This window comes from Poecilia reticulata, chromosome 9 (genome assembly GCF_904066995.2).
Source record: "Poecilia reticulata chromosome 9, P_reticulata-male-v2, whole genome shotgun sequence".
Taxonomy (NCBI): domain Eukaryota; kingdom Metazoa; phylum Chordata; class Actinopteri; order Cyprinodontiformes; family Poeciliidae; genus Poecilia; species Poecilia reticulata.
This window is the reverse complement of record NC_088838.1, coordinates 9,488,445-9,553,095: the sequence shown is the minus strand read 5'-3', so window position 1 is coordinate 9,553,095 and position 64,651 is coordinate 9,488,445. Positions and strand designations below refer to the sequence as shown.

Sequence of the window (64,651 nt, the reverse complement as noted above, 5' to 3'; positions counted from 1 at the left end):
GAGGAAGTTCTTAGCGCTGTCAATCAAGCTCCCGTATGCTCTGATGAATGTGCTAATGGTGGAGAAACAACTTAACAGTTACAGAAAAACTTTTTTTATCTGCCATCATCTGCAGCCATAACTAGCCTGAACGTTGATAGCAGGCTTTGTTGTGGGAAACTATACCGTAGCGTGGCAGTGCTGTATTTCTGCAGTAGACCGCTACCAATACTGACAAGAAAAGTGGTCAGATATTGCTTACTGGCGGTTTCAAGAAGCAGGACATTTTTCTGCAGCCGTCTAAGTGACGTTTATCCAAATATGATAATTTTTGAGCCTGCATATGCACTTTGAACCTATGAACTAAATTTAATGATTAAAGGAAAATTCTTATTCTTGAAATCCAAATCAGATTGATGTTAATGTCGACAATTTGTGTAAATGTCCAAACAAAACTTTATTGAGCATCAGTGAACAGTACACTGCAAAACGCTCGAGTCAGCTTTTATTTCTTTATATTTTGCTTCCTTGAAGCCAGACTGTCCAGTAATTTCATAAAGTGGTTCTGAGCAGCAGTGGGTCACTGGGTTTTTCTAAAAGCCTGCCTTTATTTTACGTCTGATTAGCTGTGTTCTCTCCTCATTTTCAGTTGAGTCTTGTCGTCTTTCATTTGGCAAATTTCACTGTAAAGTGCAGTGAGTCTTAGAAGCAAACCCGGAGAAGTGGAGGGCAATACAAATAAGAGGCAGGACTGGAGATAAAGCTGCACAGATGCTGATGGACTCCATGGATGTAGACCAAGGAGGAAGCTATTTCTCAAATAGATGAAAGCCCCCTCAGCCTTTGCAAGTTTTCATCTGGGCACATTAAAAATATCTCCTCCGTTTTGTGTTTGGATGAGACAAAAACACAGCTGGAGCATTCAAATGTTAGACGCATACAACCCGAAGAGCACAATCCACATGGTCAAGCAAGGTGGTGGAAGCATTATGCTTTGGAAGTGTTTTTCTATGTCCAGATCCTCATCAAGCAACATCAGGGAGTTTAGGGCAAAACTGAGCATTTCAGCATGACAATAACTCAAACTACACAGTTAATACGGCGAAGAAAAAGACACTTTCTTAATATCAACAACAGCCTTTTTAGACTTTGAGACAGCCATCCGACACAACATATTTTTGAATAAGCTCCTTTTTGTAAAGTTTTTTTTTTAAAAGATGGTTTATATTTGTGTTTCTTTTGAGCTCATCATTTAATTATTCCACAGTAGCACCGATATACAAAAACTCTGGTTGTCCAAATATATTGTTTGTTTGACATTTCCTTTCCCTTCTTAAATCAGAACCACCCTGTCGAAACATTTTCTGACTTTTTTTTTTTTTTTTGTATTGTGTTCAGTGACTGTAAGTTTGTTCTGTATGTATTGCCCCAAACATTCACACAATGACTCAAAGGTGGTTCAATGACAGTATTATACAAAGTAAACAAAAATCTCTGGTCTAGAACAGATTTTATTCTCCTCAAAGCAGCAACATTTTTGGGTAATTTTGCTTTTAGTTGCCAGATCTGTGGTTTCCAGCACAACTTATGATCCAATATGACAGCCAGTCATATTGGACTCCCATGAACTCGTTCTAAATCTACACTGTCTATAATTATTTTGACTGCAATGCTTTCATATTTATTGTGGTTTTCAAATACCATGAATTTTACTTTTTTTGAATTTAGTGACAATTTATTGCTTTTGAACCAAGGTTTTAGTTTTTTCATTTGGCAACGGCAAAGAGGTTTTCCGATCTAAAACACTTGTAGTTCACCTGAATAGATTAATGGTCAAAGGCCATGATGGAGACATGTAAAAAGCTGGTCAACAAATATGAGAAGCTGCCGGTATTGCTGTAAAAGCCAATGTAAGTAAAAGTGGAGAACATACCCCCCCCACCAAATAACGTTTCCAACATGAAAACAAACTTATTGGGAGAAATAAAAAGGTTCCAAAACCAAATCTGCCAGGGTGCCGAGAGATTTTGGTCTTTACTGCATGTAGGAACAACATCAGCTCCTTGTGGTGTTTTATGTCTGAATGATTCACAGGTCAGAGTAAAGAAACAAATAATTCACTGTTCTGACGGTAGTTAAAAGCGCTGAACTTGATCAAAAAGGGGAGTGAATAAACATGTAATGTCCAAAGCAAACTTCTGAAATACTTTCAGAAAGTCTTGAGAACTGATAATCAAGAACACTCTAAATGATTACAAGAAAGTCTGGCTCCTTGGAGCCGTTATATATTTTCGCATTACGGTTAGTTTAAAGTGTTCAGCAACTTTTCTGAAGGGGAGACTCCAGTAATTTCTCTCATCAAAGTGTGTTTATGGGAACTGGGGAGTACCAGTCCATATGTGTAACAGTTGTTTTAGTCCTTTGGTGGCTCCAGACGGGGCTGTATGAAGTAAAGGGCGGCACAAAAGGCAAGTAATCAGAACCAGTAGGAGAAAAAAAAAAAAACGAGGTCAGAAAATAGAGGTTTTTCCATACTTAGAGTTTCAAGCACATCTTTATTCACTCCTGCTCTCTAAATCGTGAAACAAGCCAAAAAATGAACAACTAGAAACAGGCCAAGTTTAGGAGAATTTTACAAAAACACAATTCAGGGTGTGCGGCACCCCTGAAGATAATGTATCTCAAACTCTTTCAAATAAATTTTTTATTTTTTTGTAGTTGAAAAATTTCACTCACTAAATTCCTACATAAACAAACATCGGCGTTGTCTTGGAAACTTACAACGTGTGAGTTGTTTCTCTAGTGAGACAGAAGCCCATTTCTCTACGCCAGTCTTCAAAAATGGTGAAGACAAGAGAACATGCTATTCCAAAGAGGTAAATGTGGTCATCCTCATGAGTCAGACCAGATCATTTACGTAAACCTCTCCAAGTCTAGAGTCAGAACAATAATTAAAAGTTTACAAGAGGAACCGTAACTAACAAGGATTTAAAAAGACCAATAATTATTTTGGTACCACATAGCAGGATGCTTATGCTACATAGCAGGATGCTTATGCTTTGGCCTAAGATTGAGTTTTTCAGTGATTAAACTCTGCAGGATGGGTGTGTGGTAAAGCAAATTAGCATGGTAAAGGATTGATGATGCAGTGGGGCAAAATTCATTGTTTTTAGAGTTTCCTAATCCATGTCCAAAGATTAATCTGATTGAGATGCATTGGAATGACATTAAACTGACTTTTTAGGGGTGATATCATCCAATGTGGCTGAATTAATACCATAATTCAAAGAAGCGTGGACCAAAATTCATCTTCACACAGCCAGCTCTTCCCAATCATTTAGATATTTAAATACTGCCTTTTTGTATCTACTTCAGCTATTTTTGTCTGAAAGTAAAATTTGTTTCATGATCTGAAACCTGCAAGTGTAACAAAAAAACGATAGAAAAACCTAATCTGCAAGAGGCCAAATAGTTTCATACAGTACATAAAAGAGAGAGAGTCTTTCATCTTCACTTTCAACCCAACATATTTTTAGTTTATGATTCCAGTGATAGTGAATGACTGCCTCCAAAAGTCGCAGTGCCTTTATGTTGCACCCAGAGCTTTAAGCTTCAAAGCGAGCTGCTGACTATATAAGCAGATGGAGCGAGAATCTGACAACCGCATACATACCAGAAGAACACCAAGCGTGTTTATTAGAGCAACTAACAGTGAGAGTTCCACATGGATGTGCCGCCATCGGCCACATCTTACGGCTTCAGCAACAAAACGAGACTGAGGCGATCTTTGATGCAGCAGCAGTTTGGGGCTTCGATGTTTAATTGACAACTGCTTTTAGTACGTCTGAGTATGCATGTGTGTCTGTGTCACAGATAAAAAAATTCCTCTGAGATGTGCTCCAATCTGTTAACAATGAAAAGAGGTTTAGGCAGCACATCAAAGCTCTGGCAGAACTTTAGGCATATGGTGATTGTTTATGCATTTGGTTGCTTATTCTTTTCCACCGATGGCAGGAGACAAGCAAAGTATCAAAAACAGGTCAGGGCGAAATCGGTCCAGAATAGATGAGCAAGATATTAAAATAGGCAACTATCAAACCAATCAAATGGAGTAATTTTTCACCAGCTTAGAAGAGGGGTTATTTTTGTACGCCAATTTAAACTATGCCATTGTAATTCTGGATACAGGTTTAGAGGCTTTGTCCTGCTGGAAGGTGGAGCTTTGCCAAAACCCATTCTCAAACTCCTAAGTCCTTACGGGACAGTGTCTCACAACTTTTTGACGTCTGTCTACTTCCCCACACCTGAATCAAACAACTTATGATCTTTACTCATTACGATCAGTGAACAAGTTGACCTGAACTTCCTCCTCTGCTGTTTGGTCATGCTTTCAATCCTCCTCCTTTTCAACTCCTCTTGGACCTGTGGCTGTAGTTCAGGTAATATTTGAGCTCTTGACATGCTTATCAGCTGCTCCAAGTTGTAAAAACAATTCCTTGTCGTCCTGGTTACTCATCATAACAACTGTCTGAAAGTAAAAAAAAAAAAAGCAAAAAAATCCTTCCAGCTTTTTAGCCGCACTGCTAGTTAAACAAGTTTAACGCTAGGCCTGTCACAACAACAAATTTTTCTGAGCGATTGTCTCAAAAATTATTGCGATATACGATAATATTGTTTGAAGATTTTTCAACTGCTGTAATGGTAATGACATAATAATGTAAGCGATATCTTGCCAAAAATAAATACACTTTATTTTCAAAAGACCATTTAACACTGGAACTTGTTAACAAAATAAACAAAACAACCAAATATAAAACTGACTCTCAGTCTCCGTTAACAAAAAAATGCACTTGAATAAAAACTAAACACAACATAAAACCAAAGTGGAAATAAAAACGGCATTCAACCAAAAGAGTACAGTCTGTGTCCTATACTGCCCTTCAATAATCAATAGATTTAGATAGAGATGTTCATATCCGACTATATGATGCAATAGTTCACTCCTCACTTTACCCTTGTGTTTAGAAATGTGGTCCAACCGACCCCACACACGTAAAATTTGTATCATTTGCCTCAGTCCTCGCACGCACAAGGGTTAAGCTAAGGAAATGAGGAGGGGAGGGTCAGTGGAGAGCACCAGAGTTGAGCCTTTTTTCATCCAGTGCCATCAACTGAAAGAGAAAAAGGCAGGAAGAAACAATAAAGCCGATAAATTAAAATAAGGTTGATGATTTTCCTTTATTATGTGATTAATTGATTTATTGTTTATCGCGACAGGCCTATTTAAAGCTGTTTTGACCTTCTGCTCATCTTTCTCCTTAGTCTTCCAGATGCTGTTTGTTCACCAGTGAGCTCTAACAACACAAAAATGGCCCATTTTGAACACATACAGCATAAGATGCAATAGGTTACACTGAATTACATTTCAAGGCGTCTTGTCAAAAGGGCCGGGAGGGGAGGAGGAATACAAACACACTGAAGTATCTTTTTGCAAGGTTTCATTTCTATGGTGACTCATCAAGCCACATTACAAAATGAAAGCAGCGCTTCAATGAATGGAGCTAATTTGAAAAAGCCAGATTAATCATTAACCCATGTCTGTGATGTTCACATGCCATGGTATCTCAAGAAACCCGTAGCATTTATAGAGCCTCCCAACAGGACCAGACAAAAAGGCTGTAAAGTGACGGCTTAAAGTTTATTTTTATTTTAATAATTACACAACACAGTTTTTCCCCCTCCTCGGTGAGGAAGTGCTAAAACCTTCACAGGACATCGACAAGGGAAGAGATAATGTAAATTAGTCCTTATCAGATAAAAGACCGGACAATGAGGGTTGTTAAGTCGGTTAAATCTTTTTGCGTAGAATCTGTTTACAAACGCTCCACGGTGAGTTGGACATGTTCTGATCTCCCCTGCTCGCCTTTTCAGTGTAAGGAAATGTGCCGGACACTGTTAGAGCCAAAAACACCTTATGCAAAAGGGGGAACCGAAGGCAGGCGAAGCCACACATCAGCATAAGAACAAACACAGCCTTGCAATCCTCAGAGTGAACAATATCGTCACTTTGCATGATGATTTCCCTCGCAGCGTCTTCGTCGACCCAATGTGGTGTTTCATTGCCCTCGCCCCTTTTTTTGTTTTTGTGTGTGTGTGTGTGTGTGTGTGTGCTTGCATTCCATTGTTACCGAATGAGTACAAATATCCTCCTTTATGGAAAAAAAAAAAAAAACCTCAGCCGGGCCTTCCACCGCGCTGGCTGTGTCCAGCCCTCATCCATCCATCGGCAGTGCCCCCCTCCCATCCACAAGCGTTGCTCTCTACCCCCAGCCGGCTCTTTGACATAATGCTGTTGTGGCTTTCCGGGCCTTTATGCTGGCTGTTGTCAGAGGCAGATTGAAGACCCTTTGTGTGTGTCAACCCCTGTCCTGAGTGGCCTGGGAGGAACCTGCTGGGCGGCGAGCAGAGAGACAGGAATGCGCATATGAATGGACCAGTGTGTGCTGGGCACCTGCTGACAGAGCCACGGCATGTCTCTATGAGTCTTAGTTCATCAGCGTACCCATCTTGTTCAATTACACGTGCAGCCCGGTGTTGCATTCCCTGCAGCGAGCCGGGCTGAAAGGAAGGATTGTCACCACCACTGTGACCATTTTGCTGTTTGCTATTGTTGGGGACTTCCTAACGAATGAGGTGCCAGCATCTCTGCTTTAGGTGTGACTGATTATCACCTTTGCTCCTCAGCTTGGCCCACTAGAGTATGTGAGGAACTGAAAATGTATCCGAAGGCTTCAACATGGAAGATTTTTGAATTTCAAAAGCTCAATGAGTTTTATTTTTGAGCACCACTGCACAAACACAATGAATTAGTCACCAAAATTTCCTCTTTGCTCTTACATTTTCTTTTATGGTGGTGAGAAGTGATAAGACTCCCAATGGCATAATGTAAACATGACAATATAAAAAGGTCAGTAATGCTTGCATCATGCAGGAAGAGCTTAAGGATGTCAGGGAACGACCTAAAGTGGTGACTTCAGTCTGTGCACAAAACTGCACTTTCAGCGATGGATGACCTCACTGTTGCATTAAAGGTAAAGTCAACGCTTCCACACACAAATAACCCACTGTCTTTCAGGAATCTGCTTTATTCCAATAGGCCCATGATGGCTCTTCTTGAACTCTGTGAAGTTCTTCCGCAGAGGCACAGAGGAGCAGAGGCAGGGGGTGATGAAAGGTAAAAATATGACGACGGGATGAGGAGGAAGAAAGAAAGCTTTACGGGGGTTTCCAAGGAGGAGGCGAGTTTACCCACAGAGGCTGAGGTTGACTGATGGTGGGGAGCAGTGTTTGTTGGTGGCGTTTCCTCTTTTGTTTTGTTCTTCCTTATGAAGGTGGAGCGGACAAAGGATGCTTGAAGGATGGACAGGCAGGTAAGTATGGTGGGTAGGCGGTGGTGAGTCCACACAGTGCAAACCAGGGGAGCAGAGGATCTTGAGGTGAATTCTCCTCAAGAGGAGGCAGAACGCTGAGGGAACTTACTGAGGACTGGACAACAAGAAGGGTAAGTGAGGCTGTAGCAATCAAGGAGCAAACCGAGAAAAGACCCAATTATAGAAATGGAACCACTCCTCTTAGGCCTAGTCCACACGGTAGTCCTCTCAGGCCTATCGTGTGGAAAAATCATGCATTGATTTTTCATGCATTAAAAAATCAATGCATGATTGACTTTTTCTCAATCATGCATGATGTCAGCCATGTTTTGATATCAACCAGATGTGTGGACTTCAGTATAGTTTAAGACTTGACTTAAACTATACAAAGTTTAAGTCAATATAAACTTGGCAAGACTTGACTTGGCAAGTCAAAGACTTTGCCAAGTCAAAGTCTTTGACTTGGCAAAGGCCAAGTTAATACATTTTAACTTGGCCTTTCATCCACTGAGTGGCTTTTCAGTCCATGTTGGTACAAGACTCGCTTCACTCTGAATAACGGCACTCTCTTGCTGTTCAAACACGCTCATCTCTGGTATACTGAACACATCTTCTTCCTGAAGGGTATGAAGGCTAGACATTCGGGGGGTTGTTGTATGCTTCCAAATATTCGTTTATAATGATGAGCATGAGTCGGTAAGAGTTTGCTCCGCAACAGGTGGATTGCCGGTTTAATCCCCGCCACGTCCGCCTGTGTCATTGTGTCCTTGTGCGAGACACTTGTCTGCTGGTGGTGATCTGATGGTGGCAAGCTACTGAACTGTAGCTTTCCACCATTAGTGTATGAATGGGTGACTGACTGAGTGTAGTGTGAAGCGTTTGATACTTGACAGAACTCTATCTGTCCTGATGTCTTTTGATTCTCCCTTCATATCACACAAAGGGAGCTGTATATTTGAGGCGTTGAGTTAAAATACTTCCTCCATTCAACTCAGATGTGGTCAATTAACTAATCAGAAGCTCACAAAGCAAAGCTATCATCATCAGGACTTTCTCAAATCGTTTACAGTGTGTGTAAATACCCGATTTTATTGTATTTGAATGCAGAAAAGATCTCTTTGTTTATAGGACAGAAAGGTAAAAGCAGACATTAGGCAGACGAAAATAAATAACAGACTGGAAAACTTTAGAGCAACACAACAAGGGGAGCACGGTCGATTTGGAAAGCTCCTGTGGAGATTCAGCGGGTGATAAATTACTGCGTGATTTCTAACAACAGTCTGCCATGAATGGCCCCAGATATCCGACTCCAAATCCTCCATTAATTGCCCTTTCAGTCATATGGAACAGCTTATGTTGTTTCTCTGGCAAAGCTTTCGAGAAGATTACATCTCCATAATCAATAAAAAAAAAAAAAAAGAAACGTAGCCATCCATTCCAGGGCACAAAGAAAGAGAAAAAAAAACACATCTGGGGAAATAAACTTTTCCCTCCTAAGATATACCCACGCTCACACAAGAGGTGATGCGTGTTGACTGTACATAATTACACCCAGGAACTTTTTCCTCAATCATGCATGATGTCTGCCATGTTTTGATATCAACCAGATGTTGGATTTCAGTATAGTTTAAGACTTGGCTTCCATGGCATGCATTTTAAAACGTTTTTGCTTTGGAGAATAACATATGACAGTAACACACACACACACACACACACACACACACACACACACACACACACACACACACACACACACACACACACACACACACACACACATGCATCAGTTAATTCTGTTTGTGTTTGGCTGGATCACCTGAAAACTCTGACATTTCCCATAACCGCGGAGCTGTCTGCCTGGACGAGCTGATCCGCGGCCTCTGGACTCATGGATCCCATCACCCAGTGACCTGGAAAGCAGGCGTGTAAGATCTGCAACATCCCATCAACCAGCAGACAACACGCTTCTTTTGAAGTGGGAGCGGGGCCAAATTGGATTATGAGGCAACTCTGAAGATCAGCTCCCATATATTTGATTACACACGCCCCCGTCGTCCAGAGCCTCGACGGCGCAAGATGCAGAATGTGAGGCTAACCCCCCCATCCGAGTATGGCCCTCTGCATCTCAGTGTGTGCCCATCTGCCAGCCATTTACTTGATTACTTCAGCTCTGATGGGCCCCGGCTCTGCCAGGGCTGCTAGGAAGCTTTTGTCTAGGTGGAGACGGGGAAGATAAGAACCAGGTGATGCTTTCATCTGTGAAAACCAACATTTAAATGCAAACAAAGTACCTGGTTCTGGGACAGGATGGAACTGGATTTAGTTTAACCATTTGCACTGCTGGACGTCCATAGAACATTTACTGTTGATTCTTTTGTATAAAAGTTACGTCCGTCCGTCCGTCCTTCCATCCATCCGTTATTCCATCCAACATCCATCCATCCATCATTTCTTCCATCCATCCATAGTTCATTAATCAGTCATCCATTTGTTCTTTTCATCAATCCTTCATTCATTCCTGTTTTAATATCTAGATTTAAAGCCTAAATACTAAATATCTTCCAGAAAGTCACAAAGTATGTTTTATTTTTAATTTAATTGCGTTAAAAATGATAGAGAACGATGTAAATTTACATCTTAAAAAAGACAGATTCCCATAAGAATATATATATAAATAAAAAGAAAACATATATTTAGTGTTGATTCATATATTTCTTTGCGTTTCATTCCAAAGCCACCTCTTCAACACAGAGATATTTGTCAGCCTCCAGAGGTCCAAGGACAGGCCGTTCTCATTATCTACTCGCAGACAAGCGTATTGTATAAAATGAGACTAAAAATCCCGTCATGCAAGCATGGCACACAGACCACCTTCTATTTCAGGGGAAAATAACATCCAGTACTGGTTTAAGTTGGACTCATTATGGTGGAAGTGGGTTCCAGGCCCAGGAAGTTTCATTGCTTTCCAAATAAAGCTCGCTAAATAGAGCAGCGATCCAAATTTCTCAAATGTCTGGAATCCTGTCCAAGTCTTCACTTTAAGTGAAAACTCCCAGCCCATATAGGTAGACCAATTTCAATAGGAAGGCTGAAAAAAAAAAATCATCTGTTTCGACATGAAACAAATTCAAACCAGGTCAGGAAAAATGATCAGTAACGACCGAGGCCTTCGACATTCCTGCAGTGGGTTTTCATTACCTCACTGCTCACAAATCTAAAACATCAACTTTGATCATGTTTCACAGAATGTGGCAGTGGGACACTTTTAGAGGATGCTGTGGGGCTGATCTATTAGTCAGGCTGTCATGTAAAGCAGTCTCTCAATTCTGAAAGTACTTTTTCTTGTTTTTTTGTGCCACAGATGAATAAAGGCCCCAGAAACCCACTTGCCTTCACTGTCACTTGACATTCAGTGGGGATCCGACCGGCTCCGGCTCCGGCTCCTCCACTGTGTTTGGTGGGGGTGGGAAGGAACTTGTCACCGAGCATAAACAGCTCTCCTGGCAAAGATCCACCGAGCTGAAATACACCCCCTCCCCTCCGCCTCAACCCCAACCTACCCCCTCCCGACACCCCATCTCTGTGTGCTGTGTGGCGTCAGCAGCAATGAGCTCCAGATGTGGCCTGGCACCCCTCCAGTCACGGCATGGATGTGGTTGGAAGGGTAGTTTGGAAACACCACCCACCGGCGGACCCAATGAAAGTGCGCCAGTTCTGCAGCGAGAAATTTTTCTGCCGTGGGTTCCCGATCCGCGTGGGCTGCAGGGAAACGGGAGGAGAGCTTTTAAAGTTCTGCACATTCGCAGAGGGGGGAGAGACGGTGGAGCGGCGGAGGAGGGTTAATCTGCCTCCTGTACGTGCATGTGTTACATATTTAACATGGTTTGACATGTTAGACATGCCAGACAACATCTAAAAGTATTTCCATCTGTTTTAGCTGAGCAGGATTTTTTTTTTAAACTGAGTTTTATTCAAACCAAGGAAAAATACATTGTTCCATGTTGTTTAAGACTCTGAAAACTACTAAAATAAAATAGTTTGGTGACTTAGGAACCGATCAACCCTTTTGATTGAGAGCTAGATTGTATTTTGTAGATGCAGTTTGCCTGAGTGCTGGTGTCCGTCTTACCGTTATAGTTGTTGCGCTCATGTTATTTTTGCTATTAAATTTTCCAGTGTGAAGGAAAAACTGAGTAAGCTTGCTCTTGTTAGCTGCCATGAAATTTACACGCCATGGCCAAACACTGTGGTCTTCTATTAGACAATAGCTCCCCCTACTGTCTGAGATTAGAACCAACCACCCATATCCTGCACAGCCAAACCAATATGGAGCAGTCTATACTGTAATTATCAGAGCTCATAGAGTTCACATGTTGGTTTATATTTTTCTTCTCTTCCATGTTGGAATTACTATCATTATTGTTGTTTTTATTTTGTGTGCAGCACTTTGAACAAAAGCAGTTGCTCTTGAATGTGCCATGTAAATAAATTTGATTTGATCCACTTATAACATTCTAAAACTTTAACTTTCAGAGGGTTTTTGACCCTCTAGTTCAAGCAAACTTCACAGAATCGGAAACCGAGCTTATCCAGAAAATTAACTCAATGACTGAATTCAAAATGAGGTTTTGAAATGTTTTCACGTTTTGCTGAAGTTTGAGAAATGCAGACAATACAAAAAGCGGTGAAATAAAAGATCAAAGACTGGAACAATGCCGGAGGTTAAAAATGTTATTCCACGTTCACTGATTCTGCCAGTTCCCAGACTCAGTCTTCATCGTGTACAGTTTTTAATCTTGTGACGTGTGTGCGTGTGACATTAGCATCTTCGTCCGTTATGACCGGGGAGGTGTGAGGAGCTCCTGCAGATCTCCCTGCTGTGTCAGCTGGTAGGGCAGCTGGAGCTTCTTGTTCCCCTGGCTGCAGAGTGCAGGGCAAAGCTCGAGAAGCAGCTGGCACACTTTAGAGTGGCCCTGTTCTGCAGCCTGCTCAAGCATCAAGCATAGAAATAATCACAAACATTGATAAAACATCAAAAAGATGTTTCTGTGGAATGGTAGCTGCTGATAACCGTTGCGTACCTTGTGCAAAGGATTTGCACCGTCGTCATCACAGAGGGTGGGATCTGCACCGCTTTGCAGAAGGAGCCGAACTACGTCCGGATGACCGCAGTATGCTGCTCGATGGAGCGGGGTTGCCCCGCCCGGGGTCTGAGGGGACGGACACGCACCGCCCTCGAGGAGGAATGCGCACACGGCAAAATGTCCGCTACGGCTCCCGTAGTGCTGAGGCAAAGCGCAGAAATTAGGATTTAATTGTGCACGTTTGAACAGGCACAGTACACAGTCGAGATAAAAGAAGCCTGTAAAGCTTATAAAGGCATTTAGTAGTCAAGGGTTAAAGAAAACCCTTTTTAAAACTGGACTAGGGCCATTATGCAAAATAAAAAGACAAAACTAGAGAACTTCACGCTTGGTTAATAATATGCCACGGTTTAAGACAATTACTAAAACACATTACAATTCACAATGGATTTCCAACACGTCATGCATCTCAGAGCTTTCTAAGAACATTCCTAAACAAAGGACGGGGCCTAAAACGGTTCCTTTTAGAAGTACTCTGTCAATTTCTTGAGAGAAAGACAAAGTTACCAGTTACAACACAGGTTTCACATCTGATTCAAACTGGACATCCTTACCCAGGAAATTCAGGTTCCGAAAAATTTTACTAAACATTTAGCGTTTTAATCTTTCTGAGGAATAAGGCAATAAAATTAAAGATCCAATTTTCATATTATTGTTAGCTGAGGGGATACGTATTCACACTGCTGAGCCGGATGGATAAAAACGGACTTCAGATCGTAGCATTGCTGTGTAATCTAAAAACGCTGCAGATGTTGACTGGGCCCCATCTCTAAATCAAACTAGAACAATGAATCCATGAGAGGTCTATATAATGTGATTACCTGTATCAAATTGCTTATGATTAAAAAAAGAAAATCATCCCCAGAGGTTATAAAATAGTCCCGAATAGACACAACCTTCTTTAACAGCTTGCTTTTTTCAAGTCACTGGCTTTGATGCTGCTACCCCAACAGATGATGCCCATGAAAGTAGCAGATTCTGTAAAGTGGTTTTGCTGAAAACCAGCTCATAAAGGATGCAAGTATTACCTCTGAATAATAAAAGTTGTTCCCAGATAACCTTCCTCAGTACTCCAGACAGAACTAAAAGGCTCAAGTCTAGATTTGTCTGTCAAGACTACCACATATTAAAACTAACCAATTTTTTACAAACATATTTATAATTTATAAGGTGAGTGACATTACCGAGAGGCTGGACAAATGTAGCAGAAATATATTTTCTGAATGAAGGACTTTTAAATGTTTTAAAAATAATACCTGAACTATGACCCCAAGTCCCAGAGGAGAAAGAAGGAGGAAATTTAAACCAATCACAATGTGCAAGAGTCATATCTTAAACTAATAGGCTTGAAGAGGAGAGGCAAAAGCAAAGAGAGGTAAACATCTTCCAATCCAATTGGACTCACCAGAGCTGTGTACCCAGCTGAATCTTTCATGTTCGGGTCAGTCCCCTTCTGAACAAGGAGCCTGACTCTCTGCAGGTCTCCATCCAGGGCAGCGGACCAGATACCTGCAGAAAGAAGTGGCACACAACACTGTACCCTGCTGGCAGCGATTAACACAGGCCAGAGAATAACACGCCAAAGATTGTTTTCTTTGTACAACTATAACTGTACAATAATCTGACACCACTGGTTTCACAAATGAATGCAAACCTCTTTCAAAATCCATTTCATCCAGAGTCTGGTGAACACTGGGGGAGGAGACGGGATGGGAGCAACATGAACAGTGGTGCTTGTCTGACATGGCTGTGACTGGAAGGACATCTGACAAACAGCTGAGTTTAAACCCCAATTTTGGAACCGCAGAAAGGCATAAAGATTCTAAAAACAGACATACTTGTAGTCCAAAACTTTGTCTTAGCGCATAACAACACATTCACCACTGAGAGGAGAAGTTTTGTAATATTAAGACGTCATTCCCAAAAACAATAGTATATACAGAAAACTGTACTAACAGCGTAATCTGCAGCTGTTTTCAAAGAAACGAAATGTATGAGTTCAGAATAGCTAGATGCTAACGCTAAACTGAAGGGTGCGCTCCATTTGTAAGCCTTGGAGGGAACCGGTGCACTGGGTAGGCGTGTCTTGCACACACCATTCAAAACGGAGCATCAGTTTGTCAGTTCCTGACATGCATTTTGTTTGGACTGTTGGAGAGACGTAGAATACCCAGAATAAACCCAGCATGAGAAGGGAGAACATGCAGACTCCATGCTGAAAGATATCCGTAAATATCAGGAATACATTTTTAGCATGATCCTGAAATGTAAAAATGACATCTTAAATGTATAAACATTTATATTGGAATAAATGTGTTTTAAAATGTAATGCGTGCTGTCTGTCTGTCTGTCTGTCCGTCCGTCCGTCCGTCCACACATCTAATCAATTCTTAACTCTAACTTAGGGGTGTCCATAGTTGGTCCTCGAGGGTCCGCATCCTGCATGTTTTAGTTCTCTCCCTGGTGATAGTTACAAACTGTTCAGCTTTTCAATGTTCTTCTTAGGCCTTCTAACGAGCCGTCATTTGATCCAGGTGCATTAAATCAGGGAGAGAACTAAAACATGCAGGATGCCGGCCCTCGAGGACCGACTTTGGGCACCCCTGCTCTAACTCCTTCAGCGCCAACTCGTCATCAATTCTGCCCGGGTTCTCCACCGGCTGACTGTTAAGGCATACGCACATAACGTCCTTACGTACAGGGCCCTCGGCCAATAGCAGAGTGTCATATGAAAAGTATACTTCAGGTGCAGTCTACTTTTTTGTATTGTCTAACTCTAGGTCTAGAAAAATAATACGCAGAGAAAAATAAATTAGCTCTTCGTAATAAAGTAACCAAATAGGCTTTAAAGAAAATACCAACATAATACTATTCATTAAAAAACAGCCTATTTTAACCATCGTGCTGGTACTTTAACGACGTGTTTTAACGATTTAGCTTCAAATAAACAGCAGAGTTTTGTTATACTAACACTATGTTCCCCAGAAGTACAACTCAGAGCATCTCGCAATTCCTTTCCAAGTCTCAAAGGTGCCTTTACTTACTAATGATGATTAATAGAAATGTATCGAAGCAGATTTTTCCCGGGGTTTTTGAAGGCATCTTTTTTCTCGCGTTATTGTCTGATGTAGCTAGTTGTCCAGCTTTATCTAGATAACTGGTAGGTAGCTGGCTGAAAAATACAGCCCTGTTTATTATTTGGACTTATATGAAGTCACTTAGGACCAAAGCGCGCAGAGAATGAGAAGAGTTACTCTGTTTGTTAACGGGACGTCTAAAAATGGCAAGGTGGGTAAAAAGTCAGGCTGAGTCTGTGTGGGAGCCTGGGCCGCAGAATGACTGCTTTCTTTCCCCACCGAGCTTCAAGGTGTATCATAATGGGAAAACTGTCACTATTCGGTGATATTACGCAGTTATATAGAGTAAAAACCGATGTTAGCTGTAGGGACTCTTAATGTGGCCCATTTGCTGGCTTTACAATAAAGCACGCTTTTATTTTCGACTTCAACTCTTTTCTTTACAGGTTGTAGCAGTTTACGGGACCTTGTCTGATCTACTGTCAGTAGCGAGCAATAAGCTGGGAATCAAAGCTTCCTGTTTATACAATGGGAAGGGTGGTCTCATAGATGACATTGCCCTAATACGGTAAACCCATTCATTCCGCAGCAGTTGTCCCATGGTGGATTTATTCTCAGATTGTGTCCTAAACGTGTTTATATGTGTGTCTGTCATCAGGGATGATGACGTACTGTATGTGTCAGAGGGAGACCCATTTATTGGTGAGCACAGACTCTTCCTGTATGTGCTGCCAGTCAGTGTGGACATGTGTAAAACATCTGTATTGTCATTGGTAGACCCACAGAGTGAAGTCAGGGTTACATCTGATCAGCACGGAGCGCACACCGACTGGCTGACCCTGAACATCGGTGGTCGCCTCTTTACCACCACAAGGTGCCTGTGGTTTAAATCGTCAATTAATTGAATGCATTACTGCATGTCACAATATGCAGTGCCTCTCAAAAGTATTTGTACAGTGAATTTGTTGAAAGAAAGTGGGGCTGAGACGATTAATCTTGACGAGTCGATTACTGAAATAGTCTTCAACCAATTTAGTAATCAGTTAATCGTTTGCTGGAGAACAGACTCCAAGAAAGGCCATTTGCTGAAAAAAGCAACATATTCAGATCAGTAATTAAGCTAAAACTGTACAAAATATGTATACATTTTGTATTTGATATGAAATGCTTGTGTCTGTGAATATGTGGCATATTTTTGTTGCATTTTACTAGGCAAAAAACAAATTGAATCATTTAATGTAATGTATAAAAATGCTAAATGAAAAACCTATAGACTGTGCCAATTTATCATCTGACTAATTGATTAATCATTAGAATTGTTTATTAAAATAAACTTTAGTTGCAGCCCTTAAAGAAGGCCATCAGAAGTCATGTTTGCAGTTTGTCCCAACATTGTAAATATGTAGAGAGGGGGGTGAAATCGTAATATTTTGCTATGAAAATAAAATATTATTGGATATGAATATTTCTGTGAAGCACTGCACTGTATGCCTGTTTTGTTTTATTTTTTTAACTGACTCTGACTTCTGTTCAGGAGTACTTTGGTCAGCAAAGAGCCGGAGAGCATGCTCGCTCACATGTTCCGTGAAAAAGGTACCGCTTCATATCCCCACCAGAAAATGTAATTCTGATGCGAGTCTTTTTGTAACTAAGGGGTTATTATTCACTCCAGATGTGTGGGGAAACAAACGGGACAAGTATGGGGCATACCTAATCGACCGCAGCCCCGAATACTTTGAACCGATTCTGAACTATTTGAGACACGGTCAGCTCATTGTCAATGAAGGAATAAATATACGAGGTGAGCTTTTTTGATTTTCCTCCACCTCTTAGTCATTTTGTTACCTACGACATGCAGTCCGGCGGCATGACGAGTCATTTGTGTTTTCCAGGAGTCTTGGAGGAGGCTCGGTTCTTTGGAATTGAGCAACTGGCTGAACAGCTGGAAGTTGTACTCAAGGTATTGTGAATAACATAATCACTCCCCTATCATTTCCCTTCCCCCCTCCACTTACCACTTTCTACCATTTAAACAGAACTCACAGCCACCCGAGGACCACTCTCCCATCTCCCGAAAGGAGTTTGTTCGTTTTCTCCTGGCGACCTCCACCAAGTCGGAGCTCCGCTGTCAGGTGACGCCAGCTGAAGAGGTTTCGTCTCGCTCGCTGTCCGAAAAGAACATTTAACCAACGTCGCTCTTGTTGTTTGCAGGGTCTTAACTTCAGTGGTGCCGATTTGTCCCGACTTGATCTGCGCTACATCAACTTCAAGATGGCTAACCTCAGCCGCTGCAATCTGACGCACGCTAATCTGTGCTGCTCCAATCTGGAGCGGGCCGACCTCTCTGGAGCCAACATGGATGTAAGTATTTTTTTGTTTTGTTTTGGGTTTTTTTTCTTCCATAATTTTTTACGGTTGATTTTGACAAAATATGTGCTTTTTACTTTTCTTTTCTTTCTTTTTTTTAAAGGGCGCTAATCTGCAAGGAGTCAAGATGCTCTGCTGCAACGCCGAGGGAGCTTCTCTGAAAGGGTGCAACTTTGAAGACCCGTCTGGATTGAAGGCCAATCTTGAAGGCGAGCTCTCCGCAGATGTTCGACCGAAAGACTCGAATACGTTCGTCCACGTCTGCCGTCTCATTTGACTCTTTTTTTGATTTCACGGCCAGGTGCGAATCTGAAAGGAGTCGACATGGAAGGAAGCCAGATGACCGGCGTCAACCTGCGTGTGGCCACCCTGAAAAACGCAAAGCTGAAGAACTGCAACCTGCGGGGGGCCACTTTAGCGGGAACGGATCTGGAGGTAGAGTAAAGGCTGTCGGAGGAGGATTATCTGTTAAGAGCAGCTACAGAAGCTGAGTCAGAGGTCAGGCTTTGAGATTACTTTTTTTTTTTTTTTTTAAAGGTCGAAATAAAATTATTAAAATGTAACTCATCTGCAGGCCACCTTTAACAGAGGCTACACACAGTATGGAGGGGAAAAGAAAGCTTTATCATTAATAATGAAAAAACAACTGCAAGGCCACAACAAATCCAGACTTTAAAAAAACATCATTGTGAGACAGAACAACCTTTAACATCTCTTATTGAGGAATTTAAAATGCATCCAAAATACAAGTTAAGATATTGAAATCCAGCAAAGTACTTTACAAATAATACTGTGAAACAATATTAAAGAGAATGTGAGTTTGTGTGTTTAGGTTTACGCTCAGTATTGAATACAAATCACAGCAACAATAATGAAAGTTTCCTCCACAAACAACATTTCACACAAAATCCATTCATCCAGTCTAAGTATAAAGACCAGGGCAAAAATTACAACATGTAGTATGAAATTGTGAAGGAAGCAGTTGATTTATCTGACTGGTGTTATGATCGTGTTTGTACTTAGTACAAAGTAATGTACTAGTAATGTACTTAGTAATGTACTTAGAAGAAAATATGTGGAAATGTTTTTAAGATCAGCCTTAGCACAGACATTTTTTCTTAAGAAGAAACAAATGGGTTTCATGAGCAACAAATTATAGCAAACAGCAGCAGAAACAAAAGTGACCCCAGAATAGATCCCTGTGGGAGCTCACATCTTATAGTAACAAATGTGGCCTTGTCAATTGGTAATATAATTATAAAGTCATTTGTACGTTTTTTCAAAAAAAAAAAAGTCAAGCAAGTAAAATACTGTGAACAACTGTGTCAGAAGCTTGAGATCAATGTAGAGCAAAAATCCTAAAGCATCGTCATCACAACTTGATGCGTTCCTGATTTTATCAGCCAACACAAACACATCAGTTTCTACAATGTTTTTATTTGTTTTGGGTTAACGCAAGTCAGGGAGAAACTTCTGAAAAGTAGGCACAAATCTAAAATAACATCATTTTCTAGGCTTGATGTTATGGCTGAATAATGTTTGAACAGTGTTTTGATTGAGCTCCTGAATAAAATATAAGCAGTCATGTGAACTTGTTTCCTAGCCTAAGAGGTAACAGAGAAGGAAGTAACACCTGTTAGATTGTGCCCTGATCTGCTCAGTGCTTTAACACCTCGCCTCTCCTTTGTGTTTCGCCCTTTCTCGATGCAGAACTGCGACTTGTCCGGCTGCGATCTGCAGGAAGCCAACCTGAGGGGCTCCAACGTGAAGGGGGCCATTTTTGAGGAGATGCTGACCCCTCTGCACATGTCGCAGAGCGTCAGATAACTCGCCCGTGGAACGAAGCTCTCTCTCTCTCCGCGTCAATTCTCTCCACTCTCCATGTGTCATACCGCACATTCCTCCTCGTCGAATCTGGCTTTACCTGTCTTGCGCCGCGGGTAAACGGCATGCACGGCTCCCTGGCGTTCCGACAATATTAGACTAGCTTTAAATACCTTGCACTATAAGAAGTTCCCAGGGTTGACGGCGTGTGTTTCCTCAACATCCTGCTGCTGCATTTATCACCAAAACTTAAGTAGTCTTCCTCGCGCGTCGTGTCCGGACGCAGTCCATTGATCCCGCTTGCTGTTATGTGTGCCACTATATTTATCTCGTTTCACTTAACGTGTTACTAGGAGTTCGAGTCAGATTACATGTGAGAAGAAAAAGAAAAGCCGAGCTTCACTGAATGCTGCTGTAGCAACAACAGAAGGGGTTGCTACACCAATTTACTGTGTCCGTGCGCAGAGGATGTCTCCTTGAAATAACTGAACTTTACGTTGCTGGATTATCAAGCCAAAGCCATACAGCGCAGCAGGCTTTAGTCTGAGAGGCTGAAACCGCTGTTAGTGCGCCGCAAAACTATGCTACAGCTTGAATATGCAAAGTGTCGCGTAGAGCTGTAACGTTTCTCAATGTTGGTGTTTGTTTGTTTTAGTGCTCCGTGAATCTACCTCCTCTACCATTCCTGTGTGTAAGCCTCCCACAGTTTTGCATGCTTGTGAGTGTCGCATGGCTTGTCAAATCGCCGACGCGTGTTCGGATTGTAGCGCTCTGTATCCTCCGTTTAACCCTACCGCTTAATCACACTTTGAACCTGTTTTGCACATGTCCACGTTTCCTTGTTACGCGGTGTAACCTTCTCGCCAAACGTCTCGGTGCTTTACCTTCGTATAATAATGACGTAAACGTAAAACAAAATCCAGTGCTTCCAAAGCTTCGCGCGGGAGGGCAGCTGGGATGTCGTGCTCTTTGTTTCGTGAGATTTCTCGCCTCGCTTCCAGGTGGTCCGGTGTCCGTTATTATGCACGTATGAAGACCCCCACCTTCACCTCTTTTGTTTGTTGGAAGATCGGCGGAGTTTCTCCGGCCGCAGCTCCGAGCTGCTCTGATGCAATACTACAAGCGTTCACACGGCCAGACCGTAGGTACCCCAGCCTCTCAGAATGAATAATGAAGGCAATCATGTTGTGTATTTATATCTTGAGAGGTCGAGTCAATGGAAGAGCCGTGGTTATTTATTTTTAATACATCTCATCGAATGCAATGTAGGCCAGATTTGGGTGTTGGATTGTAGTTATCTCCTTTCATTGCACTCAGCCATGGGAATATTTCCATGAACGACTGTTATAAATAAACTGCTACAAAGAGGAAAATGTGCTTGTTTTCTGTTATTGGATCACGTGGTTGTAGTTATTAACGTGCATTCATAAGGAATTGTAAGAAGGATTTAGGAGCCCTTAATTCAATAAAAAAATACTTTATTAATCCCAAAAGGAAATGAAATGTTGCTGTAACTTATCCAAGAATTGTGGGTAGATTGATAGCTGTGAACAGGAAGGATTTTCTGTAGAAGTCTGCGCTACAGCGGCCCTGAATAAGCCTCTGAATTTGACTGAAGTTTTTCACATTAGAACTACAAACTTCACTCGTTTTTTTTTTCCCTTCCAACTTCTACAAGTAAAATTTAAAAAGCTAACACATCCCTTATTCCGATGCCTCTAAATAAAGTCTAACACAACCAGACACACGATTAGCAAAAAACAGTGCAAAGTTTGATTATTGTTGTGACATGAACTCATAAAAAATTCGGAAAGATTTCTGCATTGCAGTACAAAGTATTGACATTCCCTCAAATCTTTCCCATTCTGTCTTAGAGACCAGCACACAATTAGCATTTATCAGCAAAGAAGTAGCTACGTTCGCATCTCTTATGGGAAAATCTGTTGGTAGAATGACTACTGAATGCGCACACCACAAATCTGATCACTACGGACAAGTGTCCAAAAGAAATGAATGGATTATTATTGTATTGCACAAGTCGTGTAGGCAGGAACAGTGAGGTTGAGGAAGAAGGTCGAATAAACCCTGAAGTTCTGACCCAAAGGGGCACAAATGCACAACACACTTCTCAGATATTTACTGGAGACAGTTTTATCAAGTTGGGATTTTTTTTAAATTTATTTAATAAAAATTCAACAGAGTTTGCTGCTACAACACAACAAAATGAAAAATGGTTGAAGAAAATTTGCAAATCCTTATATCAAGAAAAGAGCTTCCTGTTTGTGGAACACTTTGCGACTCGCTATTTTATTGCAAAAAAAAAAACTAAATAAATAAATGAAATGCGTTGTGTAATCTGCTGAACAGCTCTGTGGGGTGCCAGTGATGTCTAGTGTTGCTCAAGCCCACTTTGCAGCCTCCCTGTTGTGAAGTCATGGCAGCAACAAAGCAGAAGAGCCTTATATAAAGCCCAGTGTGCAGCATTCGCTCGACAGGGCGTGTTGGAGGAGCTCCTCGACTTCTGGACAAAAGGTAACGGCGAGAGGAGGGACCAAGTAGGGAAAAGTAAAAAGAAAAGATTGTGTAGAGTACAGAAGTTTTATTATTTCTCCCTGTGTCAGGATGGCTGTACGAACGCTGACTCTGTGGCTCCTCTTGGTGGGGACGGTGCTGTCGCTGGGCAGCGGGCAGCACTGGTCATTCGGGCTGAGCCCAGGCGGGAAGAGGGAACTGGACGGCTACCCAAACACGCTGGACAGCGTAGGCACCTGAGCGCTTATTCTAAACATTGACTTTTTAGTCGTTTTTGTCGACTTTCTCCTTGTATTTTCTCTCCCGTAACAGATTTTTGAAGGTTTTGCTCACATGGCTGCGCCTCGCAACGTTCTGGGCTGTGCTGAGGAGTCACTGCCTGCCAAAATCTACAGAATGAAAGGACTTCTCGTGAGATGTGGACTCTTGTGTTCTTGTGTTTTTCACAATTAGGCCAAATCTGAGCTCAGTTGGTAATATTTTTTTTTCTCTTCTTTCAGGGGAGCATGTCTGAGAGGGAACACAGACACCAACCATTCGAAAAATGATGTCTGATGTGTTTTTATGTGTTTAATTCAAACGTCATTAGTTGAGTCATAGCATGGCATCAGGTTCACAACTTATGAATAAAAGTTGCTCAATCTTTTTGCTTCACTCTGTTACTGTCTTGGGGATTTTGGTTTTTTGCAAAAACCAAAAAAGGAAGAAAAAAATATACACTGCTCAAAAAAATAAAGGGAACACTTAAACACTTAAGTGAACACTTAAGTGTTCCCTTTATTTTTTTTGAGCAGTATATATTAACAAAAAGCAAAACACTATTTTTTCCCTTTTCCTCTCTTTTACCGTTGCCTAAACTCTTTGAAGCATGGTCCTCGGTAATGGAAAAACAAGATTTTTCATCACTCAGACTGCAAAAATGAATGGGGATCCAAATTCACCCGGGCATTCGTGCCATTTGATTTGTTTTTTGTTTTTTTTTTAATTCAGAGAAGTTCATCATCCTGAAAAGTAAGCTTTGCTATTAAACTGAGATGCGGAGAAATAGCCATTCAAACTTTATTCCAAAATATCAGGACTTGTTTTACCCTTATGGCCCACCCTGTATTTACACTCCTTGAACATTTCCAAGATGTGACGACCGCAAACTTGAACATTTTTAACTAGAATTTTATTTGACTACTCAACACAAAACAACTTTATTGTAGCCATGGCTGCATGTTTAGTTGAACCGATTCCTCAAATCTTTAGCAACCTTTTGACAGGTTTTCTTCCAGTTTTGCCCTGTGTTTAGCTCCATAAATATTCCCACCCTGTCCCTGCTGAAGAGAAGCGTCAGGGGACACCATGTAGATGTTTCACCGTGTGGATGATGTGTTCAGGGTGATGTCCACTGTTTGTTTAAATAAATCTCTCTTACACTGGGATAAAAGTACCCACATTTATACTCCAGTTACCAATTAGATAACTTCAGGAAGCTGGAGTGACTTTTATTTAAGGGTATTAGAGTAAAGAGGTCCAAATAGAAAATAATTTTGGAATTTTATATGCAAATGATGCATTGATAATTTGTGTTGGATATATTCTAAGTTTACTACATGAGAAAACATCAGGAAATTCAAGGGATGTGAAAAGTTTTGCAAAATACTGTAATTAGTCCTGTTTGCTAAATTTGATTCTTTAAGGTCCACCGTCCTCCTGGATCATTTATAACAGTAGTACATATTTTTGTTTGTTGTTTTTTTTAGTGCAATCTTTGCAAAATAAACAAATAAAAAGATACCCAAAGTGTGTATGACGCGGTGCACAATGCACAGAAGGTCATCAAGAAGAACTGTGAACATTTGTGAAATGATCCTTTATTTTGAAATCCAAAGAAACAACTGGCTGTAATGCTGCATGTTCTACCACCAGAGGGCACTAGAAATCAACAGAAAACTTGTTATTGAATTGTATAATCCTTCATTGTGACACCAGGCCTGTTTCATTCAGTATGCAGCAGAATTTTGTCGAATCGCTTTGATCTTTGTTACCTCTGCTCCAGATTTGAGACTGCATCATATTACGCCAGTGGCGTCATTTTTTTTTTCATGTAGCCTATTTATTGTGTTTTTTGCTAAAGATAAAATGGACCGAATGCCATTTTATTAGCATGCTGCCTGCTTTTGTTAATTCACGTACTATCCCCTGCAGAATATTAAGCTGTTTTATTAAGACCGGATAATCAACACTGCAATTATCCGAGGCAGGCGACATGTGTGTTTGCCAACAGGGTATGAAATTTAAACAAACCCAGCCAGAGATCGAAGTTATTCATCATGGCGCTTTCACTGTGGAATAACAGCCTGTAATATCCTGCTGACAAGCAAATGGGCTGAGCACAGCCTCATCTTCAACGCAAAGTGTGTGTGTGTGTGTGCGTGTGTGTGTGCGTGTGTGTGTGTGTGTGCGTGTGTGTGTGTGTGTGTGTGTGTGTGCTTTTTTTCAAATTAGTTCAATCCATCTGTCACTCGGGCATTACTTAGCAAATACACGGCGACAAAAATAATATATATATATATTTTTTTCAGTTGGTCTCATATTGCAGATGAGACTAAACCAACTTTCACTTAACACAGACTCAACACCAAATTAATGTGCGTGGTTATGCTTTATTAGCGTTCACTGTGTGAGAAACAGCAGCAGGACGTAAATGATTTACATAAGATCAATACCATCATGGACAGTGGGTCTGTGTCAATCCACTTTTCTGTTTTTAATCAGAGGCATACAGCAATTGTCGCCCTGCAGTTAATCTGAAATATTAAATCGTTCAAAGGAAAGTAATGTGCAACGATCAGGGCTGAGAACATACACACACACACACACACACACACTGCTGAGCACAGGCTCCCACTGCTGCAAAGTCCAATAATTACTTCTAATTTGTCTCACTCAGACCAGTCAGACGCATTTAACTAATCAGAGAAAACACTGACCAGAGTTTCAGCACATAGACTTGTTTCTTTTCAACATGGTAGACTTCCACACTAGTAAAATAAGCTGTTAAAAATTAACCGTTAAAATCAGTGGAGCAATTTACAACCAGTTTTAAAATGTAATTAGTGCTATGAGCATCTTCTTTGTATTAAATTAAAAACAGAGACAAAACAAAAGATCATTAGACTTTGATTATGGGATAAAACATTACTGAAATATAATGTTGAGCTGAGTTTTTATAGCTAACTAGGTTGAATGTTGCTTTTTCCCAGACAACCAGAGTTAAAACCTGACTCAGGGTTAAGAAGCTAAGTTAGCTAAAGAGTTGACTTTAGCAAACGTGTTCAATAACTAACCCTGGATAGAAACTCTTAATTTTTGGTCCAAATCAGAAACTTTGTCAATTACTAATCTTAGGTCGGTTCTTTAAGTTTCTATAGATTCCGAATACAACCCACACATGCGGAACAACATTTCTGCCAAAAGAGATAAGGTAAAAGCCTAGCAGGAAGTCATAATTATGACTTTATGTCATAATTAAAATAGTGAAATAGTTACTGTTATCTTTTGAACACAGTGTAGAACAAATGAGATCAAATGTTTCACAGAAGCAACACAATCAGTTAGCTGTAATAAAAATGTTTAGTGTAGGATTTTGCGAGAATTTAACCATCATTAACGTTTACAGACATTTACAACAAAATTTATTTGATTAAAATTGTAACATTTTATTTGCAAATGAAAGGAAAAAAATTGTACATATAGCAGCTTAGTAACAAGTTTGACTTTAGCAATAGCAATAGTCGCTACAATAGCTAAAGCTGGATAGAAACTTAAACTCTTCCTCCAACACAGAATCTTTGCTAACCAAAAGACCTATGGCAGGTCTTAAACTTTACAATGTTTAAACATTAAATGTACAAATTAATATGCTTTAAAGAAATTCTTAGGCCAACAAAGCCTCCAAACTTCCAAAGACAGTTTTACGTTAGCAAACTAGAGAAAGATTCATGCGTTAATGATAATTCTTTCTTTTCTTTTCCAGCGCATTATGACAATTCTTAATTTGTGATAAATTGTTATATTTACTCATAATGTAGCACATATAAGCATATCAACTTCACCATTCTCTGCAGAACATGGCGGATAAGAATAATGGCTGACTGAGCCAACAACTTCACTTAAATTCTGATTAAATTATTAGGATTTGCTTTTCAAAAAAGCAAGAAATGTTTGCATGTTTAAATATTTATAACTGATGTAGAAAATATGCCCAAAGATTTTATGATGTACATTTGTGTAAATGAATCTGTCTGACATTACAAAAAACAAAAAAAGCAACAAAAAAAACACAACAAAAATTTATTTTTCTGCGGATTTGTAGATTTTGGGATTGTATTGCCGCAGGCCTGGTTGTTGTAGTGTCATTCAGATATGACACTTAAAGTAATAAAACAATAAAAGCAACAAACTGAAGTGAACTGTCTGTGTCTGATCTTCAGAAAAGGGGAAGAACCTGACAGGAGGCGGGACCGCTATTCAAGAGAGTGATTTTATTAACTTGTTTAATTGACTCATATATGAGCAAAGATAAATAAACAAACAAAAATTAAAATCCTGAATGTTTTGCTTGCTACAACCAAAAATGATTACTTTGGGATCAGATGTTCACACATTTTTTCAAATTTAACATCCTTGTGCTAATAATAAGAAAGAACATGAAAAATATTTTCTTTCTTTTTTTTCCATTAGGAAAGCAGGCAAATTAAAATGCTTAAAACAACAGCTTGTGCACATCTCCAGCCAACTAGTTCATGTTGTTCCTGCGATCTGGTGAGATTGCTTATATGAGAATTTCTCACTAAATTAAAAGGGAGCCAAGATGCTAATCTTTCTGGAACTGCTCCACCGACGAGGAGAGTCTGGCCCGGTGGACTCGTTAGGGGCCTGTCTCCAGCTGAGTTTCATTTCACAGCGCAGTAAAATGCTTCGGGCCTGGTTACAGTGGTGAAGGAACAAAAAAAGCACAAGACGACAAAACTCAAGCTCCACTCATTGACGAGTGCCACTGAAGCAGGACGGCACCTCCGGTATCTTGAGTGCTTTGTTCGTCACTAAACCAGAACAGAGACAGGTGAGAGGGCCGAACAGAGGAGGCTGGAGTCTGACTGCAGAAGGTCAGTCCAGGCCAAGACAGCGGAAGCGTACGCTTAATTGTGCTGACAAGGACCGATGAGAGCTCTCCTACAGGCTGAACTGCCTTTGGAAAACAACCTGCGGTTGTGCCTTTTATTACGCGCACTCCACAAATCATAAAAACGAAGCCCTGTGTGGTAAGCGAAAACATTTCCCTTTTTGTTCCGTCTCAGTTGTTTTTCTCTGCTGTGGCGCCAGTCTCACATGAACCAAAAAAATATGGTTCACGTGAGACTTCCTCGTGCCAATGTTTATCATCATTTCCAATTAATCTCCTTTACATCTCAATTCTAAACATCCATAGCACTGAAAGGGACGATTGGTGTTTCCAACTCTACATGCGTGTCTGAGAGGTTCGCCACCACAGATGTCCCCCTGAATAATGCAAACTCAAACAGCACACTTAGCTTGACCTCAGACACGGCTTGAAATATTCATTTTTGTGAAAAGACGATTTATATCTTTTTCACACATGGGTCTGCATTAGGCTGTAATATCGATCAGATGCTAACAGGATAGCAGATAAATACACCAGCTTCATGTTCTCTTTCAGTTAATCAGTAATGATTCAAACTTTACACCACATGCATGTGTTTTCCCTTTGTTTATGTAAGACTAAATCCTGCTATCAAACTTTAATTTGATCAAAAACAGCTGCATCCGCTTTATTCAGGTGACAAACTTTATTGGTTTGTCTGAGTCGTGTGTCTAGATGGTAAAACTCCTGACAGCATTTAAAAGATATAAAATGGTGACGTTTATGCAGCATTCAAACGTTCAAATTCCTCTTTTTAACTTTTCAATCAGTACCTTAACAAGCTAACTGCACTTTTTAATTTCCTATTTTATAGAAATAATTGGCTTTCGTAGAAATTTACCAACCGCAATGCCAGCTATGCAAATGGATCAGCTGTTGAAAGTGTTTAATAAAATATATAAATCTATTGAAAACATTAAATTTCCTGTTATAGACCAACATAAAGCAGACCACGATTGTGGCAGGAAAAGGAGACATTGTTTTTATTTTTTTTAAAAGACTTATAAGTAGAGATCTGAACGCGTGCCAAGCATTTGCATTCACTGCCTTTACTTTGACAGAGTCTATAAAACCCAGTTGCCTTCAGAAGAGACATTTTTACATTAGTAAACACAACTGCTAGTATAAATCTGGCTGTTTTGCGAAGCCCTCAAACATTAGTTGGAGAACATTCATGAACAAACAGCATCATGAAGATCCTGAAGGAACACAGCAGACAGGTCAGGGATAAGGTTGTGAAGAAGTTTATGGTCAGGCTGGGTGATAAAACAATATTTCAAACTTTGGACTGAGCTTTACTCCATCATCCAAAAATGAAAAGAGTATGACGCAACTGCAACCCTCCCAAAAGATGGCTGAAAATAAGGCCACGTAAAGTCGCATGGTGACACAAGGCTTGTAGAAATCACAGCAAACGTGGCAGAATGTGTGCTGGTCAGATGAATCAAAACTGTATCTCTTTGACTATATGCAAAATACTATGTGGCAGAAAACTAAAATTGCGCATCATTCCCACAGGAAAACATAATGGTGGCTGGGAAAGGAAGGGACAGGGAAGTTGGTCAGGGTTGACGGGAATTAAAAAGGGGCTAAACACCAGACAGACCTGAAAGGAAATCTGTTAAAGGTTGAAAAACATTTGAAGCTGGGCTAGAGGGCTACCTAGCCCAGCTAGCCCAGTCTGACTGCAGAAGGTCCGTCCAGGCCAAGACAGCGGAAGCGTACGCTTCTGCCAAGCGTACGCTTGGCCATACTATTGCATAGATGCAATAGTATGGCCAAGATTTAAACATATTCATGTGTTAGAACGGCCCAATCAAAGACTTCATGTATGCTGTTTCTCATTTCACAATTATGCACTATTTTGTCTTGGTCTAACATGTAAAATCCAAATAATTGAAGTTTGGGAAGGGAAAAAAAAGCGACTACAAACACTTTTTGTACATTTAAAACCACAATTTAGATTTTAGGCCCAGATATTTTTAAAATAACTTTTAAGTCTCAAGTATGGGTGCAATAATTGGAAATGTCAGGTTAAAACATGATGTAATGAAGTTTATTGTTTCAATGTAACATAGCTCTAACCCAAATATTACAACACAGGCTTAATCATTAAAGATAACGTATACGATTTAATGCGATTAAAAATGCACAAAGTGTCTAACAGCAGGTCCACCAAGAGATATTTGCTAGGTTACAAAGTGCTCTTTACTTTAGACCACACCATAAAGTATAACTCTGTCATGTGATATATATACAGCAGAAGAGACCTGCTCTGACGAACTCCTTTACTGTCACTTTTATTTTGTTTTATTGCAGCTGATATACGATTGCTGTACGGCACACTTTATGGCATACACTATCCCACACATATATACAGACCGGAGTCCAGAGCCCGGCTGACATCACGAGACGTATGCTGCTCCGGCCGAGGTTATCTGAGAACCACTGTTGCAGCACTGGTGGTGATTTTAGATAATGACAAAAGCATTAAGATGGTGCAAGTAAATCGACTGAATGAGCGCCTAAAGCCACATCTAAAGCATTAATATTGTCTCCTTCAGCTGCGTGATAATTTTCTCGGTTGATAATCATTAACATGTCACAGTTCACAATCCCCTTAATTTTTTCATCAGCGCTATTAACATAAAGCAGCTGAACTGAAGAGAACATTTGCTTTGTTTTCTCCAGCACTCACTGGTTGTTGAGCACATTTACAGCAGGATAAAGACAGGAAGAAGTCCTCTGAATAGAATAGATGTTAGAACCTTACAGAAAAGACATGTTGAAGAGTTTAAAGGCCTTACAGTACATGTTGTCCAGCAGTGGTTCAACCTTTGAACCGTTTGTTATCTACTTCCTCTTCAGTGGGAACCCTCTTTAAATCAAGACAGTTGTGTCAGGCCAATGACATGTCAACACTTTCCTTTTCACTGTTGCTTCATAGATTTTCACTTTGCAAATGGTGAACTTTCTTCAAAATCAACAAAGAGAAACCCCAAAAAAGTCCAAGCGATCTAGTAGTCTTCTTCTACTAGATCTTTTCCATTTCCTTGGGGAATGTTTTATGAGTTTATAGTGATTGATCCATTGCTGAAGACTGACCCTTTGGTGACCTCTGTGCTAACAGTAGACAGTGGGACGATTTCATACCTATCCACCGGCCCCCAGCAGCGACAGCGCAATACAGTGGACTTAAGCTGCTTCTGGAAGTTGCTGTTGAGGAACCCATAGATGATCGGGTTGACGCAAGTGGAGACCATCGCTGCAAGGTGGCAGAAAGAAAAGATGACGTCATGGCCGCAAGACGGGATGGCCTCGTGGTTCCAGTCAAACACCGTGTTGAAGATGTTGAGCGGGAGCCAAGAGAGGGCGAAGGCCACCACGATGGAGATCAGCATGGCGTTGATCCTTGTGGAGCCCTTGTTCTTCTTCTGAGTCGCATTCCTCCCGCGCTCCACCATGTCCTTCCTCCTCCTCAGGCGCAGGTAGACGTGCAGGTAGCAGACCAAGATGAGGGTGAGAGGAAGCAGGTACTGGAAGACAAGCAGGGAGGTGGTGTACGCGCGGCGCTTTGGAATGGATGGCCACAACTCCATGCAAATGAGGTGGTCACTGACAGGGATGGGGAGGCTCAGGTTCTGGAAAGGCAAGGTAAGTACACTGTACTTTAGGAAAGGCACGGATATTAGGCAGGCCACGATCCAGGTGACAGCCACTGCCACGTGGGACTGGCTCACCAGTGGTTTCCATCCAGTCGGGTGGACGATGAGCTGGTAGCGCTCCAAGGCAATGAGGACGAGGGAGAAGATGGAGACAGTAACTGAAATGCACTGGATAAAGGGCGTGAGCTTGCACAGTGTATCGCCGAGGATCCACTGGTCCATCAGTGTGTAGATTATGGTGACTGGGAGGCATATAATGCACATAAGAATATCAGAGCAAGACAGGTTGACAATGAAGATGTTGGTAACGTTTTGCATCTCCTTGTGCCGCATGATGACAAAAACCAAGCAGGAGTTTCCGATGAGCCCCACCGCCATCACTATGCTGTAAGCGATGATGAGGAATGTGGTCCCGCTCACTGAGAGCGAGCAGTCCTCCGTGGACTCCCATGGTATCTCTCTCCACAAGGCCTGGTTGTGATTGGTGTTGTGCTGCAGTTCCATGATGTTTCTTGGCTCCCGTCAAAAAAAGAAGACGAATTCAGATGAATGAATCTGAAAAAGGAGTCTAGATGAATTCACTTTGTCACACCTGATGTTATAACGTCATGAATTTTATTTTCACATTTCAGTGTTTTGTGATCCATAGTTCCGGGTTCATGTTTGTCTTCTTTTTTGTGGCCTAAAGAAAGAAAAAAATAAGTTGATTTGAAACAAATTGCATTTGAAAGAGAGTCAACTTAGGTCTAAGCAGTAAAATCAATGAAATCAATTGCTTTTTTGGGGGCCTAAACATACCCTGAAAACTCACCAAACTTTGCATAAAATTCACCCTCTATCCAAATTATTATGGTTCAATGTTGTCCTGCTTAATCTAGACATTTGAAACATTAGTACACAGATAAGACAAGCAAAACGTCTCCTGTAACCGTTTCCTACAACAAATATGAAGTCGGCCATTTTAGTTTGAAAGGTCCTTCTTAAGGGTTTTGGTGATTTTACACTCGTCAAACTTTGACCATCTACTTCTAGGGATTTTGGAGGCATTGGCTTCAAATTTGGTCAAATGCAAGCATTTTGAGAGAGGGTCTCAAATATTAGTGAATTTTAACTATTCACACGCAGCTGTGCTCCCTAACTCCGTAAATACACAGAGTTCACTGTAATAGTTTATTAGACCTGCACAGTAATTGGAGAACCTAAAATTGCAATGATTGTCTTAATTGTGATTAGCACTTTTCTCACTCTGCTTTTTCTCCTACATCATAAAGTTCTCACTACAATTATTGAGCTTTAGCATCTTGGTCACTAAAGCTGCTGTGGACACAGTAACAAGGAAAGTCAGCACTACTGGCCAAACACATTACCAACAAACTGTTATAAGATCAAAACCTGATCTATTACGTAGAACCAATATTGCCAATATTTTTGGGTCGAGATTCAAGATATTGTATTTTTAATACAACTTAAAATGAAAAAAATTACAAGATTTTCTCTGTTTATGCATCAAAACACACATTCCTAACCTTTATCTGAATTTTACAAAGTGTAAACAAAGTGCATTAAAGAACATAATGTTGACAGGTTTTTATGGACTGGAAATTGTGAGTTCTTTATTATTTTGATGCAGTGATTGAATAGAGTTGGAAAAAAATCAGATTTTTCAGCAACTGACTTGCTAGTCACCATTCAGCAAAACAAATGAAAATCGGTCCTTTTAGCCAATGCATTGGTGCATCTCTAAGTACAACAATTATTTTATTGTACAGTGTCGGTAAAATAGACAGCATTCAGTGCAATAAACACTTGAAAACTACCTCTAAATGTAACAGGTGTTTCTTCTGAAGTTTTGCCAGCAAATTAAAACACACATTAATTTACTGTATGTTGTAGTAACAATTGATGAATACATAACTTTGTAATAACTGTATTTTAAGCAATGAGCTGGTGTGATTCATTTTGTCTCGATACCAAGATATTCTGATATTTCTACTCAAGGTTATCAAAGAGTGACTATTTCATACTGACTCAGCTGCTACTACGCATTTCAGGGACAAATTTCACTTTGTGCACATCGGCAGTGGATTCACTATTAGAATAATGGGAACTCTGTGATGGACATTAACAATGTATGTATGCAGATACGAGGCTGTGAAGGGAAACAGATTTTCTCTCTCCTCCTGAGTGCAGACTGTAAGAATAACTGATGCACTCATGGAAGATTATCAAGAAAGAAAAACAAAACAAGAAAAAAAAAAAGATTTTGCAGCAGTGCTATAATAGCTCGCTGATTTTGATTTCCATGACAATAAAGGGGATAATCATTGCACTTTCATTGACAATCATTTCCTATTGCTGTGTTCTTTCCTTTTGACGGCGAGAATATATTTTCTATCTCCCCCATAAAGAACAATGTTCCCAGTGACAGCAGCACACATGGTCTTTACAGGCACCCACTGTATAAATTAATGTAGTGGAACACATCGGAGAAATACAGTCCGGTTTCATTAAACCAGGACTAAGAGCATCTGATTATTGTGCACAGATATCCTTATTTGTGTGCACATTTCTAAGAGTGGATGCACAGCCCTAAAATCATTACTGATTAGCTGATACGATCTGCCCATGGCTCCATTCCCCTAGAATATTAGTTTTGCAACACAGCTAGGCAAACAGAATTATATCTGCGGGATTTATCATATTTAACAGATGACTCCTTAACAATGATAAATGTTGACAGGTGGGACATTAATGGCTTGTGGCCGTCTCTGTTATGAGCTGTAATGACCTATTAGGATGTGCTGTTTCATTTGTGGTGATTAGCCTGAGTGTTCCTCATCAAAGGAGCACAAGCACAAAACAAGTTCAAGTACAATTTAAAATCCTTTCCTCAAGAAGCCCAAAAACAATTAAAAAAAAATTAAAAAATCTGGAGCTTAACCCGGCCAGATTTCTGCTTGCTTGTGCGGCTGGTACTTGGACAACGCAGCCTTGATGCTGATTATTTATAGCAGAATTTGTTCATTTAAAGTGATGCAGTGCTGTGTGTTGTGTCTGCTGCCAGAGACAAGCAAGGAAATTTACAAAAGCAATCACTGAGAAGCTTAAAAGAGATTGCACCCTTAACAACACAAGTGATTTGCAATTTTAATAAAGGAATTAAACCTGATAGTGGAAAAAAAAATTAATACATAGATGCATTTAGTTTGATTTTGAAAGATTTTTAAGAATACACCAAGAAATGGAATAAATAAATAATAACACCTCAGAAATACATGAAAAGATGAAGAGAGAGGAAAGTGTTGCATGTGTGACCTACCCGCTGTCCTGGATCCTCGGTCCGTCTGCAACAGTGTGGAGTCTGCTCGCTCCGAGGCGGACCTTTAAAAGCTCCGGGGGCAGGTAGGGGACACTCCTGAGTCGGGGAGGAGACGCTACACTATTTCCACTTAGGGATCTGATGAATGGTCACTGAATGGGAGCCACTTGCACTTTTAGCGAGCTTTGTGGAGAACAATGTGACCAGAAGGGAAAACAAAGAAAATAACAACTCCCATAATTAAATGTACTTATAGGTAAATATGTATGCGCCCGGGGAAAAAAAAGAAGTCCTAAAGCTTTGTGGTGATATATTAGAAACAGATTAAAAGCGCTTCTAAACCAGTATTAAAATGCTCAGTTATCATATTCGTAAACGAAATAATGTCATTCTTACCGCAGTCTTGTTGTCCTGTGGGACTCTGCTGTGCTCCAGGTGAGTTGTGTCGGTGGAGCAGAAGGTGTACAGGATCCCGGACAGGAGCAGAGGTTTCTCTTAAAGCGCCCTCATCGTGCCTCAGACTCTGGCGGGGATGTAGCTGACTGACTGGGAACATCTTACATAATAACTTCTGCGAGGCTGGCACGCGCGCGCCAACGCGCGAACACCCGGGTCGCAGCAGCAGTCTCCCCGATCTGCGCGCGCGCGCACGTACACAACACGGGGCCAATGAGGAAATTGAGTTGTGTGAAATTTGCAGGCTGAGCATGGTGGGCTTCACCCACCTGAAGCTCGGAAAGGCATTAGTGGCGACTTTAGAGAAAAGGGACCGAGGTCAACGATGAACCCGAGTGGGAAGGCTCTCGATCTACAGCTAATGTAATATTTATATAGGACTTTAGTGTAGCTGCAGCAAGCTGTGAAAGCTACCTCCAGTACCTTCCAGACATTTTAAATGCCCACCCACATGCATTTTAAAATACCTTATTGATCCTAATCAATATATAAATAAATATATACGCACAAGGTCTGTATATTTCTCTATAAAGTCGTTAAGCAACCCTTCAATGCAGCACATGAAGCTTTTCTAACTATATATTTCTATCTATTTAGATATACCTGTCTATCCATTGTGCATGATGTTTGATGAAGAACGCTCCAGCTGGATAGTGACTCAGTGTAAATAGTACATTATTATGTCTATAAAGAATGGAGTCATAATAATAAACGTGACGGCAGCAGCTATTAAATGTCAGATTTATTATTTTAAAGCATCCTAATTCTACAAACTCTAAAAAAAACACCTATGAAATACATGAAAAGCTGGACAGAGAGTGTTGCATGTGAAATTTATTACACTTTGATTCAAATAAATTTCAGTGTTTGTATCAAACACTATAAAGACAACGTTTGATTCATTTTTAGGTTCGCGTTGACATTTGATCGTCACTTATTGAGTTATTTTATCTGTAAGTAAAACATATTAACGGTCTCTTTGGCACATGAGCCTTGCATGACCCTGATCCCTGTAGCGCCTCCCTTTGGGTGTCGGACCCTATGGGTTGGAAGTTACATGACATTAGATTTGTTTTTGGTATGTAGTTAGCACATACCAAATGAGTGTGGTAATATTTAATATGAGTGTATTAAATGAGTATGTGCAGGATTTTTGTCAATACAATTAGACGTGACAAATTTTTTTCTATCTTTGGCTGCATGGAAGATCAGTTTTCATCAGTGGTGCATTCAGTAAGAGGATTTTTGATTTATATTATGTAGTGTTTGCATGCTCTCCCTTTTCTTTCATGAATTTTCTGTACAACTTTGAACACCGGGATCCATTGACATGTGTATTTTAGATGTTTCTGAGACATGCAGGACAGATGCCAGTGTCTAGGAGCCAAAAACAATTCTGCCTACTTCTCATTCCTTACTTCTGATCCCTGCTGTCTAATGTTGATTCTTAGCACCCAGCAGGAGTACGCACAAAGCAGATCTAGCCGGGTGTGTTTGAGTGATCTTTTCATGCTTCATTACTCAGATGTGGGTTGGATTTTTTTCTTAATTACTGAGCAGCTATTAGTGAAAGGAATCACAGACTTAGTTATGCGATGTTCAGAACTACACCACACACTTCCTCACTCTCATAGCACCTAAAAACACATTTGAAATACAGTAAGTTGAATAAATATTCAGATTCCATTGTATTTTTGGTCACCAGCAGAGGCACTTTGTAAGGAGTTGCTAATCAAACGTGTGTTCCCAGTTCAGGATAACAGGATAACCTACTCGAGTTCCCACAAAGGTTGCAAGTTCTGTCCTTTTAAAGTAGTAACAACTTAGAGTCATTTCTATTACAGGTAGAATGAGCACCATTGGTTAAATATGTATCAGAATTTTATACATATAGTACATTTCAAAATGAACTGTAGTTTGCTGCAGTTTGTGACGTTGCATGTCAAAGAATTTCAGAGGCTTCCCTTCCTTCCATTGTTTTTCTTTAATGCCTAAAATGGCTAACTACTGTCACGATTTTTATCACTTGTTTCATCTTCCACAATATTGTAATATTTGCAAAGATTATTTCCACGCAGACACCATCGAACACGCTGCACTTGAGGAAATAAAACAAAACAACATGCAGCGCTGTCTGCATCTCTGCCATCATTTTCCCATAAAGACCAAATGAAACATCTTCGCGATGCAAGTCCCCCGTTCACATCCCTCTGCCGCTAACACCTTGTACTATTTTAAAGCCCATTCCTTGCACCTCCTGTGAATGTGCGACAGATTGTTAACTGCTTCTTCACACTGTCCCCACACACTCCTGTTTTAAGTGGAGGCTGTTGGAGGGAACAGTAATAGCCGTTTGTCTGAGAGGCAGAGCGGCGAAATGACTTGCCACCAACAACAACAGCTCCGTGGGTGTTTGCTCGAAGCAGAGGCATGGGCATCGAGTCGCTCGAGACGAAGCTTCTGCGAGATTTTAGATTGAGGCAGGGATGCAAATACAAGGACGGGTGGAAATTATTGGATGGGCTGGAGTTTAATGAAAAACCGTCGGACATGCCGGGACGCAGCTGTGCGTCTTCCCTGGTGCAATCAGTTCTACTGTCACTCACTTTGTGATTTTTCTGTGAAAGGCCGTTGTTTTGGCCACGGAAAGAATGGGTGAAGCAATTCCTTTGAAAGCTTGACATCCCTCGGTCATGAAATTGCGTGTTTGACGGCTTGTCCAGCACTTCCACTTAACTGAAATGCGACATCTCGGGTCAACGCAAGAAATTGTGGCCAGAGAAGTTTTTGGACAACTTCTTCCAAAGCATTTTTTCTTTCTTGCACATTCGTCAAGTGGAGCATTTGACTGCTAAAAACACTCCGAGCTCTTTAATTTCCGTTTAGTACGGAATCTGCTGTGACCATATTTGGATCCAAAGAGAGGCCCCTGTTACGTAAGGCACTTGCACGAGCAGTTCTTGTGGGAAAATTGCTAACAACTTTTTCTGCGGGAGTGGCAGTGTGCATCAATAAAGTGCTTCGCCCCATTAACAATGAATTTTTCCTTCCGCTCCAGCTCCTCAAATGTGTGTTTTATAGTGACTGGGGAGCCCTCGAAGGCGCATATTTGTGTTTTTGTAATTCCGCAGCCTGTTTTATGTGTGTGATTTATTTCTGCTGTTCAGACGGAGCTCCGCAATAATTTTCCAGAAAGGAAGGAAGAAAGACCAGCTGATGGAGAGAAAATAAATGTTATTATATTATTGTCAATTAGTGAGGTATTAAAACAGGCCCTGTGCAGACAGAGGGCCTTTTTGAGGCACATTCAGGTTGGAAATGTTGCCCGTAGGTATTAGATAATTATAGTTTTAGTTCAGAAGCATTCTATTTCTCAATATAACAAACAAAAATATATATGCTCATCAGAAGAAATAAATGGCTTACCAGGACATTGCAAAGGCTCTTTGAATAATAAAGCTGCTGGTAGGTGAAACATTGGAATTAGGGTTCAATAAGGGTTGGATAAGGGTTGAAGTTAGGTCTAGATAGATAAATATAGGTCCATCCACAACCAGAATGAAACAATTCTCCTCATAAACAAATAAAAACGTGAGGTTTCCACAGAGAGATTTAAAGGTGCAATATCATGTATTTTCCAGGCATGTAGTGCCATTTTATAGCACAGTCAAGTAATTCTGTTACCTTCAGTTGTTATAAAAATGTTACATATATCAGATAAGACTCAAAAGAAATGTGACCTTGTCATTTAACGCCTTGAAATTGGGCTCCTGTCTCTTTAAAAGCTTCTGCTCTTTCTGAAACTCACAACATCACTCCTCTATTAACCCTTTAACAATGTTTTTACCGGTGTTGGACTGAGAAGTAGCTTGTATAACGAGGCGTTTGCTAATCGCTGCTGGCTAGTCTGAATGAGCCGAGCGGGGGAATCGTGGGGCAGGGCTGCTCTGCGAGGCGGACGCTCAGATGCTCAGATGCTGAGATGGAGGATCATCTGTAGACAAAGATCCACAAGGAAGAGATTATTTTCAGGCGTTGTTCAGAAAAGAGAGAAGCCCGAAGGCCGGTTCGCTGTCTTCATCTCAGTGTTGGATCCCTTTAAATCCAGCGACATCTTAGAATCTGCAGCTCATCTTCATGTTTTTGGTGTCATGCCTTAAACTGTGACACAGTCCTCCCTGCAGTATTACAGCTTCCTGCATGAACCAAAGTTGAAGTGATCCTTGACATCATCACAGCAACACAGTTCTTTATGTCCCTTGGGGCTTTAAATAACCCGAGCCAAGAACAAATGCCACAGTGCCTCAGGTAGAGCGGGATGACAAACAACCTTCGGTGGCACAGATCAAATGTGACACAGAACTCACCCTGATGCTCTTCTCGTAAAATGTGGCTTTTGGTTGCAGCGTGTCCTGCTTAGTTACACAAGGGAAACCCCTGTTAGTCACGGTTGACTGTGCTGTTCCCTCAGGAGAGAATCAATGTCTTCATAGAAACAATGGATCGAATGTCTACCTGTGCGGAAGCCGTCTCATTTGTTGCAGTAAACCTGTTCAGCAGATTGAGTCGATAAGTACTAGGAACCGTTGTAGGAACACTACAAAATGCAGCTTTAGTGACAATAAAACAGAACAAGATCAGGGGCACTAACCGACCTGAACGACATTTGTTATCGCGCTGCAGCAGAATTTGTCAGGGGGTGGAATATGTTAAGCCGCAGGGCAACAATCAGTTCTAGAAGTTGATGTGAAGAAAAAAAAAACAATGTTCAGGCGAAGGATCTGAGCTGCTCAAACTGTGACTGCTTGACAGCTGCGTCAGCGAATGTCAAGAACAAGTGCAGTATCTCATATAACTGGTTTACAAGAGAGCAACTGGAACAGACTGTCCACAAGAGACTTTTGTTGACCAAAAGAAATCTTTCAAAAATATTCACACCTCTTAACCTGTTGATGACACTTTAGATATAAATAGGATTTTAACTTAGACTAAGACATTACTGTAAACAAAAATGAAAATGATGCATATTTGAATTTTTTTTTTTCATTTAAATGAAAGGTGTGGCATCCATAAGTATTCATGCAGCCTTAGTCCAATACCCTGAAACAGAATCCAATCTCCTGCAAGAGTCACCAGGATTTTTAAATAGTTCACATTTTTGTTATGTATTCTCAGTTTTTGTGAAGGTCTCAGTGTTTTGGTTATTTAACTAAATCAATTGAAACCAGAAGTTTACACACGTTACATAAAAAAAGACAAATACACCTTTTATTCTCACTGCCAGCCTCCAATTAATTCAAACGTGTCAGGTAACCAATCAGAAGTTTCCAAGTCCATGACGTCATCATCTGGGCTTTCCCTGGTTATTTAAAGACGTAGTAATTATTCTGCATTAAAACTTCTCATTTCGAAGACATTAATAAATAAATCTGACACATTCTCATTATTGTGTAATTTACCAAATAAAAATTAATTTGGTGCTTCCAACTGACCTATAAAAAAACTAGTTTAATCTGATTTAGACAGTGAGAGAAAGAAGTGCATGTGTCTTTTTGTTTGATACATAAACTTCTGGTTTCACTGTACTCTACTTTTTCTTTTTGTACAAACGCTGTGTCTCTGATTTAACTGCCCATCACTTCATACCAGAAGCTCATTCTTGTGAGCCTTTCTGCGACAAGAAATCGATCACAGCGAGGCGGAAACGCACCAGAAATCTCTCAGCCATGTGCCGACACCACTTGACTGAGTTTCTGACTTTCCTTGATACAGGAGGAAAGGAGTCTAAAATCAGATTGTGGGCATTGGTTGCTGAGAACACTTTATTTTTTTCTAGCCCATTGCTAATAGTCTTGGGAGATCGGTGGGTGTTCTTTTTCTTTTTTGTTGAAAGATTGAGCTTTGGAGTGGGTTGTTTTTGGACATTGCTCATTCTGTACATTGCTCATTTTTTTTCTAAAGGGAAAAGATGGATGGAAAAACTCTCTTATAAGCTGACTGCAGTCTTATCTACAAGTACTGTGACTTTGAGTTATTCACCAAAGTTTCACCACTTTTTGTTCACGGGACAACCATGTCGGATTTTAAGGTCAGGGCTCTTGAGGTTTCTCCGACTTTGAAAGTCAAAAATCCATCTTCGCGTGCATTCCAGTGGATTTTGCATGCTGGGAAATTGACTGTTCCCATAATGGAGTTCAAAAGCAGTTCTCTAGTGGGCCTACCGCTAATTATAAATAGCCTTTAAAATTGGAAGCAGGAGTGAGCTGCTTCAACTTTATTAACTTTATGGATTCCTTTGTGGAGAAGTTTAAAGACGGGTTAGGTCACAGAACAATGTCTTAAGCTCTGAAAGCTCACAGAGAACCGTCCATCCATCCATCCAATACTGAAACACTAAACACAGCTCCAAAGCAACAAGTGGCTGCTTAGACCCTCCATCGCGTTTCTTAGTAACTTTGGCCAAAAATGAAAAAGAATCAAACAATTCTTGCTTTAAAATTAAAAATTTTAAAGCAAGAATTTAAAATTATGGCGATAATAAAAAAATTACTACCTATTAGTGTTTCTAACTCTATGGATTTTTTACATCATATATATAGTAAATATTTTTACAATATCTAAAATATAGTAAAAATGTGAAAAGAAAATGTACTCATTCCTTTTTCAAAAAAGTAGAAGTTGTTTTTTTTAGTTCTTTAGAATATGTTAAGATATTGTAAAAAAAAATTATTTAATTAATTTAAAAAAAGGGGGGCTTTCTTTTTTTTGTTTTGTTTGGAAGGGTCATTTAACTTCTGTAGCTTTTGTAGCTCAGCTAGACCGAAGGCAAAAATGGCTCTTAGAGTCAAAAAGGTCACTGACCCCTGACCTAAGCAGACAGGACGAGCAAGGAGAGTGTCAACCAGAGAAGCAACCAAGAGACCCACCGTAAGTAAATGAGCTGCAGACTACCACAGTTCAGTTCAGGTAGGAGTATTTCCTGACAACTATCAGGTCACAATTCTGGTAAATATTTTTGGTAAAATGCAATCAAAATTGAACTTTTTGGCCTGAGCGTAACCTCTGTTTTTACCACAATGAGTCCTGGTGGTGGCAGCATTATGCTGTGAAGACGCATTTTCTTCAGAACGGACATAGAAGACGGTCAGGGTTGATGGGAAGACGGATGGAGCTAAAAACAATACCGAGAAATTCCAAGCGAATGGTTTTAGATCATATCCGCGTGTTTCAATGGGATCAGTCAAAGTCCAGACAAAAATTGGTCCAGAATTCGAGGATTCAATCTGTTTGAGTTTCTTCTGACTGAGTTTCTTTAGACTCATCACTGAAAACTGTTTCTTCTTGTTTCCTGTTGGCAACCGAGCGGGAATTCCTCTGACAACAGAACAGAGACACCTGAGGAAAATGCACATTGGGCTTTTAAATGCTTAATGTGCATTCAAATAAGTAAATAGGTTAAACATGATATGACTGAGGTCTAATAAAAGAGAATTGGATTAGTGTCTCTGACCCTTCCCATTTTAATACATATAAATGCCCACCATGCCCTTCCTGTTTCCTTGGACCGCATGAGCGTTCATCTGGGCTCTGTACACATCTGCAGTCGCTCTCTTGTCCCGCCTCGCTTCTGGCTCAGCGGTTTCCCCTCGTGTGATTCAGAATTTACAACTACGTCGTCACCGCGAGCCGGGATGGTGGATGTCGCACCCCCAAAAATAGCCCCTGTGCCTGCATCAAGAGGTGAAAAGTGGCGGAGAGGAGCACACGCCCAGACACATATGGCAAATAAAATCACTTTACTCTTTTAGGTCATTCCAATTAAAATGAGTCTAAATCACTATAGGGATATTTTCAAATTCTCACAGTGAATCCGCACTGATCAGTGCTTAATGTTCTGTCTGTGTCAAACACAGTGTCCCTCGCCTTGCAGCGACGGCGAAGGGAAAAAGGTTCGTGACACAGACCTGTCCTCTCTTTGGAGAGCTGCTGTCAAGGCTGAGTCCAACCCAGCAATCTGGCGCTATCATGTCCTCGCTTGCTGTCTTGTGTAATATGTTCCCCTGGGAGATGCCCAGTTTCCTGGTGCGTGTGTGGCGGGCCATGTGTGAAAAAGTGATCATTCCTCATTCTGTTTCTAAACACACACATGCAAAAAAAAGAAAAACTATTCCAACTGAGATTGGTGCAATCTCTAAATGAAGAGGGGAGAAAAAAAATGTCTCCCTATATCAACAATAACTGACGCTGTAGAGCAGCAAACACTGTAGGTAGTATTAAATATTTTAGCAGCATTTGGTTTGCTTTTTCTGCCTCCCCCTGTTAGGAGGAAAATTTCTCAGCCTTATTTTGTAAGAAGACTCTGACCTCGAGACAAAACCAAGGGAAGAAAGAGACTCCTCTTTTTCAGCTGACTTTGGAGCTGACATTATGGTCAGGCAATAAACGTCAGCCAGTTCCTATTTAATTCGAAGCAACACATTTTCTTGCTGAATACAGACAACATATTTTGCAATTTATTTCTCCACAACTTCCAGGCCAAATGGACTCAAATGCTTGAGTTCCCATTTTGGTCCAAGAAGAAGACGTTCTCACGGAATCGATTTGAATAAATACAAAGAGGGACATCTGCTTGAGTTCCCATTTTGGTTTCAAGCTCTGACTCACCTGGCCGCTGCTGTCTTAAAGTGGTCGGCAGTGCTGGAAGTTGTTGTGTTTATAAGACTTTGGTTTGGGGGAAAATTGATTGCCTTCTCTCACAATCACCAGGCTGCACGGGGGGAAATATTGTGCGCTGCACCTTAGTCACTTAAAATGATCCCTTCAGCTTGTGAAACGTAGAGAGGGCGAGTATGTGTGATGAAGTGCGCACGGTTCGCTCCTGCTCTTTTATGAGCCATACATTCAGGAGTTGACATGTTCACGTTGTCAGTTCATTTACCTTTTCTCTTGATTATTCAAACCAAGCGTGTTACTCCGCGGAGTGACTGTGTAAAATTAATGCGCACTCTTTATGGGCATGCATGCTTATTAATTTTGGGCTTTTAATAATTGACTGGACCGTTCTTTGCTCAGCGTGGAGCAATCATACACCAAACAGCTTCCATGAGTTTTAAAAGCAACAGCTGAGTTTACAAGTATGAATTCATGGTGAGTTTTCTCTAAAACCCACACACCATCAACATTATTATTATTCCTGCATTTCCAGTATGTTTTAAAACTGTCACTATGTGACAGTATAACATGGAGACAGATAATGTGTTTTAAAAAAAAGGGAAAAAATCCAGCTCCCCACCTCCTTCCTGAGCAGTCTGAAGACTTCGGAGCACCGCTCCAGATCAAAAACAACCAATCAGAGCCAGGAGGAGGGTCTTAGCGTTGTCAATCATCCTGGTGAACAAACTGCGTAATGTGCTAATGGCGAGAAATAACCATTCCAGGAAAACTGTTTATCCGACGTCATTGGCGGCCATGCTAACTAACCTTAGCATTCATGAGAGGCTTTGGCTTGAGGAACTAGCCTAACCTATAGGAGAGAGGAATGAGCAGCATGTATAAGAGGATGATTGATAGCGCTCCTCCTCCTGGTTCTGATCAGTTGTTTTTTGTATTTCATCCAGCTGACAGCAAATCCATAAGGGGAAGGACAAGGAGCTTGATTTTTTTCACCATGTTTGGATGAGAGAAAATCCTGGACTTACACACTTAGACACTAGGAGGTGCTAGAGCGGCTGCTCTTTGTCCTTCGGACAAAAAAGTTCCCTTATGAAATCTTTGTTTTCTAATTCTTATTGTGTACTGTGTGTGGCCAAAAACAGATATATGGTTATTCATTTGAAATTGTTTTATATATACATGAACAACAAAAAGGAATTATCACATCTAAGGTAACCTTTTGTTTCTATTTGAGAAAATGCCTGTGCACACCGAGTCAAAGTTTTTCTCTGACGTTTCATTGATTTTTTTTCCCTGAGATCGTTCAACCGCGGTGAAAGAACATTTCATTGAAACTACACATACTACATATCTCATCCATTAAGATTTCGGGTAAGCAATATTATACATTATAGCTGATTTTTCTTTGCTTTGTACATTTCAGCATTAAAAGTTTCAGTGCCAGAAAATATAGAGAGATGCAGGCCAACTAACCGTCACCAGTGGAGCTCCGCTGTCCCAAACTAATCAGCTGTATTGTCCTTTGGTCTGCCAGCTTCTTTTCTTATCAGATGCAGCGAACAGAGGCTATTTTGTTGCACATGGCTGGCACATTCACTTTCTCATAAAAGCCCGCTGCATGGCTTGTTAGGGCTCATTGTGCTCACGGCATATGCTGTACCTGTCCTTTCTAAAGATGCTCAAAAATGGCACCTTGGAATAATCTCCCATAGTAATGACTTGGGCTTTGAAGTTTGTTGTGTTTTTTTTTTTCTTTGGAAAAAAAAAAAAGCTAAAAGAGTTGATTAGGTTTTGTGTTTGTTGAAGATCGTGGCGGAGGCAGTGTTCTGTTTCTCTGTAAGCCTCTATTCACAGCCTCCATTTTCCAGTCTTTCGCTTGGTAGAAGCTGACAGCTCATTCCGTAAATGCTACCTACTTTCTTTTCATTTGTCATTGCTGTCCCGTGGACGGCGGTGAACCCTCTGCACAGCCCTCTGCTGATGAAAGGTGATGCGCTGCTAATGCACTGGAATGCTGCACTCTCAGTAATGGCCCAACCAGTGGGGCTTTTATTTTATTTTTTTTGGTGAAATCAGGGTCCAACAGAACCCACTGCTGTGGTCTCCTCACACAGTATCCTGTGATCAGGTAACCCTAATCAGCCACAAATGTGTGAAAACAAACTGGGATGTTCGTAGCTATGGTCACGACAGATTTTGCATAATGTCACATTTGCTGCTTTCCATCCTACACCAGCAGCAGTGCAGCAGGCAATTTTTTGGTTGGTTGGTGGAGCAGTGCAGGAAGAAGAAAAAGTGTTTTGATTTGCCGTCTAATGTGTTTGGTGGCTCCTGTCAAAAACATCTATGCGTCCAAGACAAAAAGTCCGCCCCTTGCCTCCGTTTCGGTTTTTCCTGGCGTGATACGCTGCAGTTTACATCGGACGGGAAAATGGATCAAGTGATGGATCATTCCAACTGAGTTTATGCAACCAGAGAGAGGAAAGAAAAAATCTCTGCATGTCAGGAAATGATGTACGCAAATCGAAGTCACAACATAAGATGAATGGAGCTGTAAAGCCTAAGCAAGGCGGAAGCCAGTGTTATTTATATAAATGCGTGTGTGTGTGTGTGTGTGTGTGTGAGGGTGTGCATGTGTGTGGATGTGTGTGTGTGGGGGTGTAAAAAAGCCATAATGACCAAAGCTGCCTCCGAAAATCTACCAAGCTGCTGTTATTGATGTGGAAAACAACAGATGGGGGTGGGGGGACTTATAGTGAGTTTGCAGAAGCATTCATACTTTTTGAACTTTCCCACATTGTCACTTGAGAACCACAAACTTCAATGTAGTTTCTTGAGTTTTTATGTGATAGAGCAACACAAGAAGTGTGTAATTATAAATTAGAAGATATAGGATAAATGTTTCAGACTTTAGGGAGCAAATGACCTGAGGCCAGGAATCGAACCCAGACCAGCTGCATCGAGGACTACAGCCTCTGGACATTGTGTGTGCATATTACCCACTGAACCACACAACACCCATGTTTTATGAATCTTAAAAGTGTGGCGTGCATCTATTTTCTTCCCACTGAATCAATAAATTGCAGAGTCATGCTTCACTGCAATTACAACTGAGGATACTTTGTAGAAAATGTCTCCACCAGATTTACAGTGGACACTGAAATAGTTGCCATTCCCATAGCATGATGCTGCTACCACCACGTTCCACTTACTTTTTATTTATTTATTTATTTATTTATTTATTTATTTATTTATTTATTTATTTTAACTCACCAGTGTTCTGCATGTTGGTCTAAAAAAAGTCCAGTTTCAATCTCATGCCAAAGTTCATTTGACTTTCTTTGTACAATGGTCACTTGGTTGTAAATGGTAGATAGTTAACTTGCCAACAGATTCTCTGAACTGAGCTGTGAATATCTGCAGCTCCTCCAGAGTTACCGCATGATCTCTTGGCTGCTTCAGTGACTAATGCTTTGCCAGATTAGGTGGAGAACGTGCCAAAAAGACTCTATATTTCAAATGCTCCATCAGCAAAAATGGGCTAGACTCCGAAGCACTCCACACAGTAATCATTCATACACAAGCTGATGGTGTGTTCAGACTCACAGATACTATGATGTAACAAATATGAATGATTTTAAAAAAGGTATCTTTGCAAATGAACAATTTGATATATTTTTACGTATCTTCATAATAAAAACTCATTTTGCATCCTTAATTTATTATGCATTGTGTATAACCTGCTTGTTTTTTGGACTGAATAATGTTCCTGCGGCACAAATGTAAGAAAAATGTATATGTCCTTAGGAAAAAAAAAAACATTAACTGCAGGAAGAACTCAGGAAGATTTTATGCTGAGCTTTTGCTGCTGGTGGGTTTGATGGGTGGATGCTGTAGGATGCCATAAAGACAGTTTTGCATCTGACAGCTCCCTCTTGTGTTCAGCAGCTAGAATTGATCAAATACACGTCCCTGCGTTTAATCGCGCAAATGTTAAAGACAAACAATAAGCGTGCCAAAATCCTAGATCCACAAAATCTTAGTACCAAAGACAGCTTCTTGCTCAAATTTCAATAAAGACCAGACACTTTCTCACTGTTATAGAAAAATGTAGTGCAAAATCTTGATAAACATCTCTTCCGTTTTATTTTCTTTGTAATCATTTTTGGCGCATCGCAAATTTCTTTTAAAAAACTGCTCAGGTGGCTAAACCTACTGCAGGTAACAACACTGTAAACATTGCTTTGGCAAAATGGGATAAGAAGTCAGAAGTCATTGCGACGTGATTGGTTCGTCCACAGAAACTGGGCGGGATGAAGAAAGACTAAGGACCAATAGTGTTTGAGCTTTCGCCTTGATACTAAAAGTAAACACACTTGTTTTGACCTGTTAAAAAGAAATCGAGGAACTCTGCTCTTGGGTAATAAGCAGGTATTTTCTGTCCAAGAAATCACTTCAGAGAGGTTTTATGCTTAAGGACACGACAACATTTCTGCGTATTAACCCCGTGAAGGTTCTGAAGGCTTTTTTTAAAAACAGTGCGTTACAGCAGCCAAGACAGGCTAACCTGTTTTTAGCTTGTATAACACTTAACTACTAGCTTAGCAGCAGGGAAACAGCTAACATTTTAGCGGAAGAAGGTATGTATGTATTATACTTTCGTGTTTTTACAACTCTGCGTCTGAAATGGGGGATAACTGTGTGCGACTTGCCATAAATGTGAAATGACATTTTTTTTAAAAATCAGCTGGTTTGTCGCTAGCTGCACCTCTTCTTCCTGTTTGTTAGCAGGCAGCGTCTCGCTGGAGAAAACACCGGATGATGGTGCTGCCAGGCAGGTGAAAGGGATGAAACCCGAAGGTCACCGTGTTGTCATGGCTGAGAACGGACGGGAGCTGGTCGGTTCGGTGAAACAGGCTCGCTTTTCGGACCGACAGTCGTTCAAGTGTTGGACCCACTTCCACAGCTTGATGGGCGGTCTGGACACCCTCAGACAGAGCGGAACCCTGTTCGATGTTGTGCTTCTGGTGGAGGGTCGTCCCATCCAAGCCCACCGTGTTCTGCTGGCTGCCTCTTGTGATTACTTCAGGTACAACCCACAGCTTTGGCTGCAGCCTTACTTTTGTTTTCATTTTGAGTTTTGTTATGAGTGTCACGCGAAAACACATTAGGTACTTTCCTGAAAAAAAAAAAAAAAAAAAACTCTTAGAGGTACTTTCAGTAAACCTGTCCTGTAAAAGCTTTTATGTAGTTTACTATAAAATTGGAATGGTTTCTTCTTTTTTTTTGCTCTGCAACATAGTTTTTAAAAAAATGCATGATGCAAACCAATCAGATGTTGCAAAAGTCTGTAGCCTAGACACAATGACTTGGTGCAGAATCCTGTTTGAACGATTTCCTTAAGATAAGATGCCCTTTGCATCTTATTAGGCACTGTGACTAATAACCGAAACTAAAAAAAAAAACAACAAACAAACGTTTTACAAATCAGTGTACGTAAGTGAATCCTGGATTGAACCACGTGTAATCTTTATGCACCAGGTGCATGTTTGCCGGAGGACTCCGGGAAATGCAGCAGAATGAGATTCCTATTCACGGAATATCCTACACGGCCATGGAAAAAATCCTTGACTACATCTACACTTCCGAGATCGAGTTAGACCTGGAGAACGTTCAGGAAATCCTGATGGCCGCGTCGCTTTTTCAGGTAAGTTGGGTCGAGTTGGTCAGTAATCGTTTCCTTTTGTTCCGTTTCACTAAAATGTTTGTCTGCTTTCTTTCTTTTTTTTTCTTTTTTTTTTTACAGCTTGAAAATGTCATCAGCTTCTGCTGTGACTTCCTGTTCTCCTGGCTGGACGACAGCAACATTTTGGAGGTTCTCCACTTGGCCGATGTCTACGGACTGGAGCATCTCAAAGTCAAGGTCCACTCATACATCCTCAGGAACATTCAGACTTTGTCTCGGACGGACGTGTACCGGCAGCTCCCCGCGGAGGACGTCTTCAGGGTGCTGAGCAGCGACGCACTTCAGGTGGCCAGCGAGAACGAGGTGTACGAGGCCGCGCTCCACTATCACTACAGCCCTGAGGAAGTGGAAACTGACAAGGTGTACTTGCAGGTCAGTCGAAAGGTGTGTGCGCTTTGATTCGGCGCACACCTTTTGTCACCTTCACGTCTTCGTTTGCGTCCAAGTTAACTTCTTTTGCCCCATTTTCTTTTTTTTTTTTTTTACTCAAAGGGCAACCTCAGGATGCTTGACGCCGTCCGTTTCAGCCTAATTGAGAAACAAGTGTTGCAGAGACTCCACGGCAGACTGAACCCGTGTCCGCTGAAGGACTCCGTTGCGGCGGCGCTAAGATACCACGAGCACGAGATGTTGCAGCCCGCCCTGCAGAGCCCCCTCACTCAGCCGCGCTCCACCTTCCACTGCATCCTCGGTTTTGGCGGGATGCTCAGCTCCAGCGTCTCTGCGGACGCGGATCACTTGTTCCAGGTGTTCCACCCGAGCTGGACTGAGTGGAGAACTCTCAAAGCGGCTCACGCTCCCCGAATGTCCAACCAGGGCATCGCTGTGCTCAACAACTTTGTTTATCTTATTGGAGGAGACAGGAACAACAGCGGCTTTCGTGCGGAGAGTCGCTGCTGGAGGTGAGAGAGGATTTGTTGAATCACAAATGCATGTTCTGTATTAGCAGAAAACAATCTTTGCAGCCCAGCTGTCTCACCTGCTGATGAAGGTTACAAGGTGTTCCCACATCCTTAAAAAGTCATAAAAAGTCCTAATTTCATGTTTCTATACTTAAGGCCTTAAGTCTTTGTTAAACAGGTTTTATATTTTGTCTTGACAGGGCTATTTAATCTTGTATATTTTATGTATTTTTTTTTCTTGTGGGACTTTTCTGTCTGGCAAAAGTGTGAGTTTCCCTTAGACATCTTCATTTCGTTCTGTGACTCAAAACACTTGAGGCTAGCAGTAGCTAGCTGCTAATATACCCTTGACAGCTTGCTAGCTAGCTTCTTTGCATCTGCTATGGGTATATGCAAACTTATCTCTAGTTAGTTGGACCAAGTTGGTACATTTCTGTGGTGATACAGGTCTTAAACACAATTCATAATGGTCTTATAAAACAATCTTTTTTAATCTAAAATTAGTACATTTTAGATTAAGTATTAGAAGATCTTAAATTTGAGTTGGTGAAATGTGCAGAAAGCCTGGCTCAGGTGATTTGATCCCAGGTTGGCTTTTATCTTCCTGCAGGTCAATAAACATTTCTTCTTTCAGATATGACCCTCGTTACAACAGCTGGTGCTCCATCCAGCCTCTGCAGATGCAGCATGCCGACCACTGCGTTTGTGTGGTGGGCGGCCATATTTACGCAATCGGCGGGCGCGACTACAAGAGCGAGCTGGACTGGGTGGAGCGCTACGACCCGGTCACCAACACGTGGGAGTTTGTCTCTCCAATGAAGAAAGAAGTAAGAGTTTACAGCACAGCACCTTGCAACATTATTTTCATGTATAGCCAGAGATTTTAGGTTGGCGTTTATGTGACGGAGCGATGCACAGTACAGGTGGTATATAACTGTTAATGTGCCACCGGGCGAGGCGCTTAGCCCCGAGTTGCCTGCTGGTCAGTGTATGAACATGGGTGCTTTGGTGAGCACAAGTGTTTTGTTTTGGGGTTTTCTTTTCACTTCCAAGTAGCGGATGTCTGCTGTGTATTACTTTGTCACGTAAGTACAACAGAAAATTAGGGCCAGAATTTTTTTTTAAATTATTTACAAGAGTAAAGTAAAAAATATGACAAGTTATAATATTAGCAGAATAAAGACACTAAAATACCAGAAAAGGTTGGAAAATTACTAGAAAAAAGTTGCTTCAATGAGAGCACAGCTTCTGTGGTATCTATTTTATTTTTTATTATTTTTGTGTAGGAGTTATAGAATTTCTATTTCATTGTACTAATATTCCGACTTTATTCTGGTGATATTATGACTTTATTCTTGTATCATTACAACTTTTTTTCTCGTACTATCACAACTTTATACTTATAATATTGTGATTTAATGTTGTACAACTTTAGTTTGGTATTATGATGACTTTATTCTGGTAACATTTTGACTCGATTCTTGTATTATTACCAATTTTTTCATATTATTACAACTTTAGTCTCATAAGCCTTTTTTTTGCAATATTATGACTTTTTTCTTGAATATTATAACTTTTTTCTCATAATTATTATTATTTTATTAGTCTGGCCCTAAGAAAAAAATGTTTCTTTCATAAAGTCCACTTTTGGAGCTTTAGAAATTGTTAAAACCTCCCAGTGAGTGTGGATATTCTTGCACGCCAGTGTATCTGGATGAAAGCATGCACTACCGCTATTCCCCACATGGTGGTGCTATACGCCTACATGCTATAAACGCTCTCTTCCCCCTTTCCTGACTTTTTTCCGTTAAATCTGTCCCTCCCTCCAGGTGTACGCTCACGCTGGAGCAGTGCTGGATGGCAGGATTTATGTAGCATGTGGCCGTAGAGGAATGGCGTACCTCAGAGAGACTTACTGCTATGACCCTTCCACTGACGACTGGACGGCATGCGCCGAGGGGCCGGTGGAGCGGGCGTGGCACGGCATGGCTGCCGCAAACGGGCGCGTGTACGTCATCGGAGGCAGCAATGATCAGCGTGGATATCGGCGTGACGTCCTGCAGGTACGTCATGAGTCATCAGAGATGGTTTCCTTGCTGGGTTTTTTTGGGGGCTTTTTTTGTGCTTTTTTTCTATTTGACCATTAAACTGATGAAACGTCGGGTTCAAATCGCTGATTCTTACCGTTTAAGTACTTCTATGAGTAAAAACTCACCAGCTGCTTCCTCTTTGATTATTTATTTTTTTGTTCTAGTTGGCCTGCTTTGACCCAACACCAAACTCTTGGTCTTTATTAACCCCGCTCCCATCCGGACACGGGGAACCCGGCGTAGCTGTGCTGGACGGCCGCATCTACGTCCTGGGCGGGCGCTCCCACGACAAAGGCAACAGGATGAAGTACGTTCACGTCTACAACACAGACACGGGGGAGTGGGAGAACGAGACTGAATTGAGCAAGCGCGTCTCCGGCCTTGCCGCGTGCGTCGCACTCATGCCCCCCGCCGTGCTCGCTCAGGCCCGCGGCTGGGACCAGTGCACCAAGGCTTCATCGGATGACGCAGACATAGACAACTCGGAGGAATCCAGCGAGGACTGAACCAGATTCACGCGCCGCCCTGCGTTTTTTTTTTCTGATACAGAGCAGGAAACAGGACGTCAGCACTTTGAGGGGACGGTGCACTGATGACTTTTTGTGCCTCTGGTTGAGCTTCATAAGCACCTTTGCACACTTTTTTGTTACTTTTTGAAACTCATGGTACCACACTCCACCCAGATATCCCAACCGCCTGAAACATTAATCTCAACTGGTTGTGGCTCCTGTCTTTGTTTCATCCTTATTTCTTCTCTTTTTTTTCCTATGTATGTATAGGATTAATTAAACACAGACTGGTGTTTTCAGCACTTAATTTCTGTTAATCATGATGATTCTCTAATTGCAGCTTGTAAAAACATAACATTTATGATTGGAATGTTACACCAGACCAATAAAAAAACATGTTTAATACAGAAATGAGGCTTTAATAAAAGGTTAACCTGGATAATGGTTATTTTCAAAAGATAAAGGAGCCTCACTGGAACGCATATTCTTTCTTTTTACATTAGCTGTAGCACCAATCGAGCATAAGCAGTTGATCACTTTTAAAGGTATTTCTATGAACAAGCCTAACTTTTTCAATAAATTTGACAAAGCCTGTCACGATACCAAGTTTTGTCCCAGAAGTTATTGCGATAGGCGATAATATTGTTGTTTTGAGACCATTTTCCAGTAATATAATTGTAATGGCAAAACGCAGAAACACATCGTCAAGGATTAATAAACTTTAAACACCATCGAACATTTAGCTCTGGAACTGGGAGAAATTTTAAAAATGGAAAATAAATAAACAAAAACAAAAGAAACAAATAAATGAATTATGAAACCTCTGTAAACAAAATTGTCCTTCCAAAGAAGTTGCTAGTTGAGACCAAAGCACCGTTTTACATCCAGATTTTAATGGTAAAAAGGGGGGGAAAAAGAGAGAACGGCGATAAATCATGCAAATGGAAGTTATTGATCTTGTTTTATTCATTGATTTATTGTGATAGGCCCAAATTTGACCGTTTTTCACGTTTTTGCTTGCGTTTCATGTCTGTTACGACGTCTACGCCTCGTTTTTTTTCTCCGCTGCCACAGCTGGTTGTCCTCGTCTGACCTTCCCCTCCTGTTAGCTCAGAGCTTTTTGGTACCACCCAGTCTCCACCAGTTCCTTTCCATTTGGCTTTATGAAGGCCGACTGACTGCCGCTTTCCTTTTTGGGGCTGTTTCATCTACATTTGTTGTCCCCCCCCCCCCTCTTCTCACCCCCTGCCTCCACCTCTATCCCTCCCTCTGTTTTCACACTTTTGTGCCAGCCTCCAGCAAGTTGTCTGCTAGGATCTGCTGACGCCAGCACTGGACAGCCAGGATCAACGGTCCGCTGTGTTTATGTGCTTGTCCGTTTTGTTTTTGTTCTCGTCCAAAGTTGTAGCACCACCAGGGGGATACTTAAGACACATGTCCAGCACTTAGCCACGTCAGCGGTCTTTACAAACGTCTTAGTGCGGGTCGATCCGGTGCTCTTTGCAGAGCAATTAAAAGGGCCACATTAGGCATTGATGTAGAGCTATGCAGATTGAACCCAGTGGAGTTGAGGAGGGTGTTTGCGAGTCGAGGGAATTTACTCTCGCTTCCCCCCCTGCTGCGGCGGAGTGGAGAAGGTCAATGGAAATCGATGGGGGAACAAAGGAACGTTCATTTTCCTCCAGGGAATCCACCGATCGACATGGCAGCTTCCGTGCATGAACAGGAGCCATAAAACGCCTTTCTTTGAAAACGAAAAACTTCACTGGCGTCAGTCGCAGTGATTTGCGTTAAGCATTGCGGCGCATATATGTATGATCTATACGGCGGAACAGTAGGATGTAGAACTGCTGATTCTAGATCCTGTTTGAATCCAGGAGGAAAAAAGATAATTTGATGTTGAAAGGTTTTGTATTTTCATCATTTACACTCCTACTAAGGGTTGTCTGCAGTTTTATAAATTAATTTCACTAGATTTTCAACCCATGTGCCTTAAGTTCAATAGTAAAATCAAAATATTACAAAAAACTCACAAACATCCCAGTAACTTTTCCACATTTTTCTGCACAGATTCCAAGCTCAGATGGGATAAAATGTCATTGTGCCAATTATTCGTTGTACACTTAAAACCTGTGTTGGACATATACAAGCCGTGCAGTGGTGGCAGCATCATGCTCAGGGATGCATTTCTGCAGCAGGGACAGGGCAACACATTTCAGACTGAGCCGAGGGTTCCCAGTTCAGTTGGGCAACGACTCTAATTCCAGAATTATAGTGCTTAGTTTAGATCACATTTGTTAGAATGACCTAGTTAAAGTCCAGACCTACATTCAGTTGAGAGCCTGTAGCAAGATAAAACAGGCAAAAGCCTTGGTTTATATGTCTGCAAACCTGAAGGAGGCTTGACCCAAAAGACTCGCGGCAAAATTAAAGTTTTCAATTCGAAAAGTCTTGAAATTGGGCTTCTGTCACTTAAAGGGGTTCCTGCTCCTTAAAGCGTCACATCAACATGTTTAAATGTTCACAAATGTCAACTGGAGCACTGAGTGGTTGCCACAGGAGATTAAAAGGATTTCTCGAACATGAGTGAAAAATTAAAGGCAACTTTCCAGGTATGTTTTTGATGAGGACATAACATCACAACATGATGCAGAGCTAAAAAAAAAGTTGATTTCACGTAATACTGCCCCTTTAAATAGAGATTATTTGCATGAACGAAGTATGTTAAGTTATTAAATAATAGCAAGAACATACTGGGATTATTACTAACATCTCACATTTTCAACGTAGAAGGATCTTCACCGACGCGTGGGACTTCAATCCAAATTTGAAATTCAAACTTCATTGTTAAAAGTCTTTGGTTTAGCCCGCCTGAAGGGAGTAGGTGAGGAAGCTTGGACCTACAGTAATGAATAGCGCCGTGTAAAACCCACATTACACTAAATGGCTCCCCACCCCCACTCTCCCCTGCTGTATTTTACGGCAGTCATTAGCAGCTCACGTCCACTCAGGCTGAAGGTGAGAGGCCTTGCTTGTGTTTTTTAACAGTGAAAAGGAACCAACAGCTCCCATTTTCATGCTTTTTAAGGCTCATTGACATGGAGAACGAGGGTCGTGCAGTGCTTTATGTGGCAGTGGGTAAACCTCAGCAGGTGAGCCGGAGTCACTTTAATGCATGCTGGGCTCGTCCGAAAAGACAGAGCAGCCCCCCCATTAGTGGAAACACAAACAAGCGGCACCAGCGGCTCTGACTGCGCAAGGCGCCGGGTGTTTTTAAGCAAACTTTCTGCAGGCAGAAACGTTGCTGGATCAAAGCCTAGCATCCACAGACAGAATATCTAAAACTTTGATCTATAATTCACTGAAGTCTGTGCACAAATTAGAGAATCCGAGCTCCCACTGTCTCTTCCAGCCATGTCTGGCTTAAAAGTAAAATCACTGCAAATACATCTAAACCTTTGATGTGAAATTGGACAATTTAGTATACGTCGGAATACGCCCAATCTTGAGTTGACATGTGAAGTATAAATGTTCCATCCCTGCAAGGCAGAGCCGGTCAGCGGCGTCTGTGCTGGGAATGTATGAAAACCAGAACGCAAGACAACAAAGAAATAGTATTGCATAAGATTTTTTTATTTTCGCTTCACAATACAAGACATAGACACACATAATTTGCACACTTAGGTTTAATTCTTCTTTTTCTGTACAAAAATAATATTTACGCCATAGATGAGACAAAAGACAAAATAAATAGACGGGAACGGTCATCCCGCAGGGCTCCGAGGTTTGGAGAGATTCAGTTTCTCCTGAAAGTCGAGGCCCGCTGGGCCACATTTCTTCCTCTTCCTCCTCCTTCCTCTTGCCGCGGGTGTCAGGCCTTCAGCGTCGTTTGGGGCATGCGTTGTCGGGTCTGTGCGCCTCACATCAGCCGTCAGATTTAATAAGCTCTCAATCATTTGACGCTGAGGAGCCTGCTCACCAGCAGGAGTAAGAGAACAGCGGATATTGGCTCCATTCGCCCACGTTGCCATGGTGATAGCCATGATGCACAGCTTGCGTGGTGTAGTCGGCGGTCAGAGGGTGAGGAGGGGGATACTGCGCAGGTCCCGGCCCGCTCCACTGGCCCAGCGGCTGTTCCGTGCTGTAGGGGCTGTAAATGTGGTGGCCGATGACCCCCGGCTTGCCGGCCTGGGCCATGGTCATGTTCAGCACTCCGCTATAGTCTTGGGGGCCCGGCAGGGGCTGGGGCCCGCAGTGGGAAGGGCCAGGCTTAGAGGAGTTGTGATCGGGGACGGTGGCAATGTCGGGAACTCTGGACTCGAAGCTGCTCCGTCCAGATCCAGTGACGCTGCTGCCGACGCTGGAGGAGGGGGACGGAGACTTTCTGTACTCGTGGGCCCTGGAGAATATAATGGCAGTGAATGTCCGGTTCAACGGGATGTAGGTTTACTATTTGACGCGTTAAGTCAGCGGTATTCACCTGTACAGCTGGTAGGATGCAGGAGTGGGAACGAGCTGCTCCGTGTTGTAGATATCTCTAGTGTCCGTCCCGGCGGGAGAGTCGGTCCTCACACCCTGCTGCCTCTCGGCGCCCCAGGGGGAGTACCGCTCTTCCTTTACAGCATCCTCGTCTTTCCTTTTGGCCAGGCGGCTCTCTTCTCCGTCGTAGCCATCATATGATGACTGGCAGAACCCTGAAAAGACACGAAGCAATGGATGACTTAATAAAAATACAAGGGGTGCTGAGGTGGTGCAGGGGTTAAGCACAACCCACATATGGAGGCCTTAGTCCTGTTGCAGGTTCAATTCCCGGCCTGACGACCTTTGCTGCATGTCTTCCCCCTTCTCTCAATACCCACTTTCCTGTCAATTCACTATCAAATAAAGCCAAATAGAGCCATCCATCCATTTTCTTTACTCCCTTGTCCCTTCGTGGGGTTGGGAGGGTTGCTGGTGCCTATCTCTAGCTAACGTTCCGGGCGAGAGGCGGGGTCACCCTGGACAGGTTGCCAGTCTGTTGCAGGGTAACAAAGAGACACACAACCATGCACACACACATTCACACCCAGGGACAATTTGGAGAGGCCAATTAACCTGACAGTCATGTTTTTGGACTGTGGGAGGAAACCGGAGTACCCAGAGAAAACCCACGCATGCACAGGGAGAACATGCAAACTCCATGAAGAAAGACCCGGGCCGGGAATCGAACCCAGAACCTTCTTGCTGCAAGGCAACAGCTCTACCAACTGCGCCACTGTGCAGCCACGCCACTAGAGCCAATAAACCTTTAAAAAATACAAGACAGGAAGGAAATCCATGAACACAAGGAAGACTGAAGCTGTACCTGGCGAACTGCTGTCCTTGGAGTCCTCGTTCAACACGCCTGGTATCTTGGCCCTTTTTTCTAGACATGCAGGGTTTTTGTTTGCACGCCTAAAGAGAAGCATCAGCTTTTTTAAATCAATTTCACAAGCAGGATTTCTCTAGATATGTTCAGCAGAATTGAGACCCACCTTTTTTTATTAGTGCCCTCATCTCTGAAACCCTTTGCAAATGGGTTGTGATTAATCTTCAGTTTTGTGATCTGCCCCAAACAGAATTGAATTAAAACCAACATCCGCTGGCCTCTATAGGAGACAACCAAGGTTTTGTGGAGCCAAACGGACTCACCTTGGTGTTCTGGTAGGCAGTGACTGCAGTGAAGGACGTCTCTGGGAAGGTGAAAGTCTGGAACACACTCCAGCGGACGCTGAACAGGTCGTCTGCTTGGACAACGTGGAAACGAGGGTGGTAGCGATGCATTGAGTGCAAGATGATCTGCAGACAAGTCAGGGTAAGATTACCCCAGAGATCTTTTTAAACTCAACATTTTAAACTGGAAAATCCCTTGATTATTTAATACTCACATGCCCATGCTGGTCGAGTGTGTTGTTGGTGAGCTTGAGCTTGAGGAACGAGACGCTTTGTTTCATCCAGTGGCTCCCCAGGGCCGGAGAGTCTGGGTGGAGGTACGTCCTGCAGGGAGGCTGAGGCTCCGCTTTTCCTGCCACCTCCCATTTCTCTTTATTCCACTGCAGGGGAGGAGACGCATCGTAAGTCAATCAGCCTCTGAGAAAAGGTGATTTACAGAAGAAACTTCATCTTCCCTAACTTCCCACGATTGCTCTGAGAGTGACGGCTGGAGGATACCACCCATGGAGGCAGGGGGTAGTACAGTGAGGTCCCAGCGGGGGATAGAAAAACAGGAAGAGATAGGGGTCTTTGATGTGCAACATCAGGGGAGGGGGGTAATGAACAGGGGGTATCTGCTAACCACAGAGGGATCTTTACAAGTCAAGACAACACAGTTATAATTTATAGGCCTTACCTTATACCTGAAGCCATCCTCTGGAACCATGTCAACCAGTAAGATGTACTTGGCACACGGAATAAGACCAGATAAACTCAGTTTGCAGTGTGGGAACATCCTCCTGAAAACACAAGAGAATACACAAATGAAGAAAAGCAACATCTTTCTGAATATTTTTTGCGTGAAAATCCCAGTCTCACCTGCCCGGTTTTGTGATTATCATCTCCGTTCCAATTTCATGGAACGTCTTCCACAGTTCGAGGTCTTCCAGAGTCATCCTGATGCTGCCCTGGAGATAGGTGTCAGGGCCGGCGGCCATGGAGGCAGGAGGTGGACCGCTGAAGTTAGACTTTAGCTCTGCGGCAAAGTAAGATTTACTATAGACATTTGACACCAAAAGGGGTTGAGTTTTTCATCAGGGATGAACTGAGGAGAACAGGTTCAATTCTGCTTTACAATTCAATAAAAAGGCGTCGGGAACTCACCCCTGATGGACTGCATTTTCCAGTTTCAGTGGCCAGACAGGAGAAGTGTGGGATTTCTATGCATGAAAGGATGACAAGCAATCCAAATGTTGGGTAAATCCAAATTGTAGCCCCCCCCGCCGTCCACCCCCGCGTCTCATGTGTTGAAGACAAATCCAGCAGCTTAAGGTGAGTCCAAACAGTTCTGTCCTGTCGCATCAGATAGATGCTGCCAGAGAGAGTGACCATGACTTTTAAGGGGGACCCTTTGGTAGGTGGAGCCAGGAGGGCCATTCCCAGGCTTTGAAGTGACACAATGATGAGTCAGAGCCCCGCTGTGATTGGAGGGGTGCTGGAAATCAAAGAGACTTAACAGAGCCCTGATACCGTCCCCACAGGAAGGGGGAAGGAGGAAATGCGCCTTTATTAACTGCTAAGAGACTTTAAAACAAATATGAACGGACTTTCCTGCTGCAGATCGGGCTCTGGCAGCGGCTCCAGAAACCGGCAGCTCCAGAAACCGGCGTAAATATCATTGACACACACATAACCGATGGCAGAAATGCCACTTGGTGTGTTTGTGTGACGCGGTAAACACTCAGCGCGAGTCATTTGACGCAATTAAGAGAAATGGAGTAGAAAGGGTGGTCAAGTATAATGTGTTGCTGTTCTCTCAAAAAGAACGAGATCCTTAGGAGCACAAAAGTAATACACATAGTGAGATGGGGAACGTGCTTGTGAAAGTGGGTAAAACGTCACATTACATAACAATCCCCTTTTACACTTCTTTTCTCTACCAAATTACAGAGTGGGTGGGGAAACTCTGTGTGAACCCATAATGGTGTGGTGATACCATGCACTGTTCCTGCAGGTAAGTCGTACCTGAGGCCATCCTCAGGTTGGACCGCGGGAAAGTAGTGGGGGGGACGATGCTGGCGGTTGTGTATTGGGTGGTCTAGACAGGCCCATGCCTCTGACAGATAATCTCATTAAGATGGTTTCCCCTTGAAGAAGCCAGTTTCTGCATGAGGAGAAAGCCCAGTGTATGGGTGGGCAATCAGCAGCCAGTTAGCACCACAGGCTCAAAGCCAGGCATGAATTATGGGCTCCTGCAGGGGTAGGAGAGCAAACGCCGGCTCTCCTACTTGTTATCCACTTCCAGGTAAAATACACAGGTGTCGCAGTTCTTTGTACCGCAACACATTACAGGCGTTAGCATAGAAGGGGGTGGAGAAAAAAATGTCAGTCTCCTTTCTCGTTTCCTGTGGCGTGGATTGAATTCATCTCCTCTCAGGCTAAGAAACGCAAACCGTATTTTTTTCCTCTTTGGGTTCTCGTGTCTGCGTTGCATACAATGGCCTTTGTAAGCACAGCTTTTTACAGCCCGGCGTCTTACGGCCCTATTACTGTAAGAATAACTAAGATGCTTGAAAGCAATATGCAGACATGCAGTTGGAGAGACAGCTTGCAAAATACTGGAACGTTTGTGCATTTTGTCATGCTAATCACAAACTGTTTTGTATTTTATTAGGACTTTATGTTAATAGTTTAACACTGTGTAGTGAAGTGTAAGAATACACCTCTTTCTTCCTTGTGCTATAGTTTCCTTCCTTCTCCGGTCCACACTTGCATTTGAACCACAACAGCGTTCTCTTCAACCGAATCGAGACCGAAGTTTTTAGGCGGACGAGAGTTTGATTATGTATTCCCATCTCCCCAAAAAGAAAACAAAAAAGTGTGAATGTAAAAAGCCTACGTGGCTTTTTACATTCACATTTTTGGGTTTACATGGTGTGACAGCCCTGGGCCTTGTAGGCTGGTCTTGTTGTCCCTCTTTGTGCTCCTCCCATTTGCAGGTGTGCCTGATCGGGTGATTGGAGTGCAGGATACTTAAAGCTGGCTGTCTCCGTCTTTCAGCGGCGCTGGGTGGCTCGTAGCTGGTCGTTGGTCACTGGTCGTTGGTGGTTTGTCGCCTGTGGCCCTCAGCGTCCATTCTGCAGAGGCAATGGTAGTTGCCAGGCCCCAGCTCCCCGTCTTTTGCACTTTTGAGTTTCTTTTGTTTTGATAGTTGTTTTTTGTTAATAAACATTTACTTTATTTCACTTTAACCATGGTATGGTTTCATGTTTTTGTTACGACCCTGAGCCAGTCGTAACAAATGGGGGCTCGTCCAAAGCAAGAATTCCTACAGTTTGTAAACTTGATGGTTTGAATGCTTGATGTTCTGTCATTCATCTTTTTTCGTGTTTGTAGGAGTGAGCACTGACGTCACCATTTGGGTGTGACACGTTTTTTTTTGGCCGGCTTGTTTTTGGCAGCTGTGGCGTATTTGGTAGGTTGGTTCAATATGCAGGTGAGTGAAATGTTTTTTGAGCTTGTGCATCAGTGTTGGTTCTATTTTAGTGACTGTGTCTCCTGCTAGGCTAAGAGGTGCTGTCGCTTTAGACTTCACCTGTTTATTTTGATAGTGTCGTGGGGGTTTGCGGTTAGCGTTCACTGTGCGAGCAGTGATCTCGGGGGCAGTCCGTAAGATTAATTTCTTACTGGTTTGGTGCTTAATAAACCCGCCGCCGATCCACGTGAAGAGCCAGGAATCAGTTTATCAGGTGAGTCTTGGCAGGCAGGTAAAGTATAGTGGGGACATGGTTACTTTGGACCAATTGTGCCCTTGTTTCAATTTGTTTTCACTTCACGCTGTAGTTGGCGCTTAGCTGGCGTTTTTTCTTTCTGTGACGTGATTAATTTTCGTCCTGAAAATGGAGTTTGACCTGGAAAGTTTTGTAGCTGATCCCTCTTTGGAGAAGTTTAATAGTACTACTAAAAACGATCTCATAGCCATTGCTGCTCATTTTAACATACCTGTGGTTAAACAAGAGAAAAAGGGGGTTATTAAAGGACGTTTATACGCCGCATTGGTTGAGCAAGAGGTTTTGCCACCTCCCGCACCAAACACACAGGGTGAAGTTGGGCCGTTTTACCCTGAAGTGCGTAAAATGGAATTGGAATTGGAGATGCGTCGTTTGGAGCTGCAACATCAAGTTGAAATGCGCAAACTGGAATTGGAGGCAGTTGCGAAACGCGACTCAGCGCGCGGTTCTGCTGATCAGGACAGTGGTCTTGCAGGGGCCCAGTTTGACATTAATAAATGCATTCGTTTGATTCCACCGTTTTCAGAGTCGGATGTGGACAAGTATTTTGTCTTGTTTGAGCGTGTGGCTAAGACACTCAAGTGGCCTAGGGATGTTTGGCCGTTGCTTTTGCAGTGCGTATTTACGGGTAAAGCACAGGAAGCCTATGCCTCGATGTCACCTGGTGACAGTTTAAATTATGATAAAGTGAAGAGTGCAGTGGAAAAGGCTTACGAACTTGTACCCGAGGCATATAGACAAAAATTTCGCCGCTTTAAAAAATCCGACAATCAGAGTTACACGGAATTTGGGCGTGTAAAAACCGCTTTGTTTGATCGGTGGTGCGCTGCACAGGAGGTAAAAAACTTTGATCAGCTCCGCGATCTACTTTTGCTGGAGGAGTTTAAAAACGGGTTGCCGGGAAACATGGCAACTTACATCAATGAGCAGAAAGCTAAGACCGTGTCTGAAGCTGCAGTGTTGGCAGACGAATACGTTCTGATGCATAAGGATTTTTCAGATCAGGTTGGTTTCAGACAATCTTTTGGGCGAAGCGAGTACCGCATTGATCGGGTTGATGTCGCTGAGCTAAATGAGGCCAGACGATTTAAAAGTCCGGTTGTTCGGGATGATCGGGTTTGTCATTATTGTCACAAACGCGGACACATTAAGGCGGATTGTTATCAGCTTAAAGCTGAAATGCAAAGGTTTGAGACTGCTCCTAAAGGTGTTGGTTTGGCTGCACCGGTGCAGAATCATCTAAAGGACGCGAAGAACGTTCAGCGTTCTGAAGTAGGCGTCTCCTATCTGCCGTTTATTCGTGATGGGTATGTGTCACTGCCAAACAGCACGGAGAAGGTTCCAGTTAAGATCCTTAGGGATACTGGCGCGTTTGACTCTTTCATTAGAGCTGATGTTTTGCCGTTCTCGGTTGAATCTGAGACAGGTGCCTGTGTTCCGATGCGAGGAATGGGATTAAACGTCTTGTTTGTTCCACTACATAAAGTATATCTCGACTGTGAACTATTTACGGGTGACGCACAGTTGGCTGTGCGCCCTGCTTTGCCGATTGACGGAGTCTCTGTGATTTTAGGTAACGGTTTAGCTGGGACACATTTGTGGGCGGAGATTGTGCAGTTGGATGGACTTGTTAAGTCGGAGCCGATTAAACGAGTCATTTCTCAGACTGACGAGAATAACAGGGAATTCCCGGATGTTTTTACCGCATGCGCAGTTACTCGAGCCATGATGCGTGCTCAGAGTGGGAAAGAGGAAAAATGTGTGAAAAAAATGACTCTTCCATTGTCCAGTTTTCCCATGTCTCTGTCTCGCAGCGAGTTCGTGGCGGAGCAGCAAGCTGATGCTTCTCTTAAGAATCTCTTCGATCAGGTGCGCCCGCTGAGTGAAATCACGGATGGTGCATGTGGCTACTTTCTGCAGGACTCGTTGTTGGTGAGGAAATGGTTACCCCATGCTGACATTGTCGGTGAGCCAGTATTTCAAATAGTGGTTCCCACTAAACTCCGCTCCGCAGTGTTCAAAGTTGCTCATGACGAGTCGGGCCATTCTGGTGTACGTAAAACGTATGACCGGGTGCTCAGACATTTTTACTGGCCGCGTCTTAAAAAGGACGTATCGTCTTACATTAAGATGTGTCATGTCTGTCAGCTCATTGCTAAACCCAATCAGACTTTGAAACCGTTCCCATTACGCCCAATTGTTGCCGCATCTGAGCCGTTTGAGCACTTAATAATTGATTGCGTTGGCCCGTTACCTCGCTCAAAG

At 42.0% G+C, this 64,651-nt stretch overlaps 6 protein-coding genes across 15 annotated transcripts; 3 read left to right on the top strand and 3 right to left on the bottom strand.

Moving 5' to 3' along the window:
- Positions 1-12,030: 12,030 nt before the first annotated feature.
- On the bottom strand, positions 12,031-14,668 carry ankrd39 (ankyrin repeat domain 39). 3 transcript variants are annotated; one of them, XM_081610507.1, is made up of 5 exons: positions 14,650-14,668; positions 14,208-14,318; positions 13,959-14,062; positions 12,491-12,694; positions 12,031-12,394 (listed from the first exon to the last, which is right to left on the bottom strand). In XM_081610507.1, the coding sequence occupies exons 2-5, from the start codon at positions 14,296-14,298 to the stop codon at positions 12,245-12,247; spliced, it is 549 nt and encodes a 182-aa protein (XP_081466633.1). In that variant the 5' UTR covers positions 14,299-14,318; positions 14,650-14,668; the 3' UTR covers positions 12,031-12,244. The 3 variants fall into 3 exon arrangements, with proteins under 3 accessions (XP_081466633.1, XP_008415735.1, XP_008415734.1); XM_008417513.3 differs by lacking the exon at positions 14,650-14,668 and adding an exon at positions 14,392-14,612; XM_008417512.3 differs by lacking the exon at positions 14,650-14,668 and having other exon boundaries at positions 14,208-14,611.
- Positions 14,669-15,640: 972 nt separating this feature from the next.
- On the top strand, positions 15,641-21,194 carry kctd9a (potassium channel tetramerization domain containing 9a). Of its 2 annotated transcripts, XM_008417515.3 has the most exons (12): positions 15,643-15,841; positions 16,077-16,198; positions 16,289-16,332; positions 16,408-16,504; positions 17,165-17,223; positions 17,303-17,431; positions 17,523-17,590; positions 17,667-17,762; positions 17,842-17,991; positions 18,101-18,206; positions 18,299-18,432; positions 19,708-21,194. In XM_008417515.3, the coding sequence occupies exons 1-12, from the start codon at positions 15,794-15,796 to the stop codon at positions 19,822-19,824; spliced, it is 1,170 nt and encodes a 389-aa protein (XP_008415737.1). In that variant the 5' UTR covers positions 15,643-15,793; the 3' UTR covers positions 19,825-21,194. The 2 variants fall into 2 exon arrangements, with proteins under 2 accessions (XP_081466632.1, XP_008415737.1); XM_081610506.1 differs by having other exon boundaries at positions 15,641-15,841; positions 16,289-16,504.
- Positions 21,195-22,228: 1,034 nt separating this feature from the next.
- On the top strand, positions 22,229-22,999 carry LOC103469675 (progonadoliberin-1). Its single transcript, XM_008417516.3, has 4 exons — positions 22,229-22,353; positions 22,443-22,581; positions 22,666-22,764; positions 22,854-22,999. The coding sequence occupies exons 2-4, from the start codon at positions 22,444-22,446 to the stop codon at positions 22,899-22,901; spliced, it is 285 nt and encodes a 94-aa protein (XP_008415738.1). The 5' UTR covers positions 22,229-22,353; position 22,443; the 3' UTR covers positions 22,902-22,999.
- Positions 23,000-26,865: 3,866 nt separating this feature from the next.
- npy8br (neuropeptide Y receptor Y8b) lies at positions 26,866-35,418 on the bottom strand. The gene is made up of 3 exons (XM_008417517.3): positions 34,946-35,418; positions 34,550-34,732; positions 26,866-31,912 (listed from the first exon to the last, which is right to left on the bottom strand). Exon 3 carries the CDS (start codon positions 31,732-31,734, stop codon positions 30,631-30,633), a length of 1,104 nt encoding a protein of 367 aa, XP_008415739.1. The 5' UTR covers positions 31,735-31,912; positions 34,550-34,732; positions 34,946-35,418; the 3' UTR covers positions 26,866-30,630.
- Positions 35,419-47,997: 12,579 nt separating this feature from the next.
- Positions 47,998-53,527, top strand: klhl22 (kelch-like family member 22). Of its 7 annotated transcripts, none has more exons than XM_008417523.3 (8): positions 47,998-48,318; positions 48,470-48,767; positions 49,220-49,385; positions 49,485-49,796; positions 49,917-50,326; positions 50,961-51,153; positions 52,156-52,389; positions 52,581-53,527. In XM_008417523.3, exons 2-8 carry the CDS (start codon positions 48,526-48,528, stop codon positions 52,920-52,922), a joined length of 1,899 nt encoding a protein of 632 aa, XP_008415745.1. In that variant the 5' UTR covers positions 47,998-48,318; positions 48,470-48,525; the 3' UTR covers positions 52,923-53,527. The 7 variants fall into 7 exon arrangements, with proteins under 7 accessions (XP_008415745.1, XP_008415744.1, XP_008415742.1 ...); XM_008417522.3 differs by having other exon boundaries at positions 48,426-48,767; XM_008417524.3 differs by having other exon boundaries at positions 47,999-48,109; positions 48,467-48,767.
- A 3,023-nt stretch (positions 53,528-56,550) lies between these two features.
- Positions 56,551-59,741, bottom strand: tbx16 (T-box transcription factor 16). Its single transcript, XM_008417706.3, has 8 exons — positions 59,475-59,741; positions 59,293-59,395; positions 58,832-58,996; positions 58,596-58,742; positions 58,439-58,509; positions 58,270-58,358; positions 57,406-57,619; positions 56,551-57,324 (listed from the first exon to the last, which is right to left on the bottom strand). Exons 1-8 carry the CDS (start codon positions 59,591-59,593, stop codon positions 56,901-56,903), a joined length of 1,332 nt encoding a protein of 443 aa, XP_008415928.2. The 5' UTR covers positions 59,594-59,741; the 3' UTR covers positions 56,551-56,900.
- Between the last annotated feature and the right edge of the window lie 4,910 nt (positions 59,742-64,651).

What these genes read in the sequence shown, in the direction of transcription:
- ankrd39 (XM_008417512.3), bottom strand. Translation starts at nt 14,430, where the DNA reads ATGTGTTGTTATGCGCTAAGACAAAGTTTTGGACTACAAGTATGTCTG. An exon ending in TGAAATGGATTTTGAAAGAG is followed by an intron (nt 14,063 to 14,207) that starts GTTTGCATTCAT and finishes TTCTTTCTGCAG; the next exon opens with GTATCTGGTCCGCTGCCCTG. An exon ending in CAGCTGGGTACACAGCTCTG is followed by an intron (nt 12,695 to 13,958) that starts GTGAGTCCAATT and finishes GCTTTGCCTCAG; the next exon opens with CACTACGGGAGCCGTAGCGG.
- kctd9a (XM_081610506.1), top strand. Translation starts at nt 15,794, where the DNA reads ATGAGAAGAGTTACTCTGTTTGTTAACGGGACGTCTAAAAATGGCAAG. An exon ending in TCTCTGGAGCCAACATGGAT is followed by an intron (nt 17,992 to 18,100) that starts GTAAGTATTTTT and finishes TTTTTTTTAAAG; the next exon opens with GGCGCTAATCTGCAAGGAGT. An exon ending in TAGCGGGAACGGATCTGGAG is followed by an intron (nt 18,433 to 19,707) that starts GTAGAGTAAAGG and finishes TTCTCGATGCAG; the next exon opens with AACTGCGACTTGTCCGGCTG.
- LOC103469675 (XM_008417516.3), top strand. Translation starts at nt 22,444, where the DNA reads ATGGCTGTACGAACGCTGACTCTGTGGCTCCTCTTGGTGGGGACGGTG. An exon ending in ACCCAAACACGCTGGACAGC is followed by an intron (nt 22,582 to 22,665) that starts GTAGGCACCTGA and finishes CTCCCGTAACAG; the next exon opens with ATTTTTGAAGGTTTTGCTCA. An exon ending in ACAGAATGAAAGGACTTCTC is followed by an intron (nt 22,765 to 22,853) that starts GTGAGATGTGGA and finishes CTCTTCTTTCAG; the next exon opens with GGGAGCATGTCTGAGAGGGA.
- npy8br (XM_008417517.3), bottom strand. Translation starts at nt 31,734, where the DNA reads ATGGAACTGCAGCACAACACCAATCACAACCAGGCCTTGTGGAGAGAG.
- klhl22 (XM_008417520.3), top strand. Translation starts at nt 48,403, where the DNA reads ATGACATTTTTTTTAAAAATCAGCTGGTTTGTCGCTAGCTGCACCTCT. An exon ending in CTGACAAGGTGTACTTGCAG is followed by an intron (nt 49,797 to 49,916) that starts GTCAGTCGAAAG and finishes TTTTACTCAAAG; the next exon opens with GGCAACCTCAGGATGCTTGA. An exon ending in ATCGGCGTGACGTCCTGCAG is followed by an intron (nt 52,390 to 52,580) that starts GTACGTCATGAG and finishes TTTTTGTTCTAG; the next exon opens with TTGGCCTGCTTTGACCCAAC.
- tbx16 (XM_008417706.3), bottom strand. Translation starts at nt 59,593, where the DNA reads ATGGCCGCCGGCCCTGACACCTATCTCCAGGGCAGCATCAGGATGACT. An exon ending in CACTCGACCAGCATGGGCAT is followed by an intron (nt 58,743 to 58,831) that starts GTGAGTATTAAA and finishes ACTTGTCTGCAG; the next exon opens with ATCATCTTGCACTCAATGCA. An exon ending in CAAGGACAGCAGTTCGCCAG is followed by an intron (nt 57,620 to 58,269) that starts GTACAGCTTCAG and finishes GTGTCTTTTCAG; the next exon opens with GGTTCTGCCAGTCATCATAT.